This window comes from Cetorhinus maximus, chromosome 24 (assembly GCF_964194155.1).
Source record: "Cetorhinus maximus chromosome 24, sCetMax3.hap1.1, whole genome shotgun sequence".
Taxonomy (NCBI): domain Eukaryota; kingdom Metazoa; phylum Chordata; class Chondrichthyes; order Lamniformes; family Cetorhinidae; genus Cetorhinus; species Cetorhinus maximus.
The window spans coordinates 45,849,455-45,907,318 of NC_135902.1; the positions used below are offsets into that span (position 1 = coordinate 45,849,455).

At 41.9% G+C, this 57,864-nt stretch overlaps 2 protein-coding genes across 2 annotated transcripts in view; one reads left to right on the forward strand and one right to left on the reverse strand.

Moving 5' to 3' along the window:
* Window positions 1–13,123, forward strand: part of tk1 (thymidine kinase 1, soluble) — a 27,036-nt gene extending 13,913 nt beyond the window's left edge. The window contains exons 4-7 of the mRNA XM_078571155.1: window positions 2,289–2,382; window positions 5,305–5,394; window positions 6,424–6,543; window positions 11,594–13,123. Coding sequence (XP_078427281.1) covers window positions 2,289–2,382; window positions 5,305–5,394; window positions 6,424–6,543; window positions 11,594–11,794 — 505 coding nt within the window. The 3' untranslated portion in view covers window positions 11,795–13,123. The remainder of the gene's footprint in view (window positions 1–2,288; window positions 2,383–5,304; window positions 5,395–6,423; window positions 6,544–11,593) is intronic.
* Window positions 13,124–16,346: 3,223 nt separating this feature from the next.
* On the reverse strand, window positions 16,347–37,588 carry LOC144699850 (synaptogyrin-2-like). The gene is made up of 4 exons (XM_078571157.1): window positions 37,337–37,588; window positions 29,441–29,678; window positions 25,331–25,467; window positions 16,347–22,603 (listed from the first exon to the last, which is right to left on the reverse strand). The coding sequence occupies exons 1-4, from the start codon at window positions 37,433–37,435 to the stop codon at window positions 22,421–22,423; spliced, it is 657 nt and encodes a 218-aa protein (XP_078427283.1). The 5' UTR covers window positions 37,436–37,588; the 3' UTR covers window positions 16,347–22,420.
* Window positions 37,589–57,864: the final 20,276 nt, after the last annotated feature.

The following is a 57,864-nucleotide window of genomic DNA, read 5'->3' on the forward strand; positions in this document are numbered from 1 at the left end:
GGACTTTGGAGCAGGAGTTGGTCATTTTTCTGCAACTTTTTTGCAGTAGCTAGTAAGTGCTGACTGATTAAGAACATGTATGCTTCAACCTCCATAAAGTGTAAATCCTTTTGTTTAGTTCCTTCTAATGGTGTTCATGACAGTATGTCTGCCATATGTTGCATCTGCTGTTACTATTTAATACTTCCATTGCACATACTCTGTGATGGAGTTGTATCTCATCAATTTTAGTCTGAACCGCTGGATTCTGGATGGCATCTTCACAATTTCCTTCATGTTCAATAGGGTGGCTAGTGGCTTATGGTCTGTTTCTATTTCGAAATGCAATTCCATAACATTGAAAAGTTTTTGCACACCCACGTTGCTGCCAATGCTACAGTTTCCATCATGGTGTATGGTTGTTTTGTTTCTGTTAGTGACCTAGAGGCACAGTAGACTGGTCAATGCTTGCTGCCTCTCTGCACTTGAAATAAAACTGCCCCCAGACCTGTAGACGATGCATCTGCTGCTGCTACGGTCGGTAATTCTGGTTCGTAACGTGCCAGGATTTCAGAAGAGATAAAAAGTTGTTTAATTCCTTTGAAAGCACCCTGCTGATCCACATTCCAGCACCATTGTTAACCCTGTCTCGACAGCTATCTCAAGGGCTCATTGTCCTCTGCTAATTTTGGTAGGAACTTTGTCTACTTGGTTGGTCACCCCAAGGAATCTTTGAATCTCAGTTATGTTCCTGGTTTGTGGGAATACCCTGATTACTTTTGTTTTTTGTGGATCATCTATGATTCCAGTGGTTTGTACCAAGTGACCTAGAAACTCTATTATAGACTTGATGAACTTGCATTTTTGTTCAGTGTTAGATCTGCATCCTATAAGACTCTCAGGACTGTTCTGATTTTGCGATCATACTTTTCTCTCATGAAGCTCTGTATGAGCATGCCTTCCATATGGCATATTACTCCCTCCATGCCTTCTAGAACGAGAGGCGATCTTATTGAAACATATATGATCCTGAGGGGGATTGTTAGGGTGGATACTAGGAGGATGTTTCCTCTTGTGGGGGAGACTAGAACTAGTGGACACAGTTTTAGGAATAAGAGGCCTCCCTTTTAAGACTGAGGTGAGGAGAATTTTTTTCTTTCAGGGTCATTAGTCTGTGGAATTCTCTTCCCCAGAAAGCAGTGGAGGCTGGGTCACTGCATTAGATGTGATCCTGCGATTGGACAACCTTTGCTAAATAGTCATCAGTGTGCTAAAAATTATGCTGACAACCAATTGAAAATTGTCGATCTCGCAGTGCAGTACATTTGTGTGTACTGGAAGCTACATATACTAATACACAGGGCCCTGTTCTTTGTAGGCAGAAAGAGCATGAATGCACATTGCTCCTGTTTCAGCTAAACAAAATAAGTGATAAGTCATTCACTGGTTCATTCCTCAGGGCAACACCTTGACCAATCAGAGTCAAGTTGCCTGGTTTAAATTTCAAACAATGCTTGGCAGTTAACTGTCAGTCACCTGTGCATTTTCCACGGCAACGTCTCCACCAATCAGTGTCTGCTTGCCAACCAATCAGCACTCTCTTCTCATAAAGTTGTTGCTTCCCCTGACATTGGTATTCTTGCAATTTTCCTGATGAGTGCAAGACGAAAAGCTTTGACAAAATGTCTTTTTCAGCAATACTCAGTTATTATTCTATTATTACTGTGTTTAGGTCCTCCCTGTTTGACAGCAACTTGTTATATCAATCCTGTGGTTTTGCTCATGGTTACCTCTCCTAGTTGTTTGTCAATTCAGCACTCTCGGGGAATGTCTGCATTGCCTTTTATCTAGTCTCCTCACCCAAAGGACGGTTTCCCACTACCTAGAACCCTGCAGGCTTCTAAATGTTGCACAGTTGCTCTTTGAGTTTGACAGTAAGCAGTTGGAAACAACCATCTAGGGCACATAAAACACCTGAGACATATGTGGGCTTCACATGTCTAAGATTCCAGTTTCTCTGTCTTGGGGGTGGGGGGGCAAGCACTAATAATTTGAGGCAATTGTCAAATTCTACACCACAAATTTGATATTCTGTGCCTGTTTTGTTTTACACCACTGTAAACCTAAACCGAAGTGGGTCTGAGTTCTGCAATGATCACTGTGCTGATCATGCATCTTTGTAATTTGTCGTCCTCTAATTGGCAGAGTTAGTTGGGGTGCACCACACAGTTCTGAATTAGGATTGATGATGTTGGTCCAGAACTTGCATCTGTAAAACCTGCTGACGTTTTGCTTTTTTATCTCCTCAGGTTTACAATGCAGGCAGTTCCTGCAACAAAACTGAGCGAAGTTTACCAAGAAGCGTTGAAATCTGCAGTCATTGGAATTGATGAAGGACAGTTTGTAAGTGTGGCCCATCGTGCTTGCTTTACTTGAAATTCGAGTGTGCACTGTATTGAGAAATCCAAGCTATTCAGAGTCATTGTGCTGAATGCTAATCCCTGGGTAAATTCCCTTTTCAATAGATTAAGAACTTTGGAGTGGAAAACTTTGCTGTTTTCAACCTTTTAAGGGAACTGTGTGGCTTCTAAAGGTGCTGCCTCATTCTGGTACATGATTCAGCTCCCTCCAGGTATCTTCCCTAAGTGTAAACCTGGTAGTGACTGCTGGACTCCTCGACTGTGAGACACCATTGTAGAATCTAATCTTCTCTGGCCTGATAACTGGCAATATACTATCCAGCTGTGCTCTTGCCTGATTTCTTTCCCCCACCCCTGCCACTAGCTCTTACCCCAAATCCCCAATTTGGGGACATTGAAGCTAATTGTAGCAGCTTCATAGAATCGTAGAATGGTTACAGCACAGAGGGAGGCTATTCAGCCCATCATATCTGTGCTAACCCTCTGAAGGAGCAACACACCTAGTGCCACTTCCGTGCCTTATCCCCTTTTTCCTTTAAGATAATGATCCAATTCCCTTTTGAATGCCATGATTAAATCTGCCTCCACCTCACTCTTGAGGCAGTGCATTCCGGATCCGAACCACTCGCTGTGTGAAAAAAGCTTTTTTTCATGCCCTATTGCTTTTGCCAACTACTTTAAGTCTGTGCCCTCTAGTTCTTGATCTCCCCACCAATGGGAACAATTTCTCTCTATCTACTGTTATGAACAAGTGTAGAGGGGTGAACTGACTTCTCTATTTCCCACTCTCCTGTTGGTTCTAAGAAAGGTTTGCATTTTAAAAAGGATGTTGCATTGCCAATCCTGTATGTACTTGGCAGGGTGCAGCTGTTCAGGATTAAGCCAGACAGATATTCTTGAGTTAATCACGCTAAGAAGTTAGCTTTATTACCAAAACCCTGCCAGGTAAAAATATTAAAATGTTCAAATACTTCCTACTTCCCACTAATGTGTGCAAACACACACTCCAACCCCAAGCATACAGGAAAAAATACTACTTGAGAGAGCATCAGATGGTAAACTTGGCCAAGTGAGATGCAGGTGAAAAGGTAAAGTCAATAAAGATTCATTTGATTGTATCCAGGCCCTGGCTTTTTATTGAAGCAGTTGCTTTTTAATCGTGGCTGGTAGATCCCCTTTCCTCCTGGAATCAAAATCCGACGGTTTTAAATAGTCTCTGTTTACAGGGACGTAGACACTTTTTTTTTTCTCTCAGCAAAACATGGTTCGGACTTTGATGAAATATTGTAGAGAGGGAGACTCTTGCCACCTGTGACAGTCTGTGTGCTCCCTGCTTAGATCAAAATTTCAGTATCCACACAAAAGATTGTATCACATGACCTCTCCATGCCGGTTGTATATTACTAAGAATATAGAGGACTAGTTCATGTTTCGCATTCCTTCCCTTTATCCATTGTTCTGTAGCCAAGGTAATTTATTTTTTTAACATCCCAGCCATTAACTACTGAATGATCTGTCCTCCCAATCTTGATGAGATAGGAGGGAGCTGTTCACACCTCCAGGGGTGCCATTGTCTCTGGGGTCTCCAGGGAATGGAGTGTGACTCACAGGTACAAATTAGCAGCTACTTCAAGTTAGTGTCCTTTGTTTAGGAAAAATGCTTCTTTTTAAAAAGACTCAATATGTATATATGACCAGCTGATAAAATTACAAATTAATATTCTGTAAGCACATCTTTGTAACAACTCTGTGCAGTCCCCTCATGATTTTGAATACCTGTATCAAGTCTCCTTTCAGCCTTCTCCAAGAAACGTCATTCCGGCTTCTCCAACCTATCTACACAAGTTGAAGTTTCTCATCCCTGGAACCATTCTTGTAAATCTTCTCTGCACTCCCTCCAAAGCCTTCACATCTTTTCTAAAGTGTGGTGCCTAGAACTGGATGCAATACTCCAGATGAGGCCAAACCAGTGTTTGTACAAGTTTATCATAACCACCTTGCTTTTGTACTCTATGACCCTGTTTATAAAGCCTAGGATCCCATATGCTTTATTAAACGCTCTATTAACTTGTCCTGCCACCTTCAATGATTTGTGTACACATACTCCCAGATCCCTCTACTCCTGCACCTCCTTTAGAATTGGACCCTTTATTTTGTATTGTCTCTCCACATTCTTCCTAACAAAATGAATCACTTCACACTTCTCTGCATTAAATTTCATCTGCCACTTGTCTTTCCATCCCACCAGCTTATCCATGTCCTCTTGAAGTTCCACACCATTCTCCTCACAGCTTACAATACTAACCAGCTTTGTCAGCTGCAAATTTTGAAATTTTGCCCTGTACACCAAAGTCTAGGTCATCAATATATATCAGGAGGAACAGGGGTTCCAACACTGACCCCGGGGAAGTCCACTATAAACCTTCCTCCAGCCTGAAAAACAATCATTCACCATTACTCTGTTTCCTGTCCCTCAGCCAATTTCATATCCACGTTGCTACTTTCCCTTTTATTCCACCAGCTCCAGCTTTGCTGACAAATCTGTTGTGTGGCACTTATCAGATGCCTTTTGAAAGTCCATGCTTTCCACTGTTCAAGCCTAGTAACTCATTGCAGAACAAGGGTCAAACTTGGGACCTCCCCATTCTTACTGGTTCAGTACCGCACCAGGCATTGCACCTATCTACTGAGCTATTAGTGCTATCCATTCACCAGCCAGTGTGCGAGGGACCAGTGGTCTTGGAGGCTGAAAATTGTTTTGATTGCCCCATTGAAAAATACCTTGGGACGTTTTCCTACGTTGACAGTGCTAATGTAAAGGCGGGTTGTTGTTGATTTGGCTTGTCTGAATCTGAGGAAAGGTGCTGTTTCGGAGCATGATGTTGAATTTCTTCTATCTCTCTAGTTTCCAGACTGTGTTGAATTTGCTGAGGAAATGGCTAACAAAGGAAAAACTGTGATTGTGGCCGCCCTGGATGGAACTTTCCAAAGAAAAGTGAGGCTAACCCGTGAGGAATAAGTACAACTGCACATATGAGTACATCTTGTTGAAGTTGTGTGGTGCCTGTCCAATATTATAATCACATCCTTTACAACAACCAAACTGCATTCAGTCTATTTTGCCTGAGGGAGGGAAGGAATGCTTTTTATGAAATATACTCCGCAGCCATTTAAGAATTTCCATTAAGTTCCTGACCTTTTCCACGCTTAAGCAGAGGTCAGGCCCTTCCCGGGGGAGAGATCTAGTGGTTTTATCATTCGAGGCACTGTAGACTAATCACCGGCCCACCTCAACCCAAAGAGTAGCAATGTTGAAGTGGGTGGAGGGGCAGTCACAACATCTTACTTAAAACCAATTCAGAATGAGTGATGGTGAAATGGTACTGCACTGAAGGAGACCATTTGACCCATTGTACCTGTGCCAGCTCTTTGAATGACCTATCACTGCCCTGCTGTTTCCCAATATCCCTGCATTATTGTTCCTCTGAATATATACCCAATTCACTTGAAGGTTGATATCAAATCTGCTTTACCATCTTTGCAGGCAGTGTATTCCAGATCATCGTAGTTTGTACCATTTAAAAACAGCCTCCTCAAGTCTTTTGCTAATCACCTTAAATTGCGACCTCTGATTACCTACTCCCCTGCCACTTCATCTACTCTATCCAAATACATCTTAATTTAAATTCCCTTTAAAACTCTCTTCGTCAAGGAGAACAATTCCAGCTTGAGAGAGTCTCTCCACATAATTGAATTTGCTCGTCCCTGGTACCGACCTGGTAAATGTGCTCCACCACATTCGTTGTCTGTCTCGTGGAACCGGAAATTTAATTCCAGGGTTTTAATCGTTCCTGATTGCAGTGAGAGGAAGGAAACAGAATACTTGCTGTGCGGCAGGGAGAGAATTTGTTGTCTCTTGACGCGGCCGTGGGCCGATCTGATGAGCCACGGCGGCAATTCGTGAAGGAGTCGAAATCTATTGATTGTGTGTGAAACCTGATTCTAATTCTGTTTGTTTCCCTAGGCTTTTGGCAACATTCTGAATCTAGTTCCCTTGGCCGAGAGTGTAGTGAAACTGAATGCCGTGTGCATGGAGTGCTACGGGGAGGCTGCCTATACCAAGAGGCTGGGGGCTGAAAAAGAGGTGTGTGTTTGTCTGTCTTTCCCCACTTTTTTAGGTAATTACTTTGCTCTTTTTGCTTCCTGGATAAACCATTCCAAAAAGGCTGGGAATCAACTGGCACCTTGCCAATTGCCCACTCATTGTGTGTGACCCTGGGAGGAGGCATCACTGTGAAGTATGATCAAGGTGCTACTCAAGGTACACATCTGTCAGTAGAGGTTCCTCTGTCTCAGTTTTGGGCTCAGGACAGTTATAATCGCTGAGCTGGTCCCTCAGCTGAGGACTTGGCACAGGTGTGGGACCTACTTCACCCTTTATGGCTCAACTTCAGATTGCCAGACTTACTGAGCCGTTCGCAGGACCTCGAAGGGATTTAGTTGACAATTCTTTCAGTCACATGGCAGTTCAATTAAGTGTGAAGGGACCGACCCATTGCCTGTAACAGAGTGTGAAGCTAGTCCAGCCACAAATACCCTGTCTGTTCTGTGAGAGTCTAAATGCTGGCAGCTTTAACTATGCAAGTGAAACATAGAAAATAGGAGCAGGAGTAGGCCATTCGGCCCTTCGACATTGCTCTGTCATTCATCATGATCATGGCTGATCATCCAACTCAGCCTGCTCCCGCTTTCTCCCCGTATCCTTTGATCCCTTTCGCCCTGAGAGCTATATCTAACTCCTTGAAAACATACAATGCTTTGGCCTCAACTACTTTCTGTGGTAGCGAATTCCACAGGCTCACCACTCTCTCTGGGTGAAGAAATTTCTCCTCACCTCAGTCCTAAATGGTCTACCCCATATCCTCAGACCGTGCCCCCTGGTTCTGGATTCCCTGGTTTTATGCTGTTATCTGTTGTCCTTGGCGAGGGGAAAATTGATGGTTCCTGTTTCTGGGAAATGCACATCTAGTCGACTAAAAGTGGCATAAGGTTTGGCCTATGATAAATAGCCATTTGATACGCTTTCTCTCACACATACTGGGCCGTAACTTCCGACTAGAGCCGGAAAGTGCCGGCCCACACAAATTAGAAGAAATAAATTCCTACTTATTTGAAAATTACTTTGACACTTGCGTTCACCAGAGCTGCTTGGGGCCTGCATCGAAAGACTCCTCACAGGCCCCAGTATGGGTGCTTAGCTAAGATAGTATGGCTCACTTGCATGTGCTATAAGCTATATAGATTCACACACAGGGTCCTGTCCTTTGCAAACAGGAAGAACGTGCCCATGTATTGCAACTTCTTCAATTAAACAAAAGCTTGGGTGATATTCATTCCTCATAGCAATACCATCACCAATCAGAGTCGACCTGTCTGGTTTGAATTTAAACAAAAGCCTGACCGTTAGCTGTTCCCTGGAACATCCTTCCTGCATCTACCCTGTCTAGTCCTGTTAGAATTTTATAGGTTTCTATGAGACCCCCCCCCTCATTCTTCTGAACTCCAGCGAATATAATCCTAACCGACTCAATCTCTCCTCATATGTCAGTCCCGCCATCCCAGGAATCAGTCTGGTTTTGCCTTTGCTGCACTCCCTCTGCAGCAAGAACATCCTTCCCCAGATAAGGAGACCAAAACTGCACTCAATATTCCAGATGTGGTCCCACCAAGGCCCTGTATAATTGCAGCAAGACATCCCCGCTCCTGTACTCGAATCCTCTCACTATGAAGTCCAACATACCATTTGCTTTCATTACCACCTGCATGCTTACCTTCAACAACTGGTGTACGAGGACACCCAGGTCTCGTTGCACATTCCCCTCTCTCAATTTATAGCCATTCAGATAATAATCTGCCTTCCTGTTTTTGCTACCAAAGTGGATAACCTCACATTTATCCACATTATACTGCATCTGCCATGCATTTGCCCACTCACTCAGCTTGTCCAAACCTATTTGGATAGAATGGTGGGTAGCTAATTCTGTAGGTGAACAGTTGGGTTCTTTAAGACATTGTGCAAACACCTCGTATAGTATCTTTAATACAGAAATAAAATGTTTCAAGATGTTTTCACAGAGATGTAATGAAAATAATTGGACATAGAACCAAAGCAAGAAATTATTACGGAGTGACCAAATGGTCAAAATTGGAGGAACAGAGTTGGTGGGGGAGGGAGTGGTGTTGCGGGAGAGAATGTGATTCTAGGGCTAGAACAAGTTTCCAAAGATAGGAGGAAAGAAGGCCATGAATGGGATTTTTCCCATTGATTAGTAAATCTGGAGAAATCATTGGTTCCATTAGCTTCCCAATGGCTGAATATGGAGCATTGTTTCCTGGTCCTGGGATCAGTACCTCCTGGCGGACTTGTCTGGAGCTTTTTGGCAACAGGTAAAGAAGAAAGGGAATATTTCCTGTGGGTGTTTGTGGTCAAAGCTTGAAGACAAAACACGAAGAAGGATGAAGATGAAAAAAGGACTTTGCATTTTGTTTAGCACCTTTCATAACCTCCAGATGATTTAAAACTCTTTTTGCAGCAAATGAAGTACTTTTGCAGTGTAGTCATTGTAATGTTGGAGATGTGGCAGCCAGTTTGAGCACAGCAAGCTCCCACAAACAGCAATGTGATGATGACCAGATAATTTGTTTTTTTCACTGATGTTGGCTGAGGGCCATATATTGGCCAGGAAACCAGAGATTACTTCCCTGTTCTTCGAAATAGGGCCATGGGACCTTTTACATCCACCTGAGAGAGCTGTTATGGACAGGAGAGAGAGAAACTGAACTACTTTATCCTCTCTCCATCTGTCCATAAGCAAAGGTGTTTTTGAATTATTTTTAAAGTAGACTATGGTGTGTTTCCCCAACCCTCAACTTGAGATACAATTTAATAATAACTCGCATAATGATTAACTTAGAAGGTTAGTTTATTCATATTCACACCTGGGGGATGGGGGTTGGCAGTGTTCGCAACCTCGCACGCACGCACACACACACACACATATACAGTAAAGGGTATAGAAAAGAGGAAGATTTACAACTATGGGCAACAACAGTAAAAGAACCACACAAATGAATATTAGTTCACGTGATTTCCAGAGTCTGAGAAGTCAAAGTCCAGAGGGTGTTTCCTTTGTAGCTGAGTTCAGTCTAGATGAGTCCTGGTTGGAGACAACAACATAAGAGTCCTTGAAATGAATGATGATGTGGCACAATGGAGTTTCTGTGCTTAGACTGCTTGGCAGGCGATGACCAGAGACTTTTAAAATCAAACAGGCTTTGAGGAGGTGAGAGATGGTGGCTGGCTACTTGAGCATCTGGGAGCTGCTGGAGTTTTTTCTGGTTGGTGTTAAAATAGCACTCTAAGCGGTGAGGCTAGAAATGTAATATTAAAATGATCCAAAAGGCTAGAAGCATGGGGTCATGTTACATGGCCTGAAAATGAGTTAATTGCAGCCTCATAAGCAGTTTCTGTGCTTCTGGCCAAAATCCATCGTTTCCCTCAGGAACAAAATGGTGCTCGTTAACACTTCAGGTATAATAAGTTTTGAAGTCTGTGTCTTTGTTAGCGTCCCAACTGGAGGAATCAGTTTGTTTGTTAGTTGTCTCGTTTCATGATTATAATGTGGCCTGACAATGGGGTGTGAGATTCCACAAATGTAGGAGTGGAATTCTCTTGTTCTTGTAATTTCTGTTGGTAGCTCCCAGAACCAATGGGCAATCTTGAGTCATGTGACTTGTAGCAGCCATTTTGTGGTTCAGCAGAAGTCCATTTTAAAATAGCAAAAAAAGTCACGTTTTGATACATACAGTTCTGATTTCATGTCCTATTGACATAACAGAGCAAACAAGGCCTTGGCCAGTGTCCTCCAAAAGGCAGCATCTGTTAGGGCAGCACACCCTTCGTACTGCAGTGGATCTTGAACACACAACTTTCTGATTCAGAGGCAAGAGTGCTACGAACTGAGCCAAGGCGAAGTCAAAAAGCGTCTACGCCTCTTTCCCAAAAGTTTATAGGTGCTGGATCACTTGGAATTCCTAGGACTGAGCGTGATCGATTTTTGTGCAGTGGGGGGAGTCAAAGAATATGGAGTATAGGTTGGTAAATGAAATGGAGAGAGAGAGAGATGTCAGTAATGATCCCCTGGAATGATGGAACAGCCATGAGGGGCTGAATGGCCTACTCCTATTCCTGGTAGAATGACAAATCAATTTCTGCTCCTAGATTATTTTATTCAGTTCATCAGAATCCTTTCTTCAGTTTGGATGGAACTAAGAAACAGCAAGGGGCAGCAAACATTGGTGGGAGTTGTTTACAGGCCACCAAACAAGTGGTAATGTTGGGCACAGTGTCAATCAGGAAATTAGAGCTGCATGTAACATGGGTAATACAGTAATAATGGGCAACTTCAGTTTACATATAGACTGGGTAGACACTAAAGCCGTGGGGGATCAATTCCTAGTATGTGTGTACGAGATGGTTTCTGGAAAGAATGTTGAAGAACGAACTAAGGATCTGGCTATTTTAGATTTAAACTTATCTAATGAGAAAGAACTAATTAATAACCATTAGGATCTGTTAGCAAATAGCGACATGGTATAGTTTTACATCAAGTTTGAAAGTGATATAGTTCATTCTGAAACTAGGGTCCTAAATCTGAACAAAGGAAATTATGAAGATATGAGGGGCAGATCAGCTATGGTGGATTTGGAAAATACATTGATGATGGTGATCTCATTGAAACTTGCAGAATTCTTACAGGGTGTGATGGGGTAGATGTGGATAGGATGTTTCCCCTGGCTGGTGAGTCTAGAACCAGGGTAATAGTCTTAGAATAAGAGGCAGGCCATTTAAGACTGAGATAAGGAGGAATTTCTTCACTCAGGATGTTGAAAATTTGGAATTCTCTACCCCAAAGGGTTGTGGAAGTTCAACCATTGAGCATGCTCAAGACAGAAATCGATAGATTTCTGGACACTAATGACACATCAAGGGATATGGGGATAAATGACAGAGGTAGATGATCAGCCATAGAATGTTTGAATGGCAGAGCAGGCTAAATGGGCTCCTGCTGCTCCTATTTCCTATGGTCTCTCCCTTGCATGATTTAGTTCAGTGACTTGTTTTGTACCAACAGGTTGAAGTGATTGGCGGAACAGACATGTACCGAGCGACCTGTAGGCCCTGCTACTTTGAGAAAGTTAGCCTGTCGGGCATGGAGAGTGACAAGGAGAACACGAATCAAGAGGAAACTCATCAACATGTAGCTTCAAAACACCTCTCTTCCACCCAACAATGCAAATCACCAAGAAAACTCTTTGAAAACCTACTGGTCTAACTTCTGAAGTTAATCCTCCTTCCTCTACCACCAACATCCCCCATCACCCCCCCTCCCCCCCCCCAAACAACTTTTTCTCCTCTTTTGAAAGTGTTGACCTATGTTGGGTGTGGCTCCTCAGCCCTAGCCAACTCTTCGGTACTTAGCCCCAAGCACTGATTCTTGTGCAATTCTGCGCGCAGTTATCGAGGCTAATTCTGCTTTGTTCCCTTCTTCCACACTTGCACTTTCAGTCGGAGACTGGATAAATCCTGAGGAGTGTCCACAATATTACAGGGATTGTTTAAAAAAAACAATATTGCATCTTTTCTCTTGCCTGCAAACCGCAGTGTGTTTATTTATACTAACTGCACTATTTTAAGATCTGCAAAAAAGCCCTTTTGTATCACTTCAGTTGCATTTTAACTATGGCAGAGGTACTGGCTCTGTTCTCTTATGCCTTGCTTGTTCTCCATGTGAGTCTAGGCAGTGATTGCCAGCTACCAAACTAAATTAACCTTTCACCTGCTACCCATGATGGACACATCTTCCAGCAGTCACTGGATGATAAACAGAACCTATGAAAATATCCTCACCCCAATCATCTCCCAAAGCTGTGCTGCAGGAGTACAGCTAAAGTTTAGCTTTTTTAACAAATTATAGATGTGTACATTATTTTTTTAAATATCTTTGTAATTAGTTGCTCCGTCTAGTTTATTAAAGTGGCCACACAGGAAATTTGCAGCACAGATCAGTGGCCACAGTCATCAATAGTTACTGGCTCTCAAACAGAAAGAAGATCTCCCAGTCCCAGGTGTGTTCTTTAGTTAGTATTCCAATGCAGGTTAGTGTGACAGGATTATTTTGATGTTGTTGGCAATGATTAACTTTGCAGCTATCTGACACTGGAGAGCAGGGCTGTCATTAACTGCTGTGTAGAATACTGGCAGATGGAAAAAAACCTTGTTTTTTGTTATTAACCACCATGTTTATTTAACTGAGAAATCATTACTGTAACTATTTAAATAGAAAAAGGTTGGTATTATGAACTAAAAGTTTGATGGTCATGGCTCCAAAAGTCATGCATTTTAAAATGTGACTTTACTGCCATGTATATGTGATCAGAGCTGATGTATTTTGATGGTAATATTTTGTTGGTGCTCTGAATACTCAGTAACTACGAATGCTCAGAATATACCCTCTATTTTAGCACTGCCACTTCAATCTAGACCATTACTCTTAACATCAGTATAATTTAAGGTAAATCTGAGGACTTAATCTCCAATGTATTCCTTTCTGTTTCATGTTTCCTACATTTTTAAAAAATAAAGTGAATTGCATTTGTCTGTTGTAGTATGTTCCCTGGTCCTGCTTCATGTGCATCTATTTATTACTTTATATTGTAATGGAATCTGTGGTTTCAAAGCTTGTACTTTTTTTTGAGACAGACCCAAACGGAAAAAGGAAACTGACCCTCCTGGTTTTGAGGGAAATAAAACCAAAACTGCGATTGGAGACCAAAGCTTCTAGGGAAACTTAACCTAGTTGAAAACATATACAAGGATACATGTCAACCCAAGCTCAATAGAAGTTGATGAGCCTATGGTGCAGTACAAGCAAGCTGCCTATGAATCCATGCTTAACTTACGTTGATTCTTGAATTTTGAGTATGGATGGTTAGCTAGCTAAGATGGTATGGCTCACTGGCATGTTCTCTAAGCTATATAGATTCACACACACGGTCCTGTCCTTTGCAAACAAGAAGAACATGCCCATGTATTGCAACTTCAATTAAATAAAAGCTTGGGTGATATTCATTCCTCATAGCAATACCATTTCTCAGAGTTGACCCACCTGGTTTGAATTTAAACAAAAGCCTGACAGCTGTTCCCTGGTGCATTCTCCATAACAACACCTCTACCAGTCAGACCCTACTTGCCAACCAATCAGCACCTTCTGCTCATGCATGATAAATCTCCCTTTGAGGTTTGGTATTTTTGTGAATCTATTAAGATGAATACAAAACAAAAAGCTTTGACAGCATATCTATTTTCAGCAATACTCAAGCTAGCATTTATTGTTTTGTTTGATGGTTGTATAATTAAAAATTCTTCTAACAGCCTCATGCCCCTTTTCAAGCAGTTTCCAAAAGGAGTGCTTCAGCCTTGAGGTCTATTAAGGCAGCAACTCACCGAGGCTCCTTCAACAACACTTTCCAAACCCATGACCCCCACCAACCATCTTAACTTGGAAATACGTTGTTGTTTGTTCATTGTCAGTGTCAAAATCCTGGGAACTTCCTAACAGCACTGTGAATGTGTGTAGACCACATGGTCTGCAGTGGCTCACCACTACCTTCTCAGGGGCAGTTAGGGATGGGAAATAAATGCAGGCCTGGCCAGCAATGCTCACAGCCCAAGAAAGAATTTTAAAAAAAGACTTGGCCTTCAGCAAAGATCTTCCCACAATCCATGGAGTGAGATAGTTCACAATCATCATGTTAAATTTACTAACCTTATTGCTCCTGCCATTCTAATAGAGAATTGCCACTGGTTGTGGTTCAATAATAGCATTACTGTATCCAAAAAGTCAGAGTTTCACTACAGATAGGGACCAGTGCAATCTTACATCCATTTCAAAAAAGCACCAGGCCTATACAGTGACCATACCCAAGTGATGAGTGCAGTCTAGGTCTGGGTGGAGGTTTTGCACTTGGTAAGCTTGCTGAAAGATCAGCCATAATCTTAATGGTGGACCAGGCTTGGGGGTTAGAGAATGGCCTATTGTGTTGTTAGATGGAGGGAACAAGACAATTCCTGAAAAGACAATATCTGAAACTAAAACAAAAATTGCTGGAAAAACTCAGCAGGTCTGACAGCATCTGTGGAGAGAAAGAGTTAACGTGGAGTCCAGATGACTCTTCTTCAGTCTGTTTCAGTCAATGTCTGAGTGATTTATCTATCATTGCTCTGTCCAAGCCCTGTTTCCACATCCCAGGGCTGTGCAAAGCTTTACACATATACATCCACAAGCAGCAGTTTCACACCTTGCTCCAATTAATTTGTACATACCTCAAATTGCAGATAGCAGATTTGGTATTTGGATTTAGAATTTATCCAGAGGCCTTTTATTTAAGCTCCTCCTAATTAGGCTTCAGAGGGGATAGTGACCCTCCCAGCTCAAACAGTTCTCCTCATACATTCCACTAGAGGTCAGTCAATTCACCTATTATGTTAAAAGCAAAAAACTGCAGATGCTGGAAATCCAAAACAAAAATAACCTGGAAAATGACAGCATCTGCAGAGAGGAACACAGCTAACGTTTCGAGGATCGTATGACTCTTCAACTGTTGATTTGCTTCCATGTCAGTTGCAGTCCCTTCCCTCCAGCTCCAAGCAAGGACTGGAGCCTTATTTCTTTTTTGAGTTTTTACACTAACTGAACTCACAACATTGACAAAAATGTAGTGCAGCTGCCAAAAGTTCCGGCTGATTTGGCTGCTCCCATGTGACTGGCTAAGTCCTGATCAAACAGCACCTTGTTAATTAATGGAGGAAATGCACGTCGTGATCACTGTATTAACTACCTGATCCCACTACTTAATCCATAAACAGACGCAGAGAGACCAGCCGAAGCTCTCCAGTAGCAGTGTTCAAGTTTTGTGTAAAGCATGTTGTTGACTGCACATGTTGCAGGTAGTGTGTTATAGACTGACAGTTCTGCAATGACAGTGGCATGCCCAAATTTAGAAAAAAGCTAAATGTCCACTGCGCTGTGCACAGTATAAGCGAAAAATATCCCAGGTCCATCCAGTTTACCTTCTACTATTCTGGTAATCTTGTTGCCTTGAGCTTAAATCACTTCACATACATCATTGTATTAATGATTCAATAAAAGCTGAATCATTTTATTCCCACATCTGTGGCACAATAGAAATTTAATCACTTTACTCATGCCAACCTCACTAGGGATCCAGCATTACACACTGGTATGGTTTGATCAACAGTCAGCCAGGATCCGTTGCATTATCATTCGGGAGAATCTGGAATATTTATAATGAAGTTGGTGTACCCTATTGCATTGTATTTTATCTGTTTATTGTTTCACAAAAAAAAAAGCCCAAAAGGGTTGAGAATATGGAATTTGATGCAGACTTCACCATTTGATTGTTCAAATCAGTTTTCCTTGTTCCTGTGGCTTCAACACTCGTTCTCAAGGGATAGTCGTCTTTGTTTTGTAAGTTTTTACATGAATGAAATTGCACAAGGGCTTCTAAATCTACAACTTCTTAAATTAGACCAAAATTGAATGTTTGCCAATTAACCAACTTGAGTAAGAGCATTTTACAGTTGCAATTCATATTTTGTGATCCTAATCCATGCTGTAGGGTACAGCTGAAGCTATCAGTACGTTACCTTAGGAAACATTCAAACAGATAAGCCGAGAGTATCTCCTATATAAATTGCCACAATGACATTAAACCAAATGGTCCTAAAATCTAGGCGCACAAATGATTCAAATCAGTGCCAAACTCATCCTCTAACACAAAATAAAGTCAGTTAACACAAGCCACTACTTTCAAAAAAAGTGTTTATTTATACAGTGGATTGAGCACTATGAACACTAATCATTCCTTTATGCTTTGAAAGCCTCAGTCCAAAGACCAGTTACAGACAATGATAAATGGCTATGTAAGCTTCAATACCCTCAACATTAATGACAACAAGTCTTGAAGGCACAGCAGGAGAGCCAACCAGTTTCTCCAACATCAGCTGTAGTAAATAAAATCTTTGGTTCAGATACATTGTTAGATGTACAGTCCCTATGATTTTGAAATAAAGGTCATTCTTCATTAAACACCACCCTTTTGCTGACTACACCCCTTGCCCCACACCCCCAACCACCTCCCCAACTAAATAACACATTAAAATACAATGTTCTTCTATCATTGTGAATTAAAAGAAAAATAATTTTTCTTCCACCTCTCATGAAGGCACGAGCTCCTGCTGAGATGTCATTCCACAGGTTTTGATATGTTATTCTGAGGACATCACAGATAAGCCTGATCTCTCCTCAGAAACCATACTTTATCAGCAACAACCTAGGGTTTACTGGATAGTGATCAGAAGTGGGAGCTCAGGCCTATCTCATACATCTAAAGAAAAAACACATGGCCCTCTAATTACAGAATAAAATAAAGGAAATAAGCCACAACACTTCCCCAGAAACTAAGTCAAATGGACTTTCACCACTTGGCACTCTTCAACTGTTATAAGAACAAGTCAGATACAAAGATATATTTGTGTAGAGCAATGACTCTAGACTTAACACAATGTGGTTGCTCACCATTAGCTTAAACTATACAACTGGAGCTCAGCTCTGGGTGTAGCATTGAGGATCCTAAGTATTTAAGAATGAAAAATAACTGAAGAAATTCTCTTTTTTTAAATAAAAGCTAATTTTGTTAGCATCAGCACTAATTGCATTAGCAGGCAGCTGTTCAACAATTTTTACTTCAACTTAGCAATGCATAAATATTAAGGCAGAAGAAAAAAAAATGTTCATTTGAGTCTGGTGCAGTTGAAATCCTTACAGTGGAATCCTCATGCAAATGAAAAATTAATAGGAACTGCACTGTGGTGCTGTACACACAACACAGTGCAGTGGGAACATGCGTGTGCTGCTGTGACTGTCCATGTGATCTATTCCAAGTGCCTTGCCAGTCACAGTCCTGCACATCACCAGTAGTGGTGGTGGGGTTTCAGCCAGTAGCTGGCAAGCAGACTTGACTTCACATCCAGAGTCCCCTCAACTTGAATGCTGAAATAATGTCAATAGTCTGGATGACCCCAATATCACTTCAAAAAGGCACTTTGCAGCAAGTTGCCAGTTAATTATATAAGACATTCCTCCCAATGCAACAGTTGCCAATTTAACTACAATTTTATATTTTACATTCAGTTTATGCCACAGAGAGCCAAAAGCTAAATAACATTTCCCTATCATTTAAGAGCCCAATTTCAGTAGTTTATACAGTATAAAGAATACAAAAAGTTATTTTACAAAAGTGATTTTGACTGCTAAATAAAATTATAGAATATAAAGTGGTACAAAAGAAAAAAATGCAACTTAATGAAAGTAACAGTGCATCACTGGATTCTAGAAGTTGTGCAGATTTTCATTTCGATGGATAGAACTAAATAGCTTCTCCCAACTCCCCAAGTACTGCCCTGAAGAGAGCTTGTTTGCAGCAGTAATTCTGCACAAGATACATGCATGTTCCAGGCAGACACCTTTCCCCAAGCCCCTACCATTGGTCTACTGGTTCTGTAAGGCACCTTTGCACAAAAAAATAAATAAATACCTCAGAGTAGAGATTAAGGAGGAAAAAAGTCCACATGCAAAACAGGAAATACATAGCAGGAAAGAGAAACATTAACTTTTCCAACTCAGGAGAGTTCCCATCCAAAACATGAACCCACACACCCCCATATTTAATAAAACATTAACCCATATACCTTCTCTCCAAGCCATATACCTTCTTAGATTCTGGCATATGTGCTGTGCATTTTCTGCTTTTATGGAGGAGTATAGTTTTGGAAGAAGGAAGTTGGCAAATTTGAGCTGTTTGTTTTTGAAGATATTGTCCAGCCAGCCAAGTGAACATAAAAAGCAATAGAAAGCTCCTTTTAATATTCAGACTGATCGGTAGATACTGTCTTTTATTTTTTCTAGCACACTGTATTGGGATGGAGGGGGCAACAGACATTCTAACCCAGTGGAAATAATCAAACAGACAAGCTACTATTCCTGATGCAAATGGAAACCTTGAGATCATGACTGCACACCACACATATTGCTGCTGACTGGTTCCACAATCGTCACAAGAGATGAAATCTTTCCTCTCTAGCGACTAGGACTCCCAGATTCTGCAGCCAGAACTCCCAATTTGATCTTGGTATCTGATCAGAAGACAGATTAGATGAAATATAAAAAAAGGACCAAAAAAAAGTGAGTTTTGCCTTCCATGACCTCAGGGCATCTTAAAGCACTTTAAGCCAATTTGTGCACAGCAATCTCCCACAAACAGCAATGCAATAGTGGCAAGATCATCTGTCTTAGTGATATCAGTTGTGGAATAAATAAATATTGGCCAGGACACCAGGGAGAACTCTCTGCTCTTCTTCGAAATAGTGCCATGAGATCCTTTACATCTTCCCTGAGGAGGCAGACAATGCCTCAGTTTAAAGCCATTACCATAACAGATGAGTTCAGACCTTCTTGTTCCATCTCCAGCCCTTTTGGACTCTGCCACAGCGATTGAATTTAATCTATGACTATACATGCAATTTAACTACCCAAACCAGATTGCCAATCACTATTACTATTCTTCTCCACAAGCTTTCACCTTGCCCACCCCAACCTAAACATTTCACTTCCCTGGGTTATTTTAATCTAAACTGTGCGTACAGCGTGGACTGCATTTACCCAGCTGGGGACTTATGCTGCACACCTGTAAACAAAGTGCTTCTGTTGTCTTGAATCCAGCATAGTTCGGATGCCTATAAACTAAGAAATCCAACCAAATTACAAGTTGAAATTCCTTACAGTAATTTCACAAAGGCACAGCAGATAGAAACTCACTTACATATCCTGTCAAAACAAGAAGCGAGATAAAGCACATTAGCCATGTACTCAATCGTTTAAAAAAACATTCCAGCTATAAAATAATTAAACCCCGGCAGATCAACATGTTCACGTCCAGCACTTAGAGCATGTGGTGGGTTCCCTCTTTTCATGAGTGCTCTACACTGTGACTGTAGCATGTGACAAACTGAACCAGTGGATGACAAACTGTGCAAACCTCCCAGCACAGATTCAAACGCACTCGCATACACGTTAAACCTTTTGCAATAAAAGGCCACTTCAATTTTTGATCTAGGGTGTCCCAAGGAAATGGGGGCAAACAGGAGACCAATTCTTGAGGGATGAATAGCACATGGGGACACAGGGATGTAAAGCACAATAATCTGCTTCATTTACTATCAGTTTTATGATACATTTTAATCATATCTGATGTTTCTCAACTGTTTTATTCTATTAGGATTCTTTTAGTGGGGGCATATTTCATAGGAATTTATGAATCAATGACACGATCTAATTGATTGGTACAGCTTCTATCTCAACTTCAAGAGTGTTCCAATGGTCACGTCCAATTACATGGAGCAAACATTAGAAATTCAAAAAGGCTTCAAATTGGATACAACTTATCTTGCTGGATATTTATGGGTCTAATATTTGTGAAGTATGGGAACAATAAATAGAGCTTATGAAAAGAAGATTCCAAGTGCAGGGCTGTGTGTTACTTACAGTACAGATACACACCTCCTATTAACAATTTCTCCCAAACTCCCATTGTATCATTAATAGTAGCCCAGCAGAAACCAAGGAGAACCTGCAAAGGGCTGTTTCTACAGACTTTCCATCAAAGTCACAACGGGCGATCAGGAAAACTCAGTGGAAAATTCTATCCTCAAAGATCTTGGCTGGAGAATAATGGAAAAAAATCAGAATTTGCTTTTAGCCTCTTTTTTAAACATTGTGGAAAAACACTGGTGAGCATAACAACTGGAAAAAAGGGACAGAATCTTTCTCAACTTACTACCGATTGCACATGTCAGAAATCTCCACAAGTTCAAAAAGTGTGTCGCTCCATTAATTTAAAAACCTGTTTTAATGTTTCTGATCACAATACATGCAGCAAGAGAGGGGGAGGTGCGGTTAAATGCTTCACTTCAAATGGCAACGGGTTTATAAAGGGCAGCTGTTGACATGCAGACCCAAATTCACTTCACCGGAGACAGTATTTTACTGAAGCCTCTGCACTTACCATAAATCCAGGTTCCAAAATTGCATGTTTTACAATTCTCTTAACTAACTACAATTAGAGTGCACAGATTCAACACACTTCACCAGCTCATCTCATACTCCTGCCACGAACCATCCATTAACTCTTACAAAGCTGCATTTAAATACAGAAGTATAAAGCTTTTCATCACACTGTAACCCTCCCATCTTTAAGGTGAGCAATGTTTGCCAAACACTTTACTTCTATAGATCCTCCTCCTCTGGATGTTAAACTGGACATGTTAAGCTTTCCCCTTCCAGCTCATTAAGTTGAGGGAGGTCACAGAGTATGAAACACTCCTCCACTTTTTACATCCAGCTGAGATTTCCTTAACCCATGACAGGTCATGGATAACCCAAGTTTAAACAGAGAAAAAGCTCCTTCTACCAACTGTGACTTGAAGCCACAAACTGAAATCATTCCCTTCAGCAGCACTGACATTTTCACCTCCTAGACTATTGTGTGTCGAGTGGTACTTCGTGCTGCATTAAAAGACGTTTTATCCCGAGTTTGCACCCACAAGAATTTCCTTCAAATCATGCCCCCCTTTTATGTTGAGTAAATGTTCTGATTCTGCAACTGCCAAGCTCACTCACTTTACAGTGCAGGTCACATTCGGCACAGGGAAGTTCACGGCACAACCCCGGATGTTTTCCTGGCACCGATGATGCAGCTTTAAAGCAGCAGTGCATGGTGACCTGGCACACTTCACAAATACAAAACCACATTTCTGTCACTGCCCAAAGACTTTCCTCAACAGAGGGGGAGCCTGCTGACAGACAATGCTACATTTACACTGCCCAAGTTAAGGGTGCACAAAGTTAAAATGGTCTGAGGCAAGTGAGACTACATCAAGAGGAGGGTTTTGGTGTCTGATGGCATGTGAATCAGGCTATAAAGAGCTGATGCTGCTGAAGATGCCTTTCCCAAACTCAGTGTCAGGGTTCCAGACCAGTGAGTTTCCGAATGTATGCAACCCAAATGGAAACATATCAACTTTATGGAGGGGAGCAGCCCTTTCCCAACATTTAAAGTTAAGTTTTGCAATATATACAGAATGAAGTGGGAGCTTATAAATTATGTATTCTGTTAGAAAACTGTCCTTAAACCCAGACAATTACAATCCAGAATGGTTGTCTAATTAGCGATAACTGTGAAGTCAGAGGAGGGTCCTAACACATCTAGAATATTATTTAACATTTTAACAAAATAAATGAAAATAGTCAAATAGCACGTTTGTGGACCAGGGTTGAGGGCGGAGTTGCTTGGTGATGCTGGAAGTCCTTACTTGAAACAGCTACTGGAGGAATGGAATCTCAGGTTGAAAGGTGAGCTTTGAGAAGACACAGGCAGGGCGAGGGCTCCTGTCAAGAGTCGCTCCGTACAACAGGCCCTCCCTTTCAGCTGTGCAGCTGCCGAGGGAGGTTGAGCAAAGACTTCCCTTCATGGTGAGGGAGGAAGTCACTCAGCATGGTTTGCAGTGCAAGCGCACACATGTTTTTGGTGGCCAGTGGGTGTTGCAGGAAGCTTGACAACATGCCCACCCTCTTCACAGAGGGCAGGAAGGCCTGATTTTGGAACGGGGGGGAGGGGGGAAAAGAGAGAAAATAAAAGGTAAAATGCCACACCCTGAAATTGAAAAATGATTATAGTAGCAGCAATGTCTTTTCCTGCTTGCCATTGCATGGTTCAGTTTGCCTCACACTCCAGGAGCTGTGGGAGGGACGGTTCGTTTTGCTTTAGTATGTAGGTGGTTTATAATCATCAGAGTCCGACCGGGCAGTATTACCAAATGGCGGCTGCTGGTAGTTTTCACTAACGTTGGGATACGGTGGGTAATCATTCGTCGGATCCATATACTTCTCGGAGAAGTCCTCTGCGCCCATGCGATACCTCTTTAAGGCAAAATAAACCAGCAACCCCTAAATGGAAGGCAAGTCCAGAGTTAAGATCAGGAATTAAAAACCTGGAACAACATCGCTATGTCAGTATAACATTGAAAACCGAGACTCGGTTCTAAACCTCAATGAAGTGTGTAGATTGATTTTGCTGCACAATAAAACTCTAGCTACACAATTCATTTCCCTGATGTTTTCACTTCACAGCGCGTACACTTAAAAGAGATTAGTCTAGTGGTCGCATTCCTCTTCATCTTCAAAGTGCCCCCTCCCCCATTATCTTAGTTATGTAAAAAAGTCTAGTTATGAAATATTAATTTTTCAAAATTTGTTCTTGAGATGTAGGTGTTGCTGGCAGGGCCAACATTTACTGCCCATCCCTAATTGCCCCTTGAGAAGGTGGTGGTGAGCTGCCTTCTTGAACCGCTGCAGTCCATGTGGTGTAGGTGCACCCACAGTGCTGTTAGGGAGCGAGTTCCAGGATTTTGACCTAGCGACAGTGAAGCAACAGCGATATATTTCCAAGTCAGGATGGTAAGTGGCTTGGAGGGGTGATCAAAAATAGAACCTGGCAGAATTTCTTTCCTCCAGAGAGCCCCTACTCAAGTCTCCTGCCTTGACTTCAAAGAGTTTCTTGCATCTCCGAGTGGATTTAATAGGGAAATTTTAGACCAGCTTAACAGACCTGCCATTGCTCCATCCCAGGTAAACACAGGCAGAAGCTGGTGTTCGCTACCCCCCTCAGAGCCTTCTACATTCCACAGCTGAAGCTGAAATGTGACAGCAGACTGCAAATACCAGAGATCAAATAGCACACCAACCACTTTACGCTTATAAGCAGCTTTGATCTCATCTGAAACTATGGCCACTGAGTGGGGGTGGAAATCATGCTAGGCTAGTCACACTGTTGAGTGCATTTCATAAGCATTGGTCCATATTTTGCAGGGACTTGTGCCATTTAATGCATTTAATGTCTATAGCTAAAGACCCTTGGACAGTGTAAGAGGAAATCATGGAGCAAGTTACTCAAACCATCAAATGATGCCACTCCATATTTTCCTGGGGCACTATTTTATTAACTTCTACGAAAACAGTGAGATGTTAATCGGAACTCTGCACACCGCCCCAACTGAAAACAATGGTGATTGCTATTTTTCTGCCTTTAAGCCAGTTTTTAAACCCTGCTGCCTTTTATTTAGACTGAAAAAAAATGACAACACAGGAGACCTGTGGCAGCAGAGTATAATTCATGGACTTATGTGAGAGGAAACTGGTTGTTTTATTTTGCAGGTTTTGCAAGTCTACAAGTCACATACACAAACACTTGTCTGTTGACCCCAATTAGCAGCAACATCACTGGGAAATGATCCAAGCAATCCGGATGTCTCTCTTAATCAATACAGAGTGGTTGATTTTGGAAGTTGCCTGATCCTCAGATAAATTCATGTCTCCATGCATCACTTTTGCACTGGCAGATACTTTAAAACCCTCCCTTAAATAATTATGGTCTCTTTTATTGCATGACCTGATGCATAAAGATAGTTAAATTGAAAAGTCTGCCCAAATAAACAATTATTTCCATTGTAGCCTCTAAAAATCTGGTAAAAAACCCAACATCTCAGTGGTGTGCATACCATTTCAAGAAAGCGACACAATCATATCTCAGTGAATGAAGATACAGAAGATCTTTAAGAAAAAAATTGAACAATTTCTCAATAAAATGTCATCCAACTAAATTTAAGCAGCACCTTGCTAATTACTGTGTCTGTACATGTTGGGCTTGAACCAAATTAGCTGTAGTTAACAGTCTAAACTATATGGTCCTTTTGATCTGCAATAAATAAGCTTTCCCTCTAACAAAGCTTGTAGCACAAGCAGTTACAAGCAAGAGCCAGATCGCCCCAGAACACATTTTCATTGGCATTCACAGCTCTGCAGTTCATCGAGGTTAACCTGTAACAACCTTTAAAAAAAAATTCTCTCAACTATAGTGACAAGAAAGTGGCTCACCAGAGTCTCCAAGGGCAATTAGGGATGGGCAATAAATGCTGGCCTTGCTAGCGACACCCACATCAAGAATAAATTACAAATAAGTTAATATTTTCATAGCTAGATTTTTTTTGCGAATGGAATGATCTATTAAATTTCCATTTAATTAACCTCAAGTGTCAAAAACTCAGTAGGTCTTGCTATTGGAATAATAATAATATAGACAAGATTGACTTTTTTTAAATGACTGTTGTTTTCTCCCTTTGCAGCCAGTCTGGTTTATTATTGTTGCATTTTAAAATCCATAATTTTCCAAGAGTTACAGCTTCCTGCAGTTTAACCCCCTTCCCAACTGAATAAATCCAGTTATAACAAGTAAATCGGAATTCAGCTGTGTCGTTTCATCCCTCCCACAAGGTGGATCAATAGGAACCAAAAAAAAAAACCCTCAACATTCAGGACAGTGTTCTTAAAAACGTAATCTGGTGATATCAGGTGTTCAGATCCCACATCTGCTAATTGAACACCAGACTTTGCTCACAGTAAACTAGATAAGAAGGGAGTTTGCAGATAACAGCTGTTGGTTTAATTGTTTCATTATTTCCCAACCCCGCCAGCAATTGTAAAAATATTTTGCCAAACCTCTTCCTCCCCCCAATTCAGAGTCACAGCAACACAAACCTGCCATATCCTTTAAAGACTTTTACACGTCTACTTCATTAAACCAAGAAATCAGCAGTACAAACAAACTCTTTGACTTACCCAGCTGAAAATGGAGAAGAAGGAGAAGGCAATGGCTGCCCGGGCACTATCTGCCCCTAGGACTGGAAGGACAGTTGTGGACACCCACTGATTGGTGAGGAAACAAAAGCCAACAAACCACAAGAACGTCCAGGAACCTAGGGGGAACAAAAAAAAAAAACTGGCTCAACTGTTACGAGCAATTGCTCAAGAACCAGCATAAACCATCAACTGTGCAAACATTATTTTAAACAGCAACCCTCTCATGTTATTTCACAAGATGGAGACTGGCACCAAATGGATTTTAAGTTGAACAAATGACAGAGATCAGCAATAGGCCACTCGCTTCACTGCTACTGAATTAAGTGTTCACATCTTGCTTGCGCTTGGACTGCTTTAGTACAAAACCTCTGTCACTTATCAGCTATGGGGATGCCGGAACTCAGTCAGTTTAACTGAACATCTTGAGAGAATAAGCAATGGTGTCCCCCAGGCCAAGATCAGGATTCATGCACATATAAAGTAGGGCTCCCAACAGGGAACATCTGTGCTCTACAAGGAAGTCCACTGACATAATTTAAGAATGTTAAAGTGTGTTAAGGAAAGAGGCAAGAGATACATTCCTTTCATTTTCCCTGTGTGTATCAGAAAATATAAAGCACAATGACAAAGCTTTCTTCAAATACATCAGCAGCAAAGGGTGCAAGGAGAGGGGTATTGGACCACTTAGTGGGGAACTGGTTTCCAAACAAAACAAAAAGTTGAAGAATGTCTATATCATTCCTTTTGTGATGGTGCCTTTTTAAATTGTCGAAGAGCAAAAAGAGAGATGCCAGAGTTGAGGGGGGAGAGAAAGGGAGAACAAACTGAAAATCCCAGGTTATCAGAGGGGAAGACATGGTAGAAAGATTTAGGGAGCTGAAGATTCTGACAGTTTCAGACAAAGCTGATGGGGTTTGCTAAGGAGACAACAAATCCACTTCACAACATCTGATTGAAGCTGAACAACATGCTAATGGTTGGAAAGCTGTAGAAAATGTGACTAGGCTCCTTAAGTAAAAAAGTGGAAGGGACGGAACCATGAATTACAGCCTGGTGAGGTTTACCTTAACTGCGGAGAAAAGTGATCAAGACTTTGATGAGAAGCTAGAAAAGGACAGCACTGGCAAAGGCAGCATGTGTTGAGAAAGCCAGTGAGAGTTTAGAAAGTATGGCTTGCATCTGATCAACATACATCATCTCTTTGAGGAGGTTACAGATTAGGGATGGATGGCAAAATATTAGGCTGGATTGAGAAGTGGCCAAAAAGTAGACATCAAAGCGTGGTGGTGTGGAGGGAGCAATCAGTGTTGGCTCATCGTGCTGGGCGATTGTTGTTTAACCGTATTTATAAGTGATTTAGGAGGATGGAATATTCAAGGTATCTAGGTTTACAAATGACAACAAACTAAGTGCAATGGCCAATGATGCAAATTGTCACAATCCAAAGGGACCTGGACTAGTAGTGATGGCAGATGGAATTCAAAAAGTGTAAGTCAAGAGATTCATTGGAAGAATATAGATTATGTGCAAAATGGCAATGTGTTTAAGGTAACAGTAGGATGGTGATCCAAGGGTTTAGCTGGACAGGTCATTAACACAGGCAGGTTCAGTGTTTGTAGGTAGTAATGAAAACACACTACGTTGTTGACCGACAGCTGGGGGTGTGGTTTCCAAGGCTAAGGTGATGCCGAAGTCGTATCAGGTCTTGGCAAGGGCGCATTGGGAGCACAGTGTTCAGCGTCTGGTCTCCGTGGCATGGGAGAAATGTAAACTTATTTCAGTGAATCCAGTGGAGGGCTGAGGCCGATTGTTCCTATTAATGTGGCCCTGAGTTATGAGGAAAGATGGTCTACCATTGGGATTTACTTTTTGCACAAGAGGATGCTGGCTGGGGCAGGGGGAAGGTAGTCTTTAAAAGGTTTTCACTGTTATGGAGAATTTGGATTGAGGAGAGTTGTTCTGTGGGGCACTGGATTCAAGGAATAGATAGGCAGGAATGTCCCAGGTTTCATCCTTGACTTCCTGGGTAGCAATGGGGTTTGACTATTTGGCTGGAGGAAGCAGTTAAGGTTGGTTATCAATTAATTGCATGCAGTTTTCATTTTTACTTGTATATGTAGCGAAACACTTCAAAGGAAACAAATACTTGGTAACATCATCTTCTTCTAGGGGATAGCAGAAGACAGTTGGTGAATTTCCTCTGCACCCTCTCCAGTGCAATCACATCCTTCCTGTAGTGTGGCAGCCGAACTTCACACAGTACTCCAGCTGTAGCTTAACTAGCATTTTATACAGTTCCAACATAACCTCCCTGCTCCTATATTCTATGCCTCGGCTAATAAAGGCAAGTATTCCATATACCTTCTTAACCGCCTTATCTACCTGTGCTGCTCCCTTCAGTGATCTATGGACATGTACATCAAGGTCCCTCTGATCCTCTGTACTTCCTAGGGTCCTACCATTCATTGTGTATTCCCTTGCCATGTTAGTCCACCCAAAATGCATCACCTCACACTTCTCAGGATTAAATTCCATTTGCCACTGCTCTGCCCATCTTACCAGCCCATCTATATCATCCTGTAATCTAAGGCTTTCCTCCTCACTATTTACGACACCACTAATTTTCGTGTCATCTGCAAACTTACTGATCATACCTCCTATATTCATGTCTAAATCATTAATGTACACTACAAACAGCAGAGGGTCCCAACACCGATCCCTGTGGTACACCACCCATCACAGGCTTCCAATCGCAAAAACAATCTTCGACCATCACCCTCTGCCTCCACCCACTAAGCCAATTTGGATCCAAATATGTCAAAATTGCCCTGGATCCCATGAGCTCTTACCTTCTTAACCAGTCTCCCATGCAAGACCTTGTCAAAAGCCTTACTGAAGTCCACGTAGACTACGTCAATTGCATTACCCTCATTTACACAACTAGTCACTTCCTCAAAAAATTCAATCAAATGTCAGATTATACAAAAATCAAACAGTTACAAATAACAGAGGCACCAGCAATGGGGGGAAAAAAGTACATTTAAGCACCAAATGCATTTTAAATTGTTATATCTTTGATCTAGTAGCTTTAAAAAAAATCATGAGTGCATGGATGCAGGAGAATGTTCACAAAGAAATCTGATACTGAGACCAGAATCAGACATGGTCAGCATCATGGCTGTAATTGGTCATTGAAAACAAGATGGTGGGATAACTGCCCAAGGCAGCATCAAACCAATCAGCCCTCAGCAAAACCATTAAACCCAAAATGGGGAAGGGGAAGAATAGACAGTTATTTATAAATCATGCAAATAACTGAGAAAAAGAATAGATGAGTAAAATATTTGAATCCCATATGGAATATTGTACTTCCAGAGCAATAAGAAAATATAGAAGACTGCTTGTGAATTAACACCACACAGAAGACGGAGTTGCCTATTACCGTTCCTTTATCCACTTCCCTTCCCTTCCCAATAGGTTTCCCTCTTCTTCTGAAGGCAGAGTCTGACCCTGCAGCACAGACCCACAAGTACCAGCTAATACCTTAGCCAAGTAATCATTCATCACAGGCACAACTAGACAGAAGAGCTGGTGGTGGAAGAGGGAAGAGAAAGAGAATGGAATCTAGAACTCAGTCCAGTCCTGTTCAGTCTCTCTCTGAGGACAGTGCGAGGTGTGGTGTCGCAGCCTCAGTGAATCAATGAAGTAACCAGGGTCAAAACCTAAATCATCTTGACCTGCGTGGCTCAGTTACAAACCAAATATTGCACTGACCAACCTTACGGGTTTTTTTTTTTAAAAACTTTTTTTTTAAACATCACACAGGACAGTTGGGTTCCAGGTTTTCGTTCATAAGCAGCCCATTTAATTTGAGACTAGTTTACAAACTATTATACTTAAGTCTTCCAAGTCCTAACCTTTGATAAACAAATGATAATATCCTGCTATCAATCTGTCAGTGTGATAAATTAACTGTACGAGGCAGCCCTGGGTACGAACATTGTGGAGCCTGTGGCCTTGGCTGGGAAACAGTGTTACAGAAAGATTTCCCCATTGCTCACAGCCCACATTTTATTGTAGTCTGCTTACCTGAAATTCCAATGTCAGCCATAACGATGTGCTTGCGCTGGGTAACATTGCTGATCTGAGGAAAATAGACATCAAGAGCAAAGAAGACTATGCAGATGAGGAATGCAATCACACCAATTCCCACACCATAGTGACAGGCATTCACATTGTGATTGAAGACGCATTTCAGGTTTGAAGAATGAAGCGTATTCATGTAACCCTCACTGGAGATGCAGCCAAACACAACTATCGAGAAGATCTAGATGAAACAAAAAATAAAAAATAATAAACAAAGCAAAATTGTTATGCACAAGAAAGAAAAGCTCGCATTTCTATAGTGCCGTCCGTGATCTCAGGATGTCCCAGAGGATTTCACAGCCATTGCAACATACAAGACCCACAATACAGATACTGGTGAAAGATGGTACAATCCCCATTCTTGCATTTACAGATCAGAGTGTCACATCTAAATGCTGATGTGGCTCAAAATAAATTGTAATCATTCACCATGGCACAGACTGCTTCACAAATATCAGGGGTTCTAGAGATCTTGTTCTTAGCCAAAATCACATTTCCACAGTTGCCACTTAATCCCAAATCAGTATCTAGGGCCCCTGCAAGATTTCACCAATTCTGATAATCTTGAACATTATGTCTCTGCACTCTCCTGTTCTCAGTATGCACTGTACAGCTCTCTTAAATACAATTCTGACAAATAATGCTTGCTTTTGATCTGATGGTCTATACACAGGTTAAAAATTAACATGTTTGTATCATACCCACCTTAGTCAGTAAACCTGTTTAAATTAAAACAGCATTGTAACTTGCCTTACACCAAAGTCACATGATATGTAAAATATAGCCATTTCTGGGAGAAATCCAGCAAAAGGCTGTTCATGTTTAACGCTCCATATTTTCTTCTAGGAACACAGGACTTAGGAGCAGGAGTAGGCCATTCAGGCCTTCAAGCCTGCTCCGCCATTCAATGAGATCCTGGCTGATCTGGTCGTGGTCCCAATTCCACTTTGACGTCTGCTCCCCATAACCCTCGACTCCCTTGTTTTATCAAAAATCTGTCTAACTTTGCCTTGAATAACTTCAAATGACCCAGCCTCCACTGCTTTAAGGGGAAGAGAATTCCACAGACTAACGACCCTCAGAAAAAAATTCCCTTCATCTGTGCCTTAAACAGTAAACCTCTTATTCTTAAACTGTGTCCCTTGGTTCTAGTTTCTCCCACAAGTGGAAACATTCTCCTGGTATCTACCCTATCAAATCCTGTCAGGATCTTATATGTTTCAATAAGATCACCTCTCATTCTTCTAAGCTCCAATGGGTATAGACCCAACCTGTCCAACTTTTCTTCATGGGATAAGCCCTTCATCCCAGGAATGAGTTGAGTGAACGTTCTCTGTACTGCCTCCAATGCAATTATACCTCATCCCCACAAAGAGAAGACCAAAACTGTGCACAGTTGCTCTTGCTCATGATTTTCACACAGTGCCATCACCTGAACAAAGCACATATGTAGACACAGGGTAACAGCATGGCACCAGCTCTGCCTTGATACCCTCCATGTTTGGAAAGTTAGCCTGCAGTCATGCATGAGGAAAGGTCACTGCCAGACTGCTGGTAACTGTGGATCCTATCCCACAAATGAGGTTCTAATTTAAAAAAAATAAAAGAAGGAGAAAGGGGAGTACTTGGGCCAAAACAACAACTTTTTAACTCAACTGTCATATACTTAAAAAGGAACTCACTTGAGAATATACAACATTCATTCAGGAAATTCTTTACAAACCTGCAAAATGGATAGCTCCAAAAGCATGTTATAATCACATGAAATATGTGAACAGCTTGAAATAGCTTAAGATTCATAACTTGGACATCATTTATAAAATGAGACTACGCTAATTGGCAAGTTACATAAAGGCTGGGGCTCTAATTCCTTTCGAATTTAACATTACTGCTATATAATTCTATTAGAGCCGACTGCAATTCGTGCTAATGCCTCAGTCCTCATGCAACACAAAACCAGCCTTCTTCAATTTTGAGACAGTAATGTGCATTATTATTTGCGACAGATACATTATTTAACCTGACAGTTCAAACAGCATCATTCTGCCAGATCAATGATGTTATCTGAAGCTCCTAAAATTACAGTCTTTATTCGTCACTGAGCAGTCTCGGAGTGAGTGGACCCTTGGCTGCACCAATGGTCAGAACTCAATGTTTCGAGGAGACAGTGAGTCACAAGCAGCAGTTTTTTTGTTTGCATCTAAATTTGTTTTACACTGACACAGCGAGCTGCCAACTCTGGCTAGATTTCTCCCTGCAGGTTTAACATCAACTGCACTAAGCCAGTTGAACAAACTTTTTCTTCCAGTTCTTCTATTTTTAAAATTAATATACAAAAAAAAGTGCCCAGAGAAAATGAAAACAACCATATTTTTAATACCCCAATAATTTTACTCCTGGGTTGCTCAGAATAGCAACCTGGAGGTTAATCTTAAATTCCTGCAGGTTCTGGGGCAATTCTGGAGGGTTGGCAACCCTATTGACACATATCTAGATTTGAATTTGAACAACATACAGTCCATGTGATATCTCCCTGTATCTGTTTACACAGCACTGCCAGCACTTTCTTATTGACTGTTTATCATGACATGCAGAAACACACATGATTCTTGCATTCCAATAGCATTGAACACAGGCTATATATAATTTTTTTGATGTAAAGAGACTAGGCCCTTGGCCCAATCTCCAGTTAAATCACCTTCACTATAAAGAAGCAAGCCTACATAACCATCATATTGGAGGGTCACAGCATGATAGAAAAGGCACTGCAAGAAACGCCAAGTGGACTCATAAGAACATAAGAAACAGGAATAGGAGTAGACCATTTGGCCCCTCGAGCCTGCTCTGCCATTCGATAAGATCATGGCTGATCTTCCTGAGTTTCGATTTCCATGTTCCAATCTAACCTTGATTCCCTTGCTTAACAAGATTCTATCTACCTCTGCCTTAAAAATATTCCATGACCCCGCCTCCACCACCTTCTGAGGCAGAGAGTTCCAGAGTTGCACAAGCCTCAGGGAAAAAAACTCTAAGAGACTCATGGGTATAATTCTCTCTTTTGCTCTTCTTCCATGTGCTGTGCTTAACTGCACAATGTTCCAGTGTAGTAATGGAAACAAAAAGATGAGGGAGATGCCATTTTGAACAACAGCAGTATGGGGGTGGGAAGGGGGTGGGGGGTGTCAAATGATGAACAATTAAGGCATCAAAAATACTCCTGGGACTTTGTGGCCCAGCTGGCACAGGAAGCAAAGTAGCTCATCAGGCAAAATCAGAACAGATGATCTGAAATGAAATGCCAGCCTTGCCTCAATGGTAGCACTCATGCCTCAAAAGATTGTAGGCTCAAGTCCCATTCCAGAGGCCTGAGCACATAATATGGGCTGACATTTTCAGTGCAGTACTAAGGGACTGCAGCACTGTCAGACATGTGAGCCTCTTGACTGATATATTAAACCTGTCTTCCTTCTCAGATGGGTGCTGTAGACCTCTTAACACCATTCCAAGATGGTCAGGGGAGCTCTTCCAGTGTCCTGGCATGCAAATTGACCACGGGATTTCCCTACATAGCACCAGGGAATGCATTTCAAAAATACGCCACTGGATGTGAGTTGAATATCCTGAGGTCATGAATGGCTCAAGAAACATGCAAGTCCTTTCTTCCTCATTTGTTTTTCATGGGACATGGGCTTGGAAGATTTGGATCTGGTCATGCAGTGTAAATTAATTTGAATTTGAGTTACACTGTAACATGTGGTCCTGCTGAAGTCATTACGTACAATTTGTGGACCAAAAGATACATTTTATCCTTGGTGTTTTCGATGGAAATTTCCAAACTCTTTTCCCAAACAAATTAACAATTTGCATTTCTATAGTGCCCTTCATGTGTAGGAAGGCATCTCAAATATACTTAACATCAGGACAGCAGAGGACTGAAGAAAATCAGGACAGGGAAAGTTCAGAGATTTGAGCCTGGAGGACCAAAGGCATCTTTGAGGAAAAAGGTTTTGATGAGAATTTTGAAAGCAGGAAGTAAACTAACCAGGCAGAAGGAACTAAGCAGGGAGTTGCTGAGCGCAGGAGCAAAGAGGTTTAATGAGCAGCCATCAGTGATGAAGTGAAGGGAGTAGCAGTCAAGAAGTCTAGTGGTAAAGGAGTGAAAGATACAGAGAGTCATCAGCACAGACTAGTTTGCTGTGGCTATTTCTGGCCCTGCCTCAAGGCAGAGAATAAAGCCCATCATTATTACAGGAAGGAATGTGAGTACTGAACAAGGAACCTCAAATCCTAGCTAAGGACTAAAGGTAAGGAATGGGAGCAAGTGGGTGTTCACTTCACCCTGCTCTCATTTCCTCACTCAGGAATAATATTAGCATTCAAAAAGGCAGCGTGACAGACAGGAAATAGTGCAAAAAGTCACCACAGAAAACATTCAATTAAGGAGAAATAGTCTGATTAAATCTACATCAACAAAATTTGTGGCTAGTAAGAATTGTACTGGAATGTTCTCTCTCATGGCAGAAAGTAATGTTTCTGCCAGTTTTCATTTTGCAGAGTCCCAGCACCTTAAGCCAACTTGCCCAAGGCTCCTTCAGCAGCACCTTCCAAAAATCCTAGCCCTGCAACTGACACTTACATTCCCAGAATGAAAGAAAAAAAGTACTTCCTCATCTATCTCTCTTAGCGTGAGACAGTTCATTCTCATCCCAAACAGAACAAGGCAGAGGCAAATCCAACAACTGTTCCAACAAGAAACCAAACTGGGAGGTGAGTTAACTTCACAACAGAAGCAATGTGGGGACCTCACTGATAAACAATTGCAATCCACATCATAGGACTGAGACACACAGGTGACAACAGGTTCAATGGGGGGATTGGTAACAGCAACCAGGAGTTTCATCCCTGATCATTATCCACTGGCCCCTGGGTGCACATGTGGAGAGCAGGAACCATACAACTTGCATTACATTACAATTATATATAAAATATCCCAAGGTACTTCACAGGAACATCAGGCACGGACAAAATTTGATTCCTAGCCACATAGTAACCTAAATCTTGGTCAAAGAATTATGCTTTAAGGGCCTTCATGAAGGTGATTTACAAAGACAGATTTTTGGGGAGAGTGTTCCAGAGTTTAAAGCCTAGGTTCCTGAAGGCATTGGCCATAGAAAATCAGGGATGGGCAAGAGGCCAGAACAGAGGAATGCAGAGACCTCAGGAGGTTTATGGGGTAGAGAAGGTTACAGAGACAGGGTGGGCAAAAAGACCCTGGAGAACAAGTTGTCAGTCAACACTCTGTCCAAAGTCATGTAGAAAATGGCTAATTAGGTGAAATATTGGAGTGTTGCCTGCAGTTGTGGACCAGCCTCCCGATATGAATCACTGCCTTCAGGGGTGAAAAGGAAAGAAAATGAGCAAAAAAAAAAACGGTGGGTTTAGAGCTTTGCTGACATCATGTTTCATGTTGCCAACAGAAGACAGACATCATGCCCTGTCTAACAGCAGCTACCATCTACAGTATGCTGAATAGAGAAGCAAAAATAAACCACACACAATCAACTCCTGTTTTAAGGCGCCTTACAACATGAACAAGCAACAATGCAATTGTGTAACAAAGTGGTGGATCATTGTGACAAAACGGCAAAAAACTAGTTACAACAGAAAACACTTCCTGTTCTACCTTGACTGCCACTACCTTTCAGTGAGACCCAAGTGGTTTCAAAAGCTGATTAAGCTTCAACTGCCATCCTGTTCAACATTATTCTTTGGGATTGTGACTGGATGCTTTCCTAATGAGTGTCAGGCTGTCAGTTTCAGTTCAAGCAGAGTCCAGTTTCCACTTAAAATACCACGAAAGAGAAATTCAATTATCAATGAAACAGGCAAAAGTGATGACTCATTTCTCCTTGTAGCAGAGATACAAGAGGGAGAGAGAGAGATAACAACTAGCTCAGTTAGAAAGTAACAAAAAGGTTGAGGGAGTGACACTTTCAGGTGGCAAAACAATGAAGATGTCAAAACTGAGGAGCAGAGAATTAAATTAAAATCAAAATAAACAAAGACAGAAAAAGTGAGACAAGATCTGGAAATCTTAAAAATTAAACCAGAGTAAAGCTATCACCAGAGAACGAGGGCTGGGTGGGGTGGGGTGGGGGGTGGGGGGTGGGGGGTGGGAACTGGCATATGTACACAGGAAATCAGCTAAGGTTTCCACACCCGAATTACTAACTTGTCTTTTCTCGTTACACGTCCAAACTATTGTACCTGCTCTGCATTCCCAGTGTTCTCTGATATTTTAATGTCAGATTTCACATTATTATTCCATTTGTATCCAGCAGCTTTTTTTTTAAAACCCCAGTCTCCAACATCTGAGGGAACGTGAGGGGGAGGGTTGGAAATCTAGCCACAGATCTCAAAGTCCCCTTGGTTGCTGCAAACACTGGACACTGTATAAACAGGACTCCCAAAGCCAAAATTTAATCTCAGTAAGGCAAAGATGATAGATAAATGAACTGGGAACGAATCTACCCAAAACGATGGAAGAATTTACAGAGTTGTAAGCACAGCTAATAAGAAATTGATAGAGCCCCAACAGAACAACGCCAGAATCATTGCTTGACATAATTTTGAATTTTGTTATTTATTAACACAGGCTCCAAAGTTAATAGAGCCAAATCATGTGGATACAGTCCTACCATGCATCAGAGTCTGAAGGAAACATTGCAGAATGAAGGACAAATAACAAGCAGGGAATTCCAATACAAAGGATAGACCAGGCAATAAAAGGCTGGGTACTGTGGAAAGGTGGGTTAAATCAGGACTGAGAAAGATCCTACATTATATTAAACTGGAACCAGATATACCCATTAAGGTAATTGACGAGGTCAGAGGGCATCAGGGGAAGGGGCAAAATTCTATTGAAGTTTAGAGGCCAAAACAAGCCTCCTAAGCGTCACCAATGTAATTTTAGACTTTTCACAGCTCGCCATAGCCCCAAATAATAACGCATAAAAAAGTGGTGTCATCTATCCATCTTAAACAGGTGCATGGGCTGCTGCATTTTGTAAAGGATTCTCTAGTGTAGGTCACAGAGTCTCTTTAAAAAGACGAACGAACCAGCAAGAAGACATTGCCTATTAGGCAAGAAATTAGCAACAGGACTGGTAGAGCAGAAACGAAATTGGACTTTTCTCTCGTTCTTAAAACACACACACACACACACCATGTTCTCAGCTGCACATAACCAGGAAGATGATGAAGTAAAATATTGCCAGGCAGGGCTGCTGGGGAGATGATGTCACTCCATGGGCAGTAGCCATGTTTCTGACACTAAAGTGGATTTATTTCTGAAGTCTCAGCAGCAAGGTCAGCACGGAGCAAAGTTGTTTTGCGGGAATTCTCCAGTCCCTGCTCTCGTTCCCTTTCCAGAAAACTCACTTGTCAGCGAGCCTGGCTGTGAAATTGGGGACAGAATGTGCTTCCCCGACAGCCCCACCTCCACCTCCACAATTACACAGCAAGATGGGTACTTTCCATGTTGGCGTCGCTCAAGACGAGCTCCCAATGGCATGTGATTCCCAGTCAGTCCGGAAGTGAAGTGAAATACGGGAGACAGCCCCATTCTGGGCCTGGACGCAAAAGGAGGGAGGGAAAAAATACGCAATTTCACACCAAAAAGTTAAATTGATCGCGTCCGACTCATTTTTACTTCGGTCTTTTCTTTGCAGCCTTGGAAATTGACAAGCAGGGAAATGTACCCAGACCCTGGAAATACCCCATTTCCCTATCCAGCCAGAACCCGCAGCAAAAACAGAAAGTGCACCTTCTCTAACTCACCCAGCACACTATCCGTGTGATCGTGTGAGGCTGTTGCAGAAAGTTCTGTAAATCAAAGGCTCCGCCCGCCTTGGCTGCGCCGTACACGCTCCCTTCCATCTCGTTACTGCGGGGAGCGAGGAAGGTTTCCCGTTCTGTTTCTCTCTTTTTATATATATATATATATATATATATAACTAGAGTCAGGGGTGGGGGTGGTGTCCAGATGAGAGCACGGAATGTGCGAGCAATTACCCGCTCGTACTGCAGACTCTCCGGGACACGTCAGTACGCAGAGAGAGAGAGGGAGATGGGGCTGGATCATCATGTGATAATACCTGAACAGAGTCAACAACCAGTGCAGGCTGGGCGAGCCGTGACAAGGGGAAGCTAGTGAACGTGAATTTAATTTTTCATTACAAATGCCATTGCATCCGAGCTGTACCTGATGCAAACGGTGACATATAAAAGCTGAAAGCGGTAGCCTCACACATCTTACAAAACTCTTGTCAATCCTAATTCTCGCCCACTTTCCCCATTTGCACCAACTCGTCAGAATCTTTTTTGACTTGCAGCCCCTGCTTATAACGCCCCGCCGTCCTATAACATTCTGCAGATTTTGAGTGCTCCTTTTATGCTTTTCCATTGCCCTGTTTTTTTTTCTCTTAGAAGTTGGAGCACTTTTGGTTTCTTTCCTGCTACCTGTTGGACCTTCCACCTTTTATAGTCCCGCCGCCCTCCTCCTCCTCCTCACTCCCTCCCTCAACCCCGGGGAAACACTGGGATGTTAATCAGAGGTTAAAGGCAAGGGGTAAAATGCGAGTTACTTTAAAAAGTGGGATAAAATCGCGGGAGAACTCGGCCCCAGGCTTAAGAGGGGTGGGCGGGATCATAGAATCCTACAGCATGGAGGAGGCTCTTTGAACCAACCCGCCTGTGTCGAGCCCTGGAAAGACCAGATGTTGTTACAAATGTGTATTATTGCAGGATTTTTTACTTTAGAAATTGTATTTTTGAACATAGGATAGATGAAAGAACGTTTGGCCTGGGTAGCTTATCAGATTGGCCTGGAGTTGCAGATCAAAGAGGAAGTCTTATTGTGTTGCTGGGATGATGCTCAGAGGTATTCACACCGAGGATTATAGTGACCTCTCTAAATATCTCTTGAGGAATGGGGCTCTCTGTAGGCATCTGGGGAGAAAGTTTGAAATTAAGGTGTGGCAGTGTGGTTTAAATTATTCACGTATTTTCCCCAGTTCAAAGATTGTAGGTACCTGGTAAACAAAGGGAGGTTTTTAAAGTATCCATATGCTTTTCAGATCACAGGACAGGTTTAAAGTTAAAGTTATTGCTCCCAATGCGGTCTCCTCTACATTGGAGAGACTTAACGCAAACTGGGCGACCGCTTTGCAGAACACCTGCAGTCTGTCCGCAAGAAAGACCCAAACCTCCCTGTCGCTTGCCATTTTAACACTCCACCCTGTTCTCTTGCCCACATGTCTGTCCTTGGCTTGCTGCATTGTTCCAGTGAAGCCCAACGCAAACTGGAGGAACAGCACCTCATCTTCCGACTAGGCACTTTACAGCCTTCCGGGCTGAATATTGAATTCAACAACTTTAGATCTTAAACTCCCTCCCCACCATCCCCACCCCGTTTCTTCCCCCTCCCTTTTGTTTTTTTCAATAATTTATATAGATTTTTCTTTTCCCACCTATTTCTATTATTATTAAATCTACAACTGTAATACCTTGTCAGCCTTTCCACCCCACCCCCACTAGAGCTGTACCTTGAGTGTCCTGCCATCCATTCTTAATTAGCACATTTTCTTAGATAATATCACCACCTTCAACACCCCTTTGTTCCTTTTGTCTGTGAAATAATTTGATTATCTGCTCCTATCACTGCTTGCTTGTCCACCCCACCCTCAACTTCTCTCCCCCCGCCCCCCACCTTAAACCAGCTTATATTTCACCCCTCTCCTAACTATACTCAGTTCTGCTGAAGGGTCATGAGGACTCGAAACGTCAACTCTTTTCTTCTCCGCCAATGCTGCCAGGCCTGCTGAGTTTTTCCAGGTAATTGTTTTTGTTTTGGATTTCCAGCATCCGCAGTAGTTTTTTGTTTTTATCTCTGTGTTTAATTGACTGCCACTTCTCTTCAAGAAATGCCTACCTCGAAGAAGTATTGCTCTGTTCTCTGACAGGATTTCCGCCTGTCTCTTCTGCCTTGTTCACCTTCATTGCTTTCCATTTCTTTCCTGGTGTTTGACAAGGTGTTTACTAAAACCCGCTTTCACAGCCATATTTCCTTTCTCAGTGACTGTCTCCGTCTCCGACTCACCCCATGTGGATTTCAAGTGAAATTCCATCCCTCTTGTTTCGAACCCACCCGGGATTACAGGTATCTCCATGACATAAAACGTTTCTCGGACTGCTGTTCCCGTCGCATTCTGAGATCCACACTCAGTGCCATGCACCGCCATATGAACACACTCGACCTCTCCCTCCAGCAGCACCACCGCACCCTTTTTCAAAGCTGCGCGTGCCCCCAGTTTCATTTTATTCTTTGTCTCATCCGACGCCTCAGCAAGAAACTTTTTCTCTTTCTCTCAAGTGCTAAGGAACACAAGCTCCAACAACTCACCGACACCAACACCCATCTGGGACCCTCCACCCCTGCTTGTCCCTCCGTCCCCACCCCATCTTCCAATCCCAGCCCCAGCCGCATATTCACTATACCCCCTGACCTTCCCCTCTCCGATGCTGAACGTTCAGTGCTCAGCAAAGGACTTAGTTTCATACCCTTACGCCCTCATCTCAATGAATTTCGGGCTTGGCACGATGCTGAACTCTTCTTCCGCCGTCTTCGTCTCAGTGCTCACTTCTTTGGGCAGGAGTCCTCTCCCCGTTCAACAGATCCTTTTACCCACCTCCAATATTCTCCCTCCACCTGGACCCCTCCCTCTGGATTCTTACCTTCCCTTGATCTTTTCATTGAGAACTGTCGGCGTGACTTTAGCCGTCTCAATTTCTCTGCTCCTCTCACCTATTCTAATCTGTCTCTCTCTGAACTTACTGCACTCCGTTCTCTCAGGTCCAACCCCAACATTGTCATCAAACCCGCTGACAAGGGTGGTGCTGTTGTTGTCTGGCGCACTGACCTCTACCTCGCGGAGGCTGAGCGTCAACTCGCAGACACTTCCTCCTACCTCTCCCTGGACCATGACCCCACCACAGAACATCAAACCATTGTTTCCAGGACTGTCACTGACCTCATCTCCTCTGGAGATCTTCCTCCCACAGCTTCCAACCTGATAGTCGCCCAACCTCGAACGGCCCGCTTCTACCTCCTACCCAAAATCCACAAACAGAACTGTCCTGGCAGACCGATCGTGTCAGCCTGTTCCTGCCCCACGGAACTCATTTCTCGTTATCTTGACTCCCTTCTCTCTCCCCTTGTCCAGTCCCTTCCCACCTACATCCGTGATTCCTCTGACACCTTACATCATATCAACAATTTCCAGCTCACTGGCCCCAACCGCTTCCTCTTCACCATGGACGTCCAATCCCTCTACACCTCCATCTCCCACCAGGATGGTCTGAGGGCCCTTAGCTTCTTCCTTGAACAGAGGCCCCAACAATCCCCATCCACCACTACTCTCCTCCGTCTGGCTGAACTTGTTCTCACACTGAACAATTTCTCCTTTAACTCCTCTCACTTCCTCCAAATAAAAGGTGTGGCTATGGGTACCCGCATGGGCCCCAGCTATGCCTGTCTCTTTATGGGGTATGTGGAACATTCCTTGTTCCAGTCCTACTCCAGCCCCCTCCCACAACTCTTTCTCCGGTACATCGATGATTACTTCGGTGCAGCTTCATGCTCTCGTCTGGACCTGGAAAAATTTATTAATTTTGCTTCCAATCTCCACCCCTCCATCATTTTCACATGGTCCATCTCTGACACTTCCCTTCCCTTCCTTGACCTCTCTGTCTCAATTTCTGATGATAGACTGTCCACCAATATCCATTACAAGCCTACCGACTCCCACAGCTACCTCGACTACAGCTGCTCACACCCCGCTTCCTGTAAGGACTCCATCCCATTCTCTCAGTTCCTTCGCCTCCGTCGCATCTGTTCTGATGACGCTACCTTCAAAAACAGCTCCTCTGACATGTCCTCCTTTTTCCTTAACCGAGGTTTTCCACCCACGGTCGTTGACAGGGCCCTCAACCGTGTTCGGCCCATCTCCCGCGCATCCGCCCTCATGCCTTCTCCTCCCTCCCAGAAACATGATAGGGTCCCCCTTGTCCTCACTTATCACCCCACCAGCCTCTGCATTCAAAGGATCATCCTCCGCCATTTCCGCCAACTCCAGCATGATGCCACCACCAAACACATCTTCCCTTCACCCCCCCCGGCGGCATTCCATAGGGATCGTTCCCTCCGGGACACCCTGGTCCACTCCTCCATCACCCCCTACTCCTCAACCCCCACCTATGGCACCTCCCCATGCCCACGCAGAAGATGCAACACCTGCCCCTTCACTTCCTCTCTCCTCACCGTCCAAGGGCCCAAACACTCCTTTCAAGTGAAGCAGCATTTCACTTGCATTTCCCCTAACTTAGTCTACTGCATTCGTTGCTCCCAATGCGGTCTCCTCTACATTGGAGAGACCAAACGTAAACTGGGCGACCGCTTTGCAGAACACCTGCGGTCTGTCCGCAAGAAAGACCCAAACCTCCCTGTCGCTTGCCATTTTAACACTCCACCCTGCTCTCTTGCCCACATGTCTGTCCTTGGCTTGCTGCATTGTTCCAGTGAAGCCCAACGCAAACTGGAGGAACAGCACCTCATCTTCCGACTAGGCACTTTACAGCCTTCCGGGCTAAATATTGAATTTAACAACTTTAGATCTTAAACTCCCTCCCCCCACCATCCCCACCCCGTTTCTTCCCCCTCCCTTTTGTTTTTTTCAATAATTTATATAGATTTTTCTTTTCCCACCTATTTCCATTATTTTTAAATCTATAACTGTAATACCTTGTCAGCCTTTCCACCCCACCCCCACTAGAGCTGTACCTTGAGTGTCCTGCCATCCATTCTTAATTAGCACATTTTCTTAGATAATATCACCACCTTCAACACCCCTTTGTTCCTTTTGTCTGTGACATCTTTTGATTATCTGCTCCTAATCACTACTTGCTTGTCCCTACAACCACCCCCACCCAACTTCTCTCCTCCCCACCCCACCTTAAACCAGCTTATATTTCACCCCTCTCCTAACTATACTCAGTTCTGCTGAAGGGTCATGAGGACTCGAAACGTCAACTCTTTTCTTCTCCGCCAATGCTGCCAGACCTGCTGAGTTTTTCCAGGTAATTCTGTTTTTGTTTTGGATTTCCAGCATCCGCAGTAGTTTTTTGTTTTTAAAGTTAAGGATAATTAATTTGCATTTCTTTCTGCGGAGAGTAGATGCATTGGTTTTAATTTTCCAAAATTCCATAGAGTCTGGAAAGGTCCCATCAGATTGGAAAATGCTGAATGTGGCTCCTGTATTCAAGAAAGGATGGACTGAAAACAGGAAACTACAGGTCGGTTAACTTAACATCCGTTGTAGGGAAATTGCTGGAATCTATTATTAAGGAGGCTATAGTGGGGCACTTAGAAAATCTCAATGCAATCAAGCGGAGTTTTGTGAAAGGGAAGTCATGTTTGACTAATTTATTGGAGTTTTTTGAGGAAGTAACAAGCAACATGGATAAAGGGGAACCTGAAGATGTGCTGTACTTAGATTTCTAAAAGGCATTTGACAAGATGCCACACCAAAGTTTACTGCACAAAATAAGAGCTCATGGTGTAGAGGGTAACATATCAGCAAGGATAGAGGATTGGTTAGCTAACAGCAAGCAGAGAGTAGGGATAAATGGGACGTTTTGGGGTTGCCAAGATGTGACGTGTGGTGTACCACAGGGATCAATGCTGGGGCCTCAACTATTTACAATTTATATCAGTGACTTGGATGACTGGACCAAAAGTATGGTTGCTAAATTTGCTGATGACACAAAGATAGGTAGGAAAGTAAGTTGTGAAGAGGACATAAAGAGGCTGCAAAGGGAAATAGACAGGTTAAATGAGTGGGCAAAAATTTGGCAGATGGAGTATAAGGTGGGAAAATGTGAACTTATCCACGTTGGCAAGAAGAATTTAAAAAAGCATATTATTTAAACGGACAGAACTTGCAGAACTCTGAGGTACAGAGGGATCGAGGTGTCCTGTTATATGAATCAGGAAATGTTAGTATGCAAGAACAGCAAGTGACTAGGAAGCAAATGGAATGTTCTCATTTATTGCAAGGGGAAGAGAATATAAATGTAGGGGTGTTTTGGTACAGTTGTACAGAGCTTTGGTAAGACCATACCTAGAGAACTGTGCACAGTTTTGGTCTCTTTATTTAAGAAAGGATATAAATGCGTTAGAAGCAGTTCGGAGAAGGTTCACTCGACTTATACCTGGGCTGTGGGTGTGTGGCTGGGGATTATCTTACAAGGAAAGGTTGAACAGGCTGAACCTGTATTTGTTGGAGTTTAGAAGATTGCAAAGTGACCTTACTGAAACACATAAGATCCTGAGGGGACTTGACAGGGCAGATGTTTCCACTTGTGGGATAGGCTAGAACTAGGGAACACAGTTTAAAAATAAGGGATCTCCCATTTAAGACAGGGCTGAGAAGAATTTTTTTCTCTCAGAGGGTCATGAATCTTTGGAACTCTCTTCTCCAGAATGCATTGGAGGCAGGGTCATTGAATATTTTTAAGGCAGAGTTAGATAAATTCATGACTAACAAGGGAGTCAAAGGTTATCGGGGGCAGGTGGAATGTGGAGTTGAGGCCTCAATTAGACCATCCATGATCTTATTGAATGGTGGAGCATGCTCAAGGGGCTGAATGGCCTACTCCTGCTCCTAATTAATATGTTCGTATGTAGGCCACGTGTGTCACATTACCATGCAGTGGGGTTAGGAAGTTTTTTATTGTTTTGTTATATCTCTACTGTTTTCACAGCCTGTGAGGCAGTCAGTCTGGGAGCCATGTGGAGAAGGCAGAGAGAGGATTTGTCAGCAGCCAGAATAGAAAGCAGAGGGCCATCAGGAACGAGGGGTGTTTCTGATTTGGAGTCACCACTCAAGAATGCGAGTGAGGCCCATGCCCAAGCTGGAGAAATCCAAATTTGTGAGATGTTGAGACTGGAGCATTTGCCTAGCTGGATGCTAGTGAAGAGTTCCCAAATAAATCCCTCACCTCAAAAGCTAACTGGGAAAAGGAGAAAAGTCACAATAAATCTTTGGGAACTGAGACACAGATTAGTTTGGTTCCAGGAGTTTTGAATGGGCACTCAAGAAACTGTAATGTGAAAAGGAGTTCTCAGTTGAAATTAAAAGCAGAGCTGGGAGTGTTCTGTTTGGAATTATGGTTTAAAGTGTAAGTGATTAGGAGATTTAGTGTTAAGTTAACAGTGCTTGATCATTTTCTTTGGTCAGTAAAAGGGTTTTCCCCTATAAATCTTATGTGGTCTTTTCAGTTAACAACTGGGAGTTCACTTCCTTTTTAAATGGTATTGGTCTCTACCAAGATTGCAACAATATATAAAAAATACATATGGACACACTTCCTTTTCAAGAGCTGCTTTTTAAACTGCTTTCGCAGTTCAGGCAGTGCTTTCTAGATTATGACAACTCACTGCATAAAAACATTCTCCTGTTCCCTTGGATTATTTTGCAAATTATCTGAAAACTATCTCCTCTGGTTATGGATTGACCCACAAGTAGAAACAGTTTCTCCCTATCCATTCTATCAAAAGCTCTCATAATTTGGAACACTTCTGTTAAATCTCCCCTTAACCTTCACCCTTAAACCACTACAACAAGGAATGGCAGGTAGGTGAAGACAATTTCTTTCAGGAATGTTTGAATGAGTAAACATGAGTTCAAAATCTTTTTGACCAAAGAAGGGACCAAATGTCAGAAAGCCTGTATGAGATGCGATTAATGCTGAATAGTCCATTTTACATTCCAACTCTCACTTCTCAATTCAGGGGATGAGCTCTAAATATTTGGGATAATGCAGGTTGTGTACAAAGTCTGGTTGGTTGTTTTAATTTACTTTTGGTTGTAGGTTCAAACCTTGTCATTTCTACATGTGAATGTACATTCTTATCATGACCTTATCCCAGTGAATGTATACTGCATAACCATACAATGTTTAATTAATTGTGATTTTTAAAAATCTGTGTTACACAGTGGAGCTTGAAATAAATCCAAATGTTTCTGGTCTTCCTTTCCATGCACTTAATAAATATTATAGCGTTTTTCTGTTTTGTTAAAATTCGCTATTTGTTAATCCTAAGAAAGAGAGTTTCCTTTACAATGCTCTGAAGAAGGGTCATACGGACTCTGTTAACTTTGTTTCTCCCTCCACAGATGCTGCTAGACCTGCTGAGTTTTTCCAGCATTTTCTGTTGTTGTTTCATTTTGCCTTTACAATGTGCTTATTTCAATATTGGCTGATCTCTATGTTACACAAACACAATGTTCCAAGAAATTGCAAGTCACTTAAGGTGACAAATGTCTGAATGGATCAAATGATGTTCTGAAACATTATCTACTATAATATGAATTGTTTACTATATAGTGATGAATAAAGCTATGGTCTGAAAACAATCTTTCACATTGCAAGCTGGGAAAGGTGACAACGATTCACGCTCCTCCCCATTCCCATCTTGTGTACAGTTCTTTCTTGAATGAGGAGGACAACTGAGTTTGTGCATGTCTCCAATGACAACACCTTAAAATCATAGAATACCCATAGAATACCCCTTTTTAATTGATGCTTAAAACTCCTAAGCAGTGCAACATTCTTACAGATAGCTTGGGCAGTGTCTACTATGTTCCTGAGCAACGCAGAATTGTTCTTACATGGGGAAGGAATTATGTGATTACAACCACAGCCTGGATTAATGGTACCACTTATGCTTCTGGAGTCAATACATCATGGATTAAAGCACCACTCCAAGCTTTGAATACATAAACCTATGCTGATACTTCAGTGCTATATTGCTGGAGGTGCACCTTCTAGAAGAGATGTTCAACAGCGATTCTGCCTCCCTGTGCAAGTGGGTGTGAAATCTCTCATGGCACATTTTGAAAAATTGCAGAGACATTATCCTGGTCAACATTTATACCTCTAAAAAATTAGATTACCTGGTCATTTATTTTGTTGCTATTTGTGGGACCTTGCAAACCGCTTGCCAATTTTTGACACAAATAATTAATAATAAATAAGTAATGAATTGGCCAAGAAACACTTTGGGTCAGTTTGAAGATGTGAAAGGCACTTTATAAGCTAATTAAATTATAACTTGATTAGGTCATCTGGAGAGCTATGTTAAAAATCAAGGTCTTTTTAACCAAGCAATTAACCTTTGAATGGTTCATCTTCAGCTGTTGAATACTGTAGGTTGCTTCCGTAGTTCATAGGGCAAGAAGGAATATTGTTCACAAACCCCAGGGGGTGTCATTGTGATGGGTTTTGCAGACTTGTTGTCTCCTCTCAACAGGGTTGGAATGTGGAATGTGTAGTAATGAAAATTAGAGTTGGCCATCTTGCTGTGAGTTAAAGTCTCTGTTTCAACAAAGTCTGCCTTTTAAAAGTCCAATTTCATGTTTCCAGCCAACGGATTAAAAATCAATATTTGTTATAAGCATGTCTTCATTACACCAACGTTTATAAATAATGTGTAGCATGAAGTACTAAAGTACTGAAACCTTCCATTTAGAAAAAATTTCTTTGAACACAAGACTTTAATTATACTTAAATCAACTTATTATCCAGTTGAAAACATCTTTCTTTATTCTAAATAAAGGCTCTTTTGAGGCACCTCATCAAGTTACTTATGAGGCAGCATATGTGACATTCACCAATCTCTTGTATCCTGAAATAATTTTGTTAAACATGACTTGCCTTTTATATACCCAGTGGCTTGGAACAGTTGTTTTACTGTCACTAAATGTGCTTGAATTGCTTCCTTCATAACATTCCTTTAACCTCCTACATAATGCATATTTAATTTGTATCTGCTCCTAACGGCGTTCCTATTTGTTTCATTTTCCTTGCTTGTATTTATTTGTCCAAAAGGGCTTTTTAAATTCAGCTTGTGCACCATCTCTCACTCCTAATCATCTCACCATATTAAATCTGACTGTCTAATCACTAGCACTCAGCTGTACTCCTATATACCTCTAAAATTTTCACAGTCCAAGACTTGCTATTAAATACCACATATTTTGCCCTCTTTTTAAACATTCTTAGTGAAGGGGCACCCATACTTTAGCTCCATGAACTGACCTTTTTCAATTTTATAGTGAAGAATAGCTATGGCATAGATGTTGCCACTTCCAATATTCTGGTTCTTGATCTGTGTTCACTCCATAAACTACATTAACCGACTATATGCACGTGCAAAATATTAGATTCCTGTCTTTTCACCATAACCTCAAAGCAAAAATTTTCTTTAGAGGCTTCAGTCAGGAACAATTAAAATTGGATAAGTCTTTTTATATCATTTAAATTAGATGTGCATGTAAGTGAATTTTACTGTATGTAGATTCAGCATTCTGACAGGCAGTTAGAAAAGATCCAGCTGTGGCTCAGAGTTAGAACTTCTGTTTCGGAGTCAGAAAGTGATGGATTTAAGCACCACTCCAGAGACTTGGCCACATAATCTAGGCTAGTGCAGTACAAAGGGAATTTTGGATAAGGCATTAAACCGAGGCCCTGTCTGCCTGGTTTTACTAAAGGGAAATAGTTTGACAAAATTATTAGAGTTTTTTGAGGATGTAGGGCAGATAGAGGGGAACCAGTAGATGTAGTATACCTGGATTTCCAAAAGGTATTTGATAAGGTGCCACACAAAAGGTTATTGGTAAGATAAGGACTTGTGGAGTTGGGGTAATATATAAGCATGAATAGAGGATTGGTTAACAGATAGAAAACAGAGTGGCCAGAAACTGGGCTTTTTCAAGTTGGCAGGCAGTGAATCGTGGAGTGCCACAAGGGTCAGTGCTGGACCCTCAGCTATTTAAAATCTATGTTAACTTAGATAAAAAGACAGAGAGTAATGTATCTAATTTTGCTGATGATACCAAGCTAGGTGGAAAGGTAAGTTGCAGGGAGGACACAGAGAGGCTGCAAAGAGATATAGACAGGTTAGGTGAGTGGGCAATAAGATGGTAGATGGAGTATAATGTAGGAAAGTGTAAAGTTATTCACTTTGGTAAGAATAGAAAAGCAGAAATTTTTTTTAAAAGGTGACAAACTTGTAAGTGATGATGTTCAAAGAGACTGGCTGTGCTCATACAAGGAACACAGAAAGTTAGCATGCAGGTGCAGCAAGCGATTAGGAAGGCAAATGGAATGTTGCAAGCAGATTGGAGTACAAGAATAAGAAAGTCTTGCTACAGTTGTACAGGGTTTTGGTGAGACCACATCTGGAGTACTGTGTGTAGTTCCGGTCTCCACATTTAAGAAAGGATATACTTGGAAGTGGTACAGCAAAGATTTACTAAATTGGTACTGGGGATGTTACCTTTGAGGAGATGCTGAGTAAATTGGTCTTACATTCTCTGTAGTTTAGAAGAATGAGAGAAAATCTCATTGAAACCTACAAAATTCTCAAGGGGCTGAATAGGGTGGACACTGAGAAATTGTTTCCATTGGTTGGGGAACCTAAAACACAGAGGCACAGTCTCAGGATAAGGGGCCAATCATTTATGACTGAGACGAGGAGAAATTACCTCACTCAAAGAGTTGTGAATCTTTGAAATTGTCTAACCCTGAGAGTTCTGGATACTCCATCATTGAATAGATTTAAGGCTGGGATAGACAGATTTTTGGTCTCTCAGGGAATTAAGGGATATGGGGAGTGGGTGGGAAAATGGAGTTGAAGCCCAAGATCAGCCATGATCGTATTGAATGGCAGAGCAGGCTCGATGGGCCGTGTGGTCTACCTGCTCCTGTTTCTTATGTACTTATGCCTTCTCAGGTGAACATATAAGATCCAATGCACTATTTAAAGAGCAGGGGAGCTCTCTTTTTCTGCCCAATATTTATTACAACCAAAATCACTAAGAACAGAATATCTGGTCATTTATTTCATTGCTATTTGTGAGGCCTTGCTGTGTGCAAATTGGCTGTTGTTTCCCCCTGGGTATGAAAGGGACTACATGTAACTATTAACTACTTATGTAGTGATTCAATTCATTGGTTCTGATTACTTTATAAATGTAAAGAATGGCCCTTGGTGCCAGCTGTTCTTTACAATGTGGGCTGTTTTTAAAATTATTTTTGACCTGTCTTACTCTTGTAACACGCATGCACACAAACATTGTTAGAGCTTGTCTGATACAGGTGAAGGGACAAATCAGAAGCTCAGAAGAGTTACAACATCAGGAAACACAAACCATTCTGCTAGGATCTGCTTAACAACAGCAGTTTATTGGGAAATCAACAATGCTTTATCTATTCTAATATTTTAACTATTTTAATACAAAGGGATATTGTACTCTAGGCAAACTGTCAGTTTTTATATCCTTAACGGTTCTGAATGACTTTCTGTGAGAGCCATAACTGTGTGTTTCCCTATCCCACACAAATTGATTTTGCAAAGTCATCTGTTTGGAAACAAAGTAAGAAGTCATTGAGTTCTAACTGAATGCATCCTTTGGCAATGCTTCAGTTGCAATTCCTGGTATTGGGCTGACACACATGGACATCGAAGTGAAGTGAATTGGAGCTGCAGCTAATGATGCATGATTACAAGAACCACTTAAGGGAACTGCATACCTGAAGTTCTTGTGCTTTTAGAACAAATGTTCAAGCAGAGATGCCCAGTATTTTACAGTATCAGAATTTTCTGTGATTCCGTGGCAACATTAATGTGTTTGAACGCTGTCCAACAAAACGGCAGTGGTTCTTTTTGATTCACCAATTCCTTTAATCCAGAGAAAGGAAACATCCTGTTGTCATCCTGGTTGACGCTTGGACATTGAGATGAAAGGAACACCATTACAGCATTATTAATAGGTCCTGTAAAATCACATGAATGGAGGATATAAATAACAAGGCATTAGTCCATTCTATAGCTCATTGTTGGACTGACCTAACCGTTGTCACAATATACCTTCTCTTATCTTGACCAAGTAGCCACTTTTCATGTTTTAGCTTAGGCAAAAATGTGCAGAGCTCCTAGACTTCATCTTCAAGATTGAGTCAATTTTTGCAGCTGTCTCTCCTGTTTCTTGTCCTTCCACATTTGACCTTGACCCATCAATCCTCTTCAACTGTTAGCGCAAATCCAACCTCTTTCTTTTCTATGGTCCATGATTGAATGTGTTATTGCATCCCAGCTTCATGTTCATTCCTCACAATAATCCCTTTGAATCCCTCCTGTCTGGCTTCCAAGCATCCAACAACAGTATGAAGCAAAGGCACAAGTGACTTCTTCCAAGACTGTGGTACCTGTCCACCTTTATCCCATCTCCAGTGTAAGCTTGACGACACCATCCTTCCCTCCATTATGCAGCTGCACATAAATGTCCTTGTACAGTTCAATTCCTTCCTAACCAAATGCAGTCAGTACATCTCCACTAATGGCTTCTCTTCACTTTCCCACACCATAATCTCAAACCTGTGCTCTAAAGGCTTCAAGGTGTATGGGAAGGGTGCCAGATGGGGCATTGAGATGGAGGATCAGCCATGATCATATTGAATGGCGGAGAAGGCTCGAAACGACGAATGACCTACTCCTGCTCCTATTTTCTATGATTCTCTTTATCTGGAATAATTGTTAAGTTTTGGCCACCGAACTTCAGTAAAAAGTATATAGGCCTTGGAGTGGTTACTGTGCAGATTCTCTAGGGTGAATCATGATTGCCTCCCGGTCAAATTGGGAAGTCTGAAGCCATTGGTTTTGTACTCCATCACAAACCTGGCTCCCTTGCAGCCATGCTGTCTGGTTGAACCAGGCCATCATAATCCTGGCATCCTGTCTGACTCCCAAGTTAAGGTTTAAGCATCTCATCTTGTCACCAAGGCTGCTTACCTCCACCTTTGCAACATTGTAATTCCTCCAACTGGCAATTAGCACCTCGAATTGGGGAGGAATAGATCAGAGCCAGCAGCTCATAGACAGAGGGAGAGGCAGAGAGATGATCAGGGACTGAGACATTGGGATGATGGTCAGGAGATCACAGTCAGCACATTAGGGTCAGGGCATCGAGGAAGTCAGGTGAGTACATCTGAGATAAATATCTTAGAATAATTTAGAAATTATCTTGAAAAGGATTACAAGTAATACACAAAATTTAAATCTGTATACTAATTGTTTTGAGTTCGAAGAAAGTTGCAATAGAAAGTCTTATGACAAAAATAAGTAATATTGTAATAAGCAAACCATTCATCTAAATTTCAAGACAAATTAATGTATGCTATTCTTTCTTATTCTTTTCAACTTTACACTACAGGACTTGGTCCTTTACCTGAGTTTCTTCATATTTAATAACCTAACCAGAAAACTGAGTCAGATTCTTTGTGAGCTATAAGTCCATTCAAAATGAATTGATTGTAAATTTTCTTCTCAATGTTATGCTGACACGAAGTACTTTATTCAAGATACTTTTGTGTTTCCATGATGGCAATTATTAGTGTGTTCTGCTCTTTAAAATGAAGATTAAAGTCTTTTGTATTCCCCTGGACAATGAATGCATTGAAGTGCTGTGCACCAATTCCTTTCAAGTTTAAATGTGACTGCTAAAAGGGAAGCTGAGTAACAAAACTTGCTGGAGTTACTGCGAGTCTTGTTACACCTCACTGAAGAGTCTTAAAGAGCAGGAAGTACTGCAATATCTTAAATTCTTCAGTTTGCTTGTAGTTAAGTTAGGTTTAGCTGTTATTTCAGCTTTAAAAAACCAAACATTTTGTTCACATTAAGAAGATGCATTTAATAGTATGAACATCTATTATTATTGAACAATAAAAGTTTCATAGTCAGTTTCTCCCCATCCTGAAAAGTCATTCACTCAGAACTGATGGGAAAGTGCAGTGGAGGTTGAGAAGAAAACAGGAGCTACAAATACACAAAAATCTGGGAATAACAGTAGGTCATGTTTACCATTTGTATAAACCAACAAAACTGTATTTGATATAGTTGTGTGTGTGGAAAAAAAGGAAATTACAAACATATGAATTAGGAGCAGGGATAGGCCATTCATCCCCTCGAACCTGCTCCACCATTCAATAAGGTCATGGCTGATCTGATTGTAACCTCAATTCCTCATTCCCGCCTACCCGATAACCTTTCACCCTTTGCTTACCAAGAATCTATCTACCCTTGCCTTAAAAATATTCAAAGACCCTTCTTCAAAAGGCAATGGAACTAGAGTTCCAAAGACTCACGGCCTGCCTTATCAAATACCTTCTGGAAATCTAAGTACAGTACATCTACCGGTGTCCCTTTATCCACAGCATGTTACTTCTTCAAAGGACTCCAATAAATTGATTAAACATGACTTCCCTTTCACAAAACCATGTTGACTCTGCCTGATTACCTTGAATTTTTCTAAGTGCCCTGCTATAACATCCTTAATAATAGCTTCTGACATTTTCCCTATGACAGATGTTAAACTAACTGCCCCGTAGGTTCCTGCTTTCTGTTTCCCTCCCTTTTTGAATAAAGGAATTACATTCACTATTTTCCAATCTAATGGAACCTTCCCTGAATCTAGGGAATTTTGGAAAATTAAAATCAACACATCAACTATCTCACTAGCTACTTCTTTTAAGGCCCTATGATGCAGTCCATCAGGACCTGGGGACTTGTCAGCCCGGGGCTCGAACAATTTACTCAGTACCACTGCCCTTGTGATTATAATTTTCATGAGTTCCTCACACCCTTCCATTTCTTAATTTACAGCTATTTTTGGGATGTTACTTCTATCCATATGATGAATGCCAATGCAAAATACCTGTTCAGTCCATCTGCCATCTCCTTATTTTCCCAGGCTCACTTTCTATAGGACCAATGCTCACTTTAACTCTTTTTAAAAAATATCTATAGAAACTCTTATTGTCTTTATATTTCTAGATAGCTTTCTCTCGCACTCTAATTTTTCCCTCCTTATTAATCGTTTAGTTATTCTTTGCTGTTTTTCATATTCTGTCCAATCTTCTGATTGCCACCCACCTTTGCGCAATTAAATGCTTTTTCTTTACGTTTTTAAACTTTTTGTTAACCACGGATGGTGGGTCCTCCCCTTGGAATTTTATTTCTCATTGGAATGTATATATGCTATATATTGTGAAATATCCCCTTAAATGTCTACCACTGACTGCATCGCTACTGACCTATCCCTTAACCTAATTTGCCAGGTCATGTTGGCTAGCTCTGCTTTCATGCCCTCATAATTGCCCTTATTTAATTTTAAAATACTTGTCTTCTCTCTTGAACTACAGATCTTTTTGTAGTTCCTGCCCTACTTTCCCTTCAACTAGGAGGACTGGCATGTCAGTGCTGCAGATTTTATAATCACCAACATTGCAAACAGCAAATAGGTGAGCCCACCAATCTCAGCATTTTTTCATTTTAATCGCTGAATACCTGGCCAGTCTTCATACTGAGTGACTGCAAAGGAACTCAGCCTTTACATAAGAAAAAAAACATTCGGCTCAGCGAAATCCATACTTCCAGTACCTGTTAACAATACTTTCTAATTAGTACTGTTATTGAGATTCAGATCAACAACACAAAAATGGAAGTTTACACAATGGTCCAAAGCTGCTCTTAAATATTATTCCTTGTATCTTAACTTTATTTCCATTTTAATAAATGCTTTAAGATTCTCGTCATCAATATATTTATCAATAATCTCGAGGGCTTTTAGTCCTCCATTCTGGTAGTAGTCCATCATCTCCTCTGCATATGAAATCCATACACAGTTGTGGCACCCTTTCATACAGCACCAGGTAGGCGGTATTGGAGGTAGATCCTGTTTTACCCTAAAGCCACCTTCATCCTTATTACTTTGTTCTTTGTGTTGAAGGTGATTTTGGTTCTTTTCTTTATTCTCCTTGCAGTTCAGATTCCTGGAGGGAGTGAAAAACCTTTTGCATATGGTGGTAGTCCGGTTATAGTATAATATTTGCCAAGCTCTGAAGAGTCCAGGCAAGTGTGATGACAGAGGCAAGCTTGATATCCATCTAAATCCATTGGAAGAGAATCCTGAAACTAGTCTTGGAGCTCCCTGAAAATTAAAATGAAGAAAGCTTATTGCTCATTGCATCGCCGGTAATAATGCAGAGATATTAGTGAAAGGGAACTGAAATGTCAGGATGTAAACAAAGAAGCTTTGCCAAAAGTACATAAAGAAACTCTCCATCCTAACTTAATTTGTGATTGGAGCTCCATGATGGGTCAGTGCCAAATGCACCCCTAAATCCTGCAGGTCGGCTTGCCTCCAGCTTCAATCCCAGATCTGGATTGGAATCAAACAGAAGGATCACTACAAAGTCACAATGCCCCTGGGCTAGGGGGAAGTGGGAGGAATGTTATTCAGGGTTCCTGATCACTATCTAATTATTCACTTATGGAAAGCATGGGAAAGGGTTTGGTTAAGGAGGATCAGGCTGGGCTATGATGTCCCACCAGTCTAATAACCTGCTGACACTCTATCTGCACTTGCACTTGAAGAATGGCTTTTTGCGTATGGTATCAAGAGGACTTATCTGCATATCTGTATTCAAGGATTGGTAGAGGCCACCCCGAGGTAGTTCTGTTTCAATGTCTGTTCAATCAGTAAGTGGCTCCAACTTAAAAAGGACTATTTTATAGCCTCTCTTATATTTTTAATGCCTCCTCATCTCTTCGCACCGTAGAGAACTGTATTTTAGATTTTACTGGAAAGAGTTTAACTATATAAATTAAATTGTCGTTACTTTGTATGCAAATAGGAAATGGGTTATATCAAAAATTAAACCATTGTTTCAGAAGCCATTTTATTGTTTAGAATCAGAGACATTTCTACTGTGAAGAACTATTTGTTAAATGCTTCCACCCTGCCTCTCAATGACCTAGCTCATTATGGCATCCAGTAGCTGAGCCAAAAAACCAGGAAAGTCCCTGTTTGAATAGATGGCCTTAGTATCTTCAGGGTAGAGATAGGGAAAGATAAAGCAGTTAGGATTCCCATTCTTATTCACAATCCAGGGATCCCTGTTAGGAGTAGGTGGGACATAGGACTTAGGGGCAGGAGTAGGCCACTCAGCCCTTCAAGCCTGCTCTTCCATTCAGTAAGATTATGGCTGATCCGGTTGTGGTCTCAACTCCACTTCCCTGTCTGCCCCCCATAACCCTTGACCCCCTTGTCTATCAAAAATCTGTCTAACTTTGCCTTGAATAAATTCAATGACCCAGCCTCCACTGCTTTCTGGAAATGAGAATTGCACATACTAATAACTAAAAAAATTCTCCTCATCCCTGTTTTAAATGGTAAACCTCTTATTCTAAACTGTGTCCCCTGGTTCTAGTCTCTCCCACAAGTGGAAACATCCTCCTGGCATCTACACTATCAAATCCCCTCAGGATCTTACATGTTTCAATAAGATCACCTCTCATTCTTCTAAATGGATGAGGATAGGGGTAGGCCTCACACAGTTTAATAACCTCAATCACAAACTGGGCTCACACACAGAGGCAGCTGAACCATAGCCCAGCCAAAGAAAAAGGGGAGAATTTGTCAAAGAAAAAACTATTTGCTGATCTGTTAGTAGATTGTAAACAGTTAATCCTCTCGGATGACCGGAATAGTATTTGGCAGCACAGGATAGGAAACAGGATGCAGAGTAGGGCAATAACCTTCACAGCTAAGTGATACACTGTGCAAAGGACTGCAATTTTTCATCTACATAGTATCCTTTAGCCAAGACAATCAGGAAACGAGAGTCCATCCCTTCCCAATCTATTCATTGGTCACCCCACCAAAACATTTTTATCAATTTTTTTATCATAATATAAAACATCAATCTCTTAAATAAAAGAAATCAAATGAAACACTATTTTTGGACACATGGGTGCTTAAACTGAGTGAATGGATGATCTTTGAAGCCACCTCGCATGCCCTCTGAAATGGCCCAGCAAGTCACCCAGTTGTAACAAACCACTACAAAGTCACAAAAAAGGAATAAAATCAGACGGACCACCCGGCATCAACCTAGGCACCGGAAACGACAACGGCAATCTCGGCCCTGCAAAGTTCTCCTTACTAACATCTGGGGGCTTGTGCCAAAATTGGAAGAGCTGTCTCACAGGCTAGTCAAGCAACAGCCTGACATAATCATCCACACGGAATCATACCTGACAGATAATGTCCCAGACACCACCATCACCATCCCTGGGTATGTCCTGTCCCACCGGCAGGACAGACCCAGCAGAGGTGGCGGCACAGTGGTATACAATCAAGAGGGAGTTGCCCTGGGAGCCCTCAACATCGACTCTGGACCCCATGAAGTCTCATGGCATCAGGATAAATGTGGGCAAGGAAGCCTCCTGCTGATTACCACGTACCTCCCTCCCTCAGTTGATGAATCAGTGCTCCTCCATGTTGAACACCACTTGGCGGAAGCACTGAGGGTGGCAAGGGCACAGAATGTACTCTGGGTGGGGGACTTCAATGTCCATCACTAAGAGTGGCTCGGTAGCACCACTACTGGCTGAGCCCTAAATGACATAGCTGCTAGACTGGGTGGTGGTGGTGAGGGAACCAACAAGAGGGGAAAACATACTGGACCTAATCCTCACCAACGTGCCTGCCTGCCGCAGATGCATCTGTCCATGACAGTGTGGGTAGGAGTGACCACCGCACAGTCATTGTGGATACAAAGTCCTGCCTTCACACTGAGGATACCCTCCATCGTGTTGTGTGGCACTACCACTGTGCTAAATGGGATAGATTTTGAACAGATCTAGCAACTCAAGACTGGGCATCCATGAGGCACCGTGGGCCATCAGCAGCAGCAGAATTGTACTCAAACACATGTAACCTCATGGCCCGGCATATCCTCCTCTCTACCATTACCATCAAGCTAGGTGATCAACCCCTGGTTCAATGAAGAGTGCAGGAGGGCATGCCAGGAGCAGCACCGGGCATACCTAAAAATGAGTGTCAATCTGGTGAAGCTATAACACAGGACTACTTGTGTGCCAAACAGCAGAAGCAGCAAGTGATAGACAGGGCTAAGCGATCCCACAACCAACGGATCAGATCTAAGCTCTGGCAGTCCTGCAACATCCAGTCGCGAATGGTGGTGGACAATTAAACAACTCACTGGAGGAGGCGGCTCCAGAAATGTCCCCATCCTCAATGATGGAGGAGCCCGACACATCAGTTCAAAAGATAAGGCTGAAGCATTTGCTATAATCTTCAGCCAGAAGTGCCGAGTGAATG

Excerpts from the sequence above, each read along its gene's own strand:
- LOC144699850 (XM_078571157.1), bottom strand. The coding sequence starts at position 37,435 with ATGGAAGGGAGCGTGTACGGCGCAGCCAAGGCGGGCGGAGCCTTTGAT. Across the intron at positions 29,679-37,336 it reads TCACACGGATAGTGTGCTGG|ATCTTCTCGATAGTTGTGTT; the intron begins GTGAGTTAGAGA and ends TGTTTCATCTAG. Across the intron at positions 25,468-29,440 it reads GGCTGACATTGGAATTTCAG|GTTCCTGGACGTTCTTGTGG; the intron begins GTAAGCAGACTA and ends TGTTCCCCCTAG.